Source organism: Canis aureus, chromosome 25 (assembly GCF_053574225.1).
Source record: "Canis aureus isolate CA01 chromosome 25, VMU_Caureus_v.1.0, whole genome shotgun sequence".
NCBI lineage: Eukaryota > Metazoa > Chordata > Mammalia > Carnivora > Canidae > Canis > Canis aureus.
The window spans coordinates 26032712-26104800 of NC_135635.1; the positions used below are offsets into that span (position 1 = coordinate 26032712).

The following is a 72089-nucleotide window of genomic DNA, read 5'->3' on the forward strand; positions in this document are numbered from 1 at the left end:
AGAGAAGACCTCCTAGGACCTGGGAACAGGCACAGATCACACACCCAGCTGCCCCTTCCCTACTGTCCTGTCATCACAGCCCTCCTGCCAATCGTGCCCTTTTCCTTTGCCTCTGGGAATCCTGGGTCTGTGGTCTGGGCTGGGCCACTCACCCCCTCCCCAGCACAGTGCCCTGAACACAGGACCTGCCTCCTGGAGATATGTAAGGACAGGGGTGCTGGGTTCTGTAGGTTTTCCTCAGGTGGAGGTTCTTCCTGAGATCTGGGCACTTCATTCTGCTGCAAGTTCAATGCTCTGTCTTTATGGAACTAGTATAGACTGTCTTTAGGACCGGCTGCTCCCCTTCTCTCCCCTCTCTCTACCTCCACCGCAGGTTAAGGAACCTAATTGAGGCTTTGGAATCTCATCACTATCAAGTAGAGGCAGTGGTGCCAACTTTTCCTTGAGACCCATTTTGTGAGTCCATCACATGTGCATTCAGCCCTGGTTGTCCAAGTAGGCCTCACCTTCTCCATCTCAGGAAGTCTTACCTCCATTTGAAGGCAAGGAGGAGGCCTCTTCCATTGGTGACTGTTTCAGGGTCTTGGAAGTGCTATGTAATGAATGTCTAGAACCGAAAACTCTAGCTGAGACCGTATCTTTCCTTGGTCCACACAGTGATTCAGTCAGAATGTGCTATGAATGCTGAGTGACTATCTAAGGACATCCCTCATGGCGAAGCTTAAAACAACTCCCTTTTAGTTTTATCCCTGGAGTGATTGGAAACATGGCGGAAGGACCAGGATGGATGGTGCTGGTAGAGGAACCTGTAGGAGATTCTGGTACATGTACCTGGGGTGGTGGGGTGCTTCTGTCCTTGTTATATAACTGCTTAGTGGGCTCCTTAGCTGGATCTGGGACTGGCCTCCATAGACCACAGGCTGGGCTCCACTGGGCTCCCCATACTCTCCTCCTACCAGCCAGGACCTCCTCCATACCCAGGACCCTGGAGGGCTTGGTAACCTCTAAACTCACCCCTTGCTACCAACAGAGTCTCCAACAAAATCCCATTTGAGCCCCTAGTCCACCTCCTCACCACATAGGGCCCCACTAGTCTTCCATTGCCCACCTCTAACCTTCCCCCAGGGTTCCAGCTCAGCCACCTCTTTCCTAATTCACATCTTCCCAGACCTCTTCGCCCTTTAGCCCCAACAAAATGAGGCCCAGCCTGGTTAGTGTTCAGACTCCTGAGGCCCCTCCTCCATGAGGACCTTGCCTCCTCAGGGCCTCAACTTCCTGAGGGCACCCTGTGAGCTCTGCTCCAAGTCCTGACTCTGCCTGGCCAAGTTCCTTTCCTGTCCCTGGGTTTGTCTTGCACTTTCTTCTAAGTATTTCTCCTAGAAGACAGATGAATCTCCTGGGTGAGTGATTTTCCTTGTTTAAAGACCTGGTAGGAAAACTGAGACAGAGCCAGAGAGGAAGAAGCCTGGGCTTGGGACACCATTGGGTATGGAAGCCCTGTGGGGTTTGAGCAGAGGGTATTTCATGGCGCCAGAGCCAGACTTTGGTTTAGGGGTGGGGTGTGGATCAGAGGCTTTGTGAGTTTGGGAAGGGCAGGTAGGTTTGCTGGGATCAGGGGGATTTGGAAGCCTACACATTCTCCTCCAGACTAGACAGGTTCTCAGCTCTGCTAAGGAAAATCTGAGTTAGGGGAGGCTATTCCTCGGCACTTCTCCTCCAGGGTCCTCCCACATGTTGACCCCACCCTCCTTCCGGTCCTTTCCTTTCTCACCTGGTGCACAGCTTGCTTTCCTCATCTATGTCTCTCCCACAGGGCCCAGCACACAGTGTGCTTAGACATTCTCTTTGAATGAGTAGTTTCTTCCCCCTGACTCTGCTGCCTCCATGTTTTGCCTCCTTTTCTCATCGGAGATCCTGGAAGTCTCTTTATCACATATTCTTAGGCAGGACATTGGTGTGGACTTTGCAGATGAGCAGGTCCAGTTTGGTAAGGTGGTTCCCCATCACCCGGGTGGGTTTGAGGGGCATCTTCCTCCAAGCTCAAGGAGCTAAATATTTTTATAGCTGCTGAAGGTATCTCCCTGCCTTTCTTATCTAATTTAAAAACGTTGTAGTGGGGATGGATTATAGTCCAGGTCAGGCTTAGGAGGAAAGATTACCAAAGTCCCCTGGGGTGTGACCACCTAGTGATCATTAAAACACTGACTCACCAAGAAGCACTTTGCTGTTATCACAAAATATATCAGCAACTCTTTAATTTTGAAGGCCTTTGGAACCTATACTGTTCTCTACACTTCCTACCTCTCCACCACCATGAACACTGTGGGCCATAGGCTAACACTACAAGCCCAGGGAACACTTACCCATGCACTCCTTTTATCTTGATTGTATATGGAAAATGTTGATTTATAGGTTGTCTTTCTCTTGCCCTCTAGCAGTTCTTAGGCCATGTCTCTCCATTATCACTTCAGGGGTGTTATGTGCTCAGTGAGATCAAGCCCCACATCAGGTTCCCTGCTCAGTTGAGAGTCTGTTCTGCCTCTGCCTCTGCCTTACCTCTTTGCTTGTGTTCTCTCTCTCTCTCTCTCTCTCTCTAATGGATATAATTGAAAACAAAGCAAAACAATTCTCTCTCCAGTGAAGATGGTGGTAATGTAGAGCATCCTTCTAGGGCTATTTTAAGAACCAAGCCTAGTCTGGTGAGACAGGATGGAAAGAGAAATAGCCAAGTCCTTACAGAGGAGGACAAGAAGACGCATTTAAAGATATGAAGGAAGAAAACCAGACAGACCGTCAGCCTTTCTGACCGTCAGCATATTACTGAGGGTGTGTGTTGGGAGGATGTTCATGGAAGAAGGCACCATAGGTCTGAACATCCACAACAACTAGTCCAAATGTGGAAACACTATAGTGATGGATTAGACCACTGGATGGATCTCATGATTCTGGGCTTCCTGACAAATCATAAAAGCCTGGGCTTCCCGCTCCTAGAAGTCTTCAGAAACAAGATGGGCTACCAGGAAGAACTAGAATGAGATTTTCCAAACAGGAAATAGAAAGAGAACTGGGAAAGCCAGCAAGGGTGAGTAATTAAGGGATGAGAAAGTGATAGGAGACATTGATGTCAACAGTGAAATTCGCTTTCTTCTCTACTTCTCCCTATGATTCTCCAATCCATTTTCTCAATCCTGAATCCTGCTGACACAAAACACCTAATAAAAGTCCTCAGGAGAAAGCAGAAGGAAATCCATCTACCTTTCCAGACTACAAGTATAGTGTAGGGGAGCACTGATTCACAGTCCTTTTTTCCAAGATGCCTTACTAAACACCTTTGTTTTTTCCTTATCCTCTTGTTTTGGTGTGATAGAAATATGAAGAATTTCCTCACTGGATTCTGACTGAATCTAAACCTGTAAATGAGTCAAATCGTGAATGAGGAATATTGCATTTCACTCCATCTTTTCTAAAATTATCCCAGAGGGACTAAGAAAAGCCACCTGTTCACAACCACCCCAGAATGATACTAGATAATACAGAGTCTCTACAGCCTCTACAGAAGCCCTGGTTATCTGATTGTTTACCCAATTAATGGTGCAATGCTACTAGCATACTGCTGCTGCTGGCAGGGACTCCGTGTATTTTGTAGGAGGAAGCAAAATGTTTTGGTCGCCACCTACATAGATTTTGGAATCTGTTGGGTGGATGGATTTGGTCCACATATAGTTGGTTTGGAGCCTATTAGTCTGCATCAGGATAGGTTTTCACTGTTGGAATTCAGCCTCTGCCAGAGTGGGTTGGGATTTGAGAGGTGTAGTGCTGGAGGTGGTAGGGTAGGTATGTGAGTTGGAGGAGGTGGCTGTATTTCCTCTTGGTCTAATGAGCAGACAGTTTGGGAGCTGCCATGCCTTCAATTTCAAGTCTTGGTTGCACCTAGTAATATCTACTTGGACAATTTGGCATTCTAGGCTCATGGTGAGAAGATGAAGCAGGTTGTATCTAGAAGTTTTTATTTTAGAAAGGGACACAAAGGCTTCTTCTAAGTTGCATATAACCAGAATGTAGTACGAAGTAAGATCATAGGTGGGAGGGTGCCTGGTAAGTGATACGTTTGGTGAGGTGGTTTTCACAGGACTCCTGGGAGATAAGTTAGGATATTATTTTCTTCAGCATGAGCGAATTTGGTTACTTCAGCATTCTTTCCAACCTTTGAAGGAAGTTATCTGACCTTTCCTTTTCTTTTTCTAGGAGAGAAGTTACACATTTTTTATTACTACAATGGTTTCCCTCTTTCTTTCCTGCATAGGCCAGTACTGAGAAGAATTATTAGCATCATTATCATTAACATTATATTTTAGTACCTGGATTTATATTAAAAGCTGTAGCAAATATTTAAGCGGATTTGTCCATTTGGGCAAACTGGATTTACTGGCTCAATGTGTGGTGGAATTTGTTTTGTGGTTTTGGTGGGGGGCATAGAAGGAAGGCCTAAGGGAGCTCTACCTATTGGATCATGGCCCAAGTGAAGATGTAGCTTGAAGTGATGTTTTCCTTGGCAACAGTTATGCACAATATCAAGATGGTTATAGTTATACACAATATCAATTCCCACCTCTTCTACACAGTCTTCTCAGGCTGACCCACAGTGCACAGAAGATTTTCACTAGTCTTGCCAACACTGGAAAATGTGGTCCTTAGTACCCTTCCCTTACATCTACTAGTAAGCCAAGTGGGATCTCACATACCTTTGCCTTGACTGTTCATTTCTTACTTAGGAATGTCCTTTCTGGTTCATAGTGGATCTATCTTTTACGTATTTCAGCAGGTGGGGAGGTGTTCATGAAATGCCCTAAGTTGTAAGTTCCCAGAGAGTGGAATTCTGTATATGCCACCATTGTCTTGCACTGTGTGTAACTGAGTGTGTGAGGATTTGGGGATATTGGTGGTGGTATTGATAAATTAGAGGGAAGGAAGATATTTCTTTTGCTTGAATTCTTTTGTGCAAAGAATCACTGTGGTTCCCGAATTTTCTACTTTGGAATTTGCCTTTGTATTCATTATACTTAGTGGAAATCTGATCTTTAATAGATTGAATCCAGTCTTTCTCATGTAGAAATTTACGTAGTCTTTACTTGAGAGACCATCCAATGTCTCTGTTTAGCCCCAATGCAAAATACATTGAATGCACCTGTGTAGTTATTTACAGATTATAGGAAAAAAAGGTAACAAATCCAGGAATATCTTTTCTCTGGGTGCTTACACTGTAAGGATACTTCCTTATTCTCCTGAAACAGGTGAAAATCCTATTCTACACCCCCTTCAATCCTTTGACTGTTGTACACTCCTCTCTTCTGCAGGCTAGCCCTACATGTACTTATTGAAGTTGGAGAATCATGTCATGTTGCCTAATGCTAAAGTGTTAGGTGACTTGTTTTATAAACAAAGTAACAAGTGGAAATAGCAAAACTCTGTCCTGTCTGTTCAGTTATCACGCATCAAGGAGATGACACTGGAGCAAATCATAAATGTCACAGGTAATGCACTTTGTGTCAACTGACTTGGGTTACTTCCCTTGTATTTTCACTTCGTGGTGGTGAAAGAGACTTGGACCTCAGTTCTTTGTCAGATTTCTGTCTTGGCCAAAATGGGCTTTAGAGTCTAGGGTCCTTCCTTGGCTGTAGCCAGTTAACTCTTTGTACCTCAGGCTCCATCAGGGAAAGGAAAGGCAAGCTGAGAATGTCATCACACAGAAGCTCTGCTCCTGTACTCCAACTCACTACCTACTACTCCTACCCTCTTCCCTAACTAGGAATTCTCCCAGTGCAGAGTTCCAGGCCCACTGGACATTAATGAGGGGAGATCAGGGAGCAAGTGGAGCTTCATGGAGAGACTGGATATCTATCTGGAGGTGTGCCCAAGCTATTTCTGGAGGTAGAGACATGTTGAACAGGGTTGGGAAGAATGTGTTCTAGGCAGTGTGAGGGCTGATGTTAACACCAGCAAGACATGCATGTGTGGGGAAAAATTTGTTCTGTTCAAGCAGGAGACACAGAAAAGTTTGTTAGCAGGAAAGTGGTAAAAACTGTGCAAAGAAAGACTTAAAATACCATCTTAGAAGTTTGGATCAGATAGAGAGGAGGAAACTCTCTGTGTGTGTGTGTGTGTGTGTGTGTGTGTGTGTGTGTGTGTGTCTTTTTAAGACTTGAAGAAAGTGTCATTTTCCAGAAAGACAGTAGGGAGTACTCCCACTTCAGTTTTCTGGGGCAATGTAGTAGTCAGGGAGAATGTGATTTAGGCCCTTGTCTTGTGAATCTGAGTGAGAGGTGAGAGTATCTTGTATTTAGAGTTACAAATTTTATGGACCAAGAGGGTGGACCACAGAGTATGGCAGGAGGCTGGCCCTGGATATGCAATATTGGCAAACCATAGGAACCTAGTAGGTAGAGGTTGTATGGACAAGGCGCTAAGGGTCCATGTGACTTCATGTCAGCTGAATTGAATTGAGGGTGAGGTTGGTGATCTCCAAATATCTGAAACCAATGGTTTCAGTTGGAATTCCTTAGATGTATTCAAAACTTTTATGTTATTATCCCGAATAAAGTCCTTAGAGGCTGCCTTGTCAATACCCTTGTTTCTGGTCATATTTAGGGTTGTCTTTGTTTTGAAGCTAAAATTTAAAGGCAATCCTTTATCTTCTTTATTGATCTTCCTAAGGTAATAGCATGTTCACAATGCCCATTGTTCCTTATGTCAAGTCTGTATTTTTAATAACTTAAAAAATACAGTGAGGTGATCCACAAAGAGACAAAGAATTCTGTAATGATGCTTGATGTCCATAGGTCCTAGTGATTATTTCTGAGTGATCAATAAATATTCTCAATGCTCTAGGTGCTATGGGCTTAGAGCTGGTGACAGACATGGGTCACAATGGGGAACACTACTGCTCATTTTTAGTCAAGGAGGGTGTCTTATATTGACTGATGACTCACTGACCTGCATCTCTGAAACCTATAATACATTACATGTTAATCAATTGTATTTAAATTAAAAACATAAAATAAAAATCTTAAACAAATTAACAAAATGTAATATTTCAGTCTGCAACTATTAATCATTCCATTAAGTGGAATGCCATAGAGAAGATAGTGGCAATTAATCCTTATAACAAGAGTATTCTGTTCGACATGCATTTAAAAATGGAATTCACATTTTCTTTGGAAATGCCAAAGGATTATTTCCAATTTTGCTTCATAACATACATTTTGAGTATATGACCACTCCGTTGAATCTGTCTTCAGCAGTTTTTTTTAAATTAAAAAGTATCATGGCACATTTATGCTGACAAAAATGTGTGAAAATGAATGAATGAATGAATGAATGAATGAATGATATGGAGATATTTTGGCCCCAAATTTGGTTTGGTTTTAGCAGGACATGTTTAGATAGAGCTCTCAGACTTAACATCACAGTACTTCCAGCTCTGGTCCATCACTATGTATATGAGAGGAGAGGGAGACATTGGCAGAGTGTGACCTGGTCTCAAAGAGAAGAATAATACTTAGGTCATGGGGTTGTTATGGGGGTTAAATGAAATAATGTTGCATATTACTTGCAGCTCAAATTCTTGTTCTCTTTCATGGCTCTGTCCATGTGGCCATAAATATTGCACATATAAGTGGTTCCCCTATATGCCAGACACCATTTTTCTCTACCTCCAACCTTTGCACATATTCCCCAATGCCTCTAGAGTTCAAGCCTAGGGCCCTGGTTTATTAGTTTGTGTCAGTCTCACAAAATAACAATAAAAGAGGATAGAGTTTTTATAAGCATGGTAACATGAGCCAAGGTTGTAGTGTTTTTCCAGTAATTTTTGCTTGCTGACAAATATGGTTGTAAGTCAAAGACATGGGAGTTCTATCTTCCTACTCACTCCTCTGATCTAATGTTCCTGATTTGGGGCTAGATCATTCTGGATAAAAATTGGTTCCATCCAAAAGTCACGGCAAGCTTGTTTATAAAGGACATCTAGGGAAGGAGAACCCATAACCTTTGCTACTGGGACATTGTTGTTTTCTTCCTACCCTTTTCGTTTCACAATTATCAAACCTACAGAAAGCTGCAAGAATAGTAGCATTAACATTCCTTTATCTTTCAATGACATTGAGCAGTTGTTGATATATTGGCACATTTTATTGCTCTCTCCACTATGTGTGTGTGTGTGTGTGTGTGTGTGAGTGAATATGGTCCATATTCAAAGATTAGTAATTATTCAATTTTATAGTAAAATATTTCTCCCTGATTGAGGTGCAGTCCAGGGCTCTGCATTGCATCTCATTGTCATGTTTCTTTATTTTCCTTTCATCTGCAACAGTTCCTCGTCCTGCTGTTCCTGCCATTCCTGACACTGACAGTTTTTGAACACACAGGTCAGTTGTTTTATAGAAAGTCAAGTTTTTGTGGAATGCACTGTTTGTAGACTGATCATTTTTATTTCAAATTTTTTGTTTAAATTCTAGTTAGCTAACACATAGGCTAAAATCGGTTTCAGGTATAGAGTTTAGTGATTCATCATGTACATACAACACACATTGCTCATCACAACAAGTACCCTTCTTAAAGCCCATCATCCATTTAGCTCATCTCCTACCACCTCCCTCCAGGACTCTCAGTTTGTTCTTGATCATTACGAGTCTCTTATGGTTTGCCTCACTGTTTGTTTTCATCTTATTTTATTTTTCTTTCCCTTCCCCTATGTTCATCTGTTTTGTTAAATCTCACATATAAATGCAATCATATGATATTTGTCTTTCTGTGACTGACTTATTTCACTTAGCATAATACTCTCTAGTTCCATCCACAAGGTTGTAGATGGCAAGATTTCATTCATTTTGATGTCTGAGTAATATTCCGTTGTATATAGATACCACATCTTCTTTATCTACTCATCAATCGGACATCTGGGCTCTTTCCATAATTTGGCTATTGTTGATAATACTGCTATAAACATCAGTGTGCATGTGCCTCTTCAAATCAGTATTTTTGTATCCTTTGGTAAATACCTAGTTGTACAGTTGCTGGATGAAGTGTAGTTCTGTTTTTAACTTTTTTGAGGAATCTCCCTGCTCTTCTTCAGAGTGATCTCATTAGTTTGCATTCCCACCAATAGTGTAGGAGGGTTCCTCTTTGTCTACATACTCACCAACACCTGTTGTTTTTTTTTGTGTTGTTATATTTAGCTATTCTGACAGGTATAAGGTTATATCTCATGGTGGTTTTGACTTGTATTTCCCTGATGATGAGTGATGTTGACCATCTTTTTATCTGTCTGTTAGCCATTTAGATGTCTTCTTTGGACAAATGTCTGTTCATGTCTTCTGACCATTTCTTGACTGGATTGTTATTTTTGTGGTGTTGCATTTGATATGTTCCTTATAGATGTTGAATACAAACCTGTTATCAGATATGTCATTTAGAAATGTCTTCTCCCATTCTGTAGGTTGTCTTTTAGGTTGGTTGATTGTTTTTTACCATGCAGAAACTTTTTATATTGATGAAATCCCTATAGTTAATTTTTGCTTTACTCCCCTTGCCTCTAGAGATGTGTCTGTAAGAGGCTGGTATGCCTGAGGTCAAAGAGGTTACTGTCTGTGTTCTTCTCTAGGATTTTGATGGATTCCTGTTTCACATTTAGATCTTTCATTCATTTTGACTTCATTTTTGTGTATGGAGTAAGAAAGTGATCCAGTTTCATTCTTCTGGATGTTGCTGTCCAGTATTCCCAACACCACTTGTTGAAGATGCTGACTTATTTCCATTGGATATTGTTTCTTGCTTTGTCAAAGATTATTTGACCATATAGTTGTGGGTCCTCTTCTGGGCTTTCTATTCTGTCCTACTGATCTATGTGTCTGTTCTGTGTCAGTATCATGTGTCTTGATGACTATAGCATTGTAATGTAGCTTGAAGTGCATACTTGTGATGTCTACAGCTTTTCTTTCTTTTTCAAGACTGCTTTGGCTATCTGGGGTCTTTTGTGGTTCCATAAAGATTTTAAGGTTGTTTGTTCTAGCTCTGTGAAAAATGTTGGTGATATTTTGATAAGGGTTGCATTAAGTGTGTAGATTGCTTTGGATGGTATAGACGTTTTAACAATGTTTGTTCTTTGAATCCATGAGCATGGAATGTTTCTCCATTTCTTTGTGTCATCTCAATTTATTTTGTAAGTGTTCTATAGGTTTCAGGGTACAGATGTTCAAAAATCATAAGATACATAGGAATAAGTTGAGACTGATCATTTTTTATCATTAGATTCAGGTTCACATTTGGGTAGGAATACTATATAAGAACATTGTTAAAAACAATTAGTGCCATGTAGACAGGAAACACCTCTTTTTTCTCTCTGTTGTGTACATAGGGTCAAACCCTAGGACTGGCATTTAGAAGGTACTTAATATTTATTGAATGAATGAGTGAATGATGAATGATGTAAGACTTTCACTGCTACTTAGGTCTATTATTTTTCTACTTGAGGACCGGAGAAAAAGCGGCCTTCTCCTATGTTCTAGTCCCATTTTTAGAATACATGTTTGAAAGTTAAATGTAATCCAGGACCTCTATAAAGAGTGCACAGATAAGTTAAATGAGATGGGGACTATGATGTGAGTCCACTATGATGTGGAGTCTGTTCACCTTGAGGTGGAGGGTGATCATACTATGTTGGGAGTGGAGGATGAATCAGGTGGTCCTCAGCTGGAAAGAAGCACAGCACAGAGAACCTAGGAGTACATAGCCTGTTTTCTTGCTGAGAGAAATTAGTTATTTAGGTTTCCAGAGTTTACTATCCTTCCCTCCTCTACCCCCATTTGAATCCTTTTTTTTTTTTTTTAATTTATTTTTTTTTATTGGTGTTCAATTTACTAACATACAGAATAACACCCAGTGCCCGTCACCCATTCACTCCCACCCCCCGCCCTCCTCCCCTTCTACCACCCCTAGTTCGTTTCCCAGAGTTAGCAGTCTTTACGTTCTGTCTCCCTTTCTGACTGTGAATGGATAAAGAAGATGTGGTTTATGTATACAATGGAATATTACCCATTTGAATCCTAAGAACGCCATTGACAGTGGTTGGGCAGCCATTCACTCCAGATTATTTTGTTGTTGAGAAGCTAATTCCTTGGACTTCTTATTTGGATGTAGAAGCTTTCAACCCATCAACCTGGTGAAGTGAGGTTATAAGAGGTATTCTTTGCCTTTCAAAAATGTATGTTTAGGCTTCCCTTGGGGGGTCTTTTCTCTCTCTCCAGCTCTGAGAATCTCAGACATTTCTGATAGTCCTTTCTGATGCATCTGGGGCAGGGGACTGGGTTCATCAATTTAATTCTGTAAGGCTTCTGAGTGCCTGATTCACATGGTTCCTGCTCCCTGTGTGAGAGTCTACTTACCCCTGTCCTTGCAATCTTTAATTTCACCAGGTTCCAGAAAAAATGCCCTGTATCTCCCTGTCAGCTCTATTACCCCAAATAGTGGTGGGAATAACCTAAAATAGTGACGGATATCACAATGCCTTTTGTTTGATAAAGTGATAGTGTCCTATGTAGAAACAATCCATAAAGTGAATAGCTTCAGGGAAAGAAATCTGTCATGTCATTGTCCCATGGGAGGCTATATGACATCTTTTCTTTGGCATCTAGAGAGGGAGGCAGATGGAAGCATGCAACTTGTTCAGTCCTCACTGTGTTTTCAGAAGCTCCAGGCAGCTATTGAGAGCTCTGCAAAACCTGTCTCCATGCCTTGTTTTCAAACTCTGGAGGAGGCCATTCCTTAGACCCCAATACTTAGTTCAAAGATCATGAAAATCGGTATACAACATGTGAAGCTCTGTTTTTCTAGGATTTCTATCATATCCAGTGTAACAGCCAAAGCTTCACAGTAACTCTCAGACTCTATGTGAAGCATCTGGCTTCCTGCTTTCTCTCTGACCTCATCCCTTACCTGTTCTCCCTCACTCATTCTGTCCTGGCCTTATAGGCCTCCTTGTTATTCCTCAAAATTAGCCAAGTGCCACTTCATACCCAGTAGGATGGCTGCTATTAAAAACAAAGAGGATAACAAGTGTTGGTGAGGATGTGGAGAAATTAAATGCTCAAGGGAATGTAAAATGGGGCAACCGCTTGGAAAAACAGTATAGTGATTTCTCAAAAAATTGCATATACAATTACCATGTGATCCAGCAATTGCACTTCTGGATATATATCCCAAGGAATTGGAAGCAGGGACTCAAAATATATTTGTATACCTGTATTTATCATAACAGCGTTACCTATGACAGCATATTCGTAAAACAAGCAGCATGTGCATCATGGATAATTAGATAACCAAGATGTGGGATATACACACAATAGAATATTATTCGGCCTTAAAGTGGAAGGACATTATGACACATGCTCTAACATGGAGGAACCTTGAAGATGTTATGCCATGTGAAATAAGCTGGTCACAGACGATAATATTATATGATTCCACTTATATGAGGTACCTAGAGGAGTCAAATTCCTAGGGACAGGAAGTATAATGGTAGCTGCCAAGGACTGCAGGGAGGGAAGAATGGGGAGCTGCTGTTAAATGGGTAGAGAGTTACAGCTCAGGAAGATGAACAAGTTCTGGCAAAGGATGGTGGTGATGGCCCCACAAGAGTGTGAATGTGAGGCCATCTTGGATCACCTATTTTAAAATCACAACACCCACTCTAAACACCTCCTAACCTTTTCTGGCTTTCCTTTTCTCTGCAGCAATGATTGCAAATCTGACACAATATATATTCTTATTACTTATGTGATTATTTATTTGCTTCCTATTGCAGAATGTTAGCAACTTCAGGGGAAGGGTGTTTATCTTTTACTTTACTTTATCCATGGTACAAAATAAATAGGGGCAGTTTACTTGTTGAATGAATAAATGAAGGACCATGATTGAACACAGTTTTCTACAAACAGAAAGAGAAAATGGGAAAATTACATTTTCATTTGAGTTTGTATACTATTTTTTTTTTTTTACCCTTGGATATGAGGTTCAGCCTGTTTTCATTCTGTTTGCATTTTTATACGTATTCTGAACTGTATCCACTATGGAAGTGTTGGTGAGACATGCACCATAGTTATTACTCTTTCAAACTCTTGCCCTTAACTCAAAGTCTCTATTCTTGTATTCCTAACTGCCCCCTACCAGAATTGCAGGGATGCTTGAGTTAAGACTTCAGAAACTCTGGGGAAGCCTAGCTTTCCAAAAGACTTTGTTTGAGAGCCACGGTTTTGATTGGATCTGTAAGCTTCATTGTCTCAAAATTTAAAGGTAGGGGATCCCTGGATGGCTCAGTGGTTTGGTGCCTGCCTTTGGCCCAGGTTGTGATCCTGGAGTCCCAGAATCAGGTCCCACATCGGGCTCCCTGCATGGGGCCTGCTTTTCCCTCTGCCTGTGTCTCTGCCTCTCTCTCTCTGTGTCTCTCATGAATAAATAAATAAAATCTTTAAAAAGATTTAAAGGTGGACGAGAGTTATTTATGCACTTTGGGATCAAGAAGGAGCTATACTTGGATATAGAGGATTGATATAATCTCTGGTGATGTTGCATTTTCAGTCCATGTCTCTGACACTTTGAGAACTTGAAAATCATCGTTTAACAGCATCATTAGCCTTTGTTTCAAATCTTTCTCAAACTTCCTGCAAAGTAGCTAGTATGCAACCTACCTTTGAAGCTATTCAGGAGGATCCAGAAGGCCAACTTCCTGACTGATATGAGTATTAACTTCCTACCATGGAAACCAGTGGGAGTTCGTGCTTTGGAAAAATGTTTGGAAAGGAAAGGTCCAGAGTGAGGTCAGTGCCCTTCTCAGAGGCAGAAGAGTGAACACAATGACCTTAGGGACAAAGGAGATTGGGGGTGGGGTGGGGTTGCTGGCTGGGAAAGCAAGACAGCCGGCAATTTAGGGAGTGGATTGTTGGGACTTGACAAGAGTTCTTCCAGGCAACATGGTATGGAACTTCTGGAGTTTGGAATAAGCTTAAAGACTGAAAGAGAGATACACATGGAGGAGGAAGGAGGGAAGGGGGGCCATTATGGAAATCGTAGAAGCTGGCTTCATGTTCCCTGGCCCCTCTCTGCATTTCTTAAACACCCCCCATTTATCAAGCACTTCTCTTGGGAGAGATTGTTTCCTAATGAAACTGAGATTCACAGACCCAAGGCCCTCATCAGGAAATGTCCTTGGGACACTTTGAAATAGGTGATGGTGTATGTTATAGTTTCCTGTTTATACCACTGTTTGGGATTTTTCTCTTTATCCAACAAAACAAAATGAAACAACCCTTCTTCTAGGAATCTCAAGATATAGTAGTTAATCAATCCATCTATGTATTCATTTTCTCTATCCTAAATGCCTCTTTTGGTTACTTAGTATAATTCTGAGCAGATCCTTGTCCTGGGTTGTAAGGCTTGGAGATGGGAGTGTGGAATCCAGAATGAGGATGTATATAGATCCTGGCACAATGCTCTGGAAGTATGAAGGAATCTAAGGAACACACTCATGATGCCAACTGACAGGGAAAATTGCTTTCAGGTGATCATCAGAATAGGCTGTAAGTGCTGGTAGGAAGGGGAAGAAGGCTGGAGATGGGGATAGCCAGGACGGCTTAGGAAAGGCTTCATACATGCAGGTCAGAGAAAGGTTGTAGAAAATTACTAGAGAGTCTGCAGGGTCAAGACAGGACAGAAAGGAGTGAGGAGGACCTCCCTGGCAGGGTAGGTACTTACCCAGGCCACAGGTTCATCCCAGAAAGGGTAATTCAGGATGTGATGAGCTGAGTTAGGAAGGAGCTGATGGGCCTGAGGGTAGGGGGAGAATTAGGGAGGAGCTCTGACAGCTGGGTCAGAGTTTGGACTGAGTATAAACCATTGGAATAATTGTAGATTATTGCATGAGAATGGGCATTTCTGAACCTGGCATTTGAGGACCATGTGTCTCTGTGTTGTTTGAAGCCGGACTTGTGGTAGGCTCTCTCAGAATTCCCCATAATGGATCTGCTTTCTCTTCTATATGTTTACTTGTTCATTTGTTTGTTTTGCCTGCTCCTGTTGGAGTCATAAAACATGGTTATTTAATTCCTAGAAGTTTTGTTCTTTGAGTTGCTTCTCTTGTGTCTTCATACTTTCTGTAGACCCCTCTCTCTCCTCTTCAGTAAAAGTGGGAAGAGCACAAGGACCACCTTGCACAACACAGTTGAGAGAAACAAATTATTAAAGTATTGCCCTCTTCAACCCTGCCATTCAGATGGTTCTCCTCTGGATCTCACTCAGGGTCCATGGATGGACTTCAGAATAGTGTAACACATTTTTTTTGAGGTGACCAACCTCAGGGGTCTCTGTGATTTAATAATGTGAAGAACCACTTTTGTGTCTTTGTTGGGAGGTATTTGGCTGGGGACTGTTCCCTAGAGAAAGAAACATGATACAAACATCCTTAGTGCTAAGTATAGGTGCCTCCAAGGATACTTAAAGGAGCTGAAGGAGAAAGAGGAATTGGGAAAAGGGAAATGGGTTCAGAGGGAATAGTATGAAGGGTGCCTCATGTTCCCTGCTCCCCCTCTCTTTGGCAGGTTCCTTCTTTGTATTCTCCGTATCCTGATGATTACAGAATTCTGGTTCCCCTTCATGTTACATCTTCCCGCCATTTATCAGGGTCTGTACCAGGTCCTCTCCTGGATTCCTGTGTTGAACCTGCCTTGCACAGAGTGGAGTCAGTCCCTTCTTCCATTATGGTATGTTAGGACCATCACTTCCTGTCAGGCTACTTTCAATGCATTTTATTTTCCCCTTTCATCCTTATCTCTATTCTCATTTCCCCTCCTGGAGGCAATTGCTTTAGTGTATTTAACAAATGCTCTTCCAGTCCACATTCTATATATGTTTTAGATACATTCACCCATTCAACAACTACAGTGCACAAGCGTGTGTGCATTCTTAATTCCACTAAGGTTGTGCTTCTAGATGGTCCCCCAGTGACATTCCTACCAGCAGTGTGTGATGGTTTATATCTTCTTATTGAATTCTCATGTTGATCCAGTGAGGGAAGTCAAGTCAATGGATGAGGAGCCTAAGGCTTAGAGAGATTAATCAAATTACCCAAGTTCATATAGTCACGATCCAGGATTTCTGTTATATGTTCATTGTTCTTACCTTCATAGTACCCAGTACTCCTTGTTCCAGATGGGCAAAGATATTATTATTACTGTTATTATTAATTATTATTATGTATTGAATCTTGCATTTCTCCACTCCTGGCCTAATGTAGTAAGCCTAGGACCCCCCCCCCCCATGTATTATCACCAGTATGTATGAGGGTGTCTAATTAGGGTGTCTAATGAGGGTGTCAAATGTCCTTAACATTTGAAGGTGAATCATATGGAATAAAACTGTTTTCACTGTCTTTGAGGGCTAGCTGACAAGCTTGAGTTTTAGTGGTTGGTTTTGAGTCTGCACATTTATACAGACTGATAGATTTTCAAAATTTGATTACTTTTGACCGGGTTTCAATATTAAATACTAGGTAATCATATTAAGTCCTGATTGTTTTCTAGGCACTGAGGTAAGTGCTTACAGGCATCATTTCACTTACTCCTCACCACTGTCTTATGAGTATTCACTTTTACTTCCATTTGACTGCTGTGGAAGCTAAGGCTCTAAGAGGTGATCTAATCTGACCAGAGTCACCCAGGTATGAGGTTGAGGTGAGATTTCAACCTGAACAGTCTACCTGCAGAACCTTACTCATAGCTATTCAACTATGCTGCCTCCTGTGAAGGAAGTTTTCAGAATCCATTTCTCTTGAACTTGAGGATGATTTCTTGTGTATTGGGGTGGTTTAGAACAGCTATGGGAAGTAAGGGCTAGTGGACAAGAATCTCCAGAGGGAGAAGATTGAAGTTTGAAAATGTCCTCAGGTGTCTTCATTATGCCTGCCTCTGTTCCCTGAAGTGAGAACCTCTGCTTTAGGACATCCTACCTGGATTATAGTGCCTGAGCCTATGCCTTCCAAAAAGTAGGGATTTTCAAACTGGGCATGGGTATCGGTTGTCTATAATCCAAAGCAGCCCTATATTTTTAAACAAGTGTCCTCAAAGGCAAACAATTGTTTACCACTTAGGTGTGGTTTATACCTGCCATGAATGATATGCATTCAAAGTTTCATCACAGTTGTTTTCCCCTTCTCACTATCCATTTTGCTCACCTTCCACAAGGAAGGTAATACCATGTTTATCTTTACCTGATCTATATTTATCAGGGTTGCTTGACTACAAAATAGGTATATTAATATCCAGTATATAGGAATTCTGGATAATGGCTTCTTGCAGGTTCTCTTCTCAGTGTGGTCATTTGTTCAAGAAATATTTATTGAACACCTAACCCACAGTTTGATGGAGGAGACTGGCAGCTGACCTGGAATTTGGATATATTAGGATCAATGGCACTGAGGCGAAGCCTGGTGCTGTGAGAGCACATAAGAAGGGCAGCATAGGGTCAGTGGAGGCTTCCTGGGGAAGTAACTGCTGACCTGGGAACTGAAAGAGAAGTGAGAGTTAGCTAAGTGAAGGGGCCAAGAGGGCATTAGAGGGCAGGGAACAGGGCAAGTGTTGAATTTCTCAGCTGGAACTGGAACTGGGCAGGGAATGAGGCTGGAGGAGTAAGGACAGGTCAGATGATGAAGAAAGGAAAGACTAGGAAGAAAGGGCGGTAGGAACCATGGAGGGGATGTGAAGCCTGGTTGTGGGTAGGGACACTTTAAATAGTGTAGAAAGAATCCATAAGTTAAGAACTGAGCCTCCTTATCTGTCTCACGTGCTTGTTGTTTAGTGATAAGAGCTTTAAGATTGATACACCAATATTTGTATTTTAAACTCTGATGATATATAAAAAGTGGGTCTGTAATTTCATCATGGCCCTCTAGTCCATGAATTAATGTGTCATAACCTATGCTCAAGCACAGCACACACTTTTCACAGCATGTGAAAAATCCCATGATACATACAAACTCTGTTATGTCTTAATTAGTATGTGAAGCTACATGACTTATGAGATCAAATGGGATTATATCACGTGGTGTGTAAAAAAGGAGGATTTTGGGGTGCTGGGGTGGCTCAGTCAGTTGAGAGCCCGAGTCTTGATACTGGTTCTGGTATTGATCTCAAAGTTGTGAATTTGGGCCGTGTGTTGGGCTCCATGCTGGGCATTGAGCCCTCTGAAAAATACATTTTTTTTTTAAAGCAGATTGTTGGATGGTATGTGGTACTTTTTCTCGGGGGGAAAGCAGGATTGATTTTTTTATGATGTCTTTTGGTGTCAGTTCCTGTGATACTTGGCCTGCACCATGTTACACGTGACTTTTGAGTTTCATTTGGTTGGTTGAACACCAATGTTCAGTATACACTTATTGTTTCCCTAGGCATTATGGAAGGATAACAGATACCAGAAGAAATATGAAGCAGCAACTGTGAAGCTTGAGCAACCCAACCTTTGCAGCCCTAACCCAACCTGGCTTAATTCAGCCTCACTGAACCAGATCTAACACTCTTGGCTCCCAGATGTTGCTACAACTCTCTGATCTTTAGGATCTTCTTCAATTCCAGCTAGAATGCTGCGTCAAGCACTTCGCAAGTTTGGTCAAAAGCTGGTACACAGACGTCCACTGGAACAAGATGTATATGAGTTTAAATATGGTGGAAGCCTGAGCACTCTGGATTTAGTGGCCCTGGGTGTGGGCCGCACAGTGGGGGTTGGTGTGTATCTCCTGCTTTCTGAGGTGGCTAGTAGTCAAGCAGGACCAGCCACTATGATATGCTTCTTGGTGGCTGGCCTAACTTCGTTATTGTCTGGGCTGTGCTATGCAGAGTTTAGCGCCCGGGTTCCGCATTCTGGTTCCGCATATCTCTATTGTTTTGTCACTGTAGGTGAACTCTGGGCATTCATCATCGGTTGGAACCTCATCCTCTCCTTTTTTATTGATGCAATCGTTGTGATCCAGGCCTGGACCTTAATTTTTGACTACCTGATCGTAAATCAGATCTCTGAGAGCATCTCAGAGCACATTCCCCAAGTCTTAGCAGATAATCTAGTCTACTTTACTATGGTCCTTTGGTTTTTTCTCTTAGAAATTCAAGATCTGGGTTTTCGTGGGTTCTTCAAGGTTTTCAAACTATTCACATTGGTGAAACTTTTGGTTCTCAGTTTTGTCATCATCTCTGGCTTCGTTAAGGGGGACCTGCACAACTGGAGGCTCACAGAAGAGGACTATATAAAGGCTGGACTCAATGACACCTCTAGCTTGGGCCTTCTGGGCTCTGGAGGATTCATGCCTTTTGGCTTCCAGGGGATTCTTCATGGAGCAGCTACCTGTTTCTATGCTTTTATAGGTTTCGCCGTTATTGTTACCAGAGTCAAAGAGTTGCACAAGCCTGAGCATTCCATCCCCATGGGCATTGTTATTTCACTGCTCACCTGCATCTTGGTGTATTTAGGTGTCTCTGCGGCAATTACACTTATGGTGCCTTACTACCAGCTCCGACCTGGGAGCCTCTTGCCTGAGGCATTTCTCCATATTGGCTGGGGCCTGGCCTACTATGTTGTAGCTGTTGCAATTTTCTGTACTATTTTTGTCAGCATGTATTGGAGCTTTACGTACCCCATACGTATTGTGATATCCATGATGGCAGACGATGGCCTCCTGTTCCCTGTGCTTGCCAGGGTCATCACTGGCACATACGCTCAGTTAGTGTTCAGGTTATTCATTTATGTTATTGCAGTAATCATATTATTATTCTTTGGATTTGCTGATCTCTTGGACCTCAGGTCAATTGCGACCCTGCTATCTTATTCCCTGGTAGCTTTTTGTGTTCTCATCATCAGGTATCAGCCTGAGAGGAGGAATATAGAAAACGAAGCAGAGGAGGAAGAGGAGAATGAGGGAAATGAAGTAGAGGTGCAAGAGGAGAACCCACCTGCAGCAGAGAAGCTAACTCTACAGGGACTACTTTTTCCAGGCAGCTTCACCCCCACTCCACTCTCTGGCCGGGTTGTCTATGTTTGCTCCTCACTGCTTGTTCTGCTGCTGATTGTTCTTTGCCTGGTGCTGGCCCAGTGGCCAGGTCTGCTTTCTGGAGACCCAGGGTGGATCACAGTAGTTGTGTTGCTCCTGGTGGTCATCACTGGGATCACTGGGATCATCTGGAGACAGCCACAGAGCTCCCATCTGCCTCATTTTAAGGTACCTGGTCTGCCTCTCCTCCCACTCCTGAGCATCTTTCTGAATGTTTGCCTTATGATGCAGATGACCGCTGTCACTTGGGTCCGATTTGGTGCCTGGATGTTGACTGGGTTTATTATCTACTTCGCCTATGGGATCCAGCACAGCCTTAAGGACCAAACCATAGACCTTGAACTCAGCAGTGCCAGTACATTTTCGGTTTGATGTCATCACACCTGAATTCAGTCTGGTTCCCTACACAGTAATGGGGAATACTCTTGAGCACATGGGAATCCAGGGCTCCTATGAGATATTGGTGTGAAAATACTAATAGATCTCCATATTTATGGTAGAGTGAAGGATGAGACTTTGCTCTTTCTCCTCTTTTTTTCCTTTCTACTTTTTAATTGTGTCTGTACTGCTTACTGACATTTACATAATTAGTATTAAAAGAAGCTTGAAGGCATTTTCCTCTTCTTTGGTTAAATATCCACTAGTGAAGGATGTAGCTGTCTCAGTCAGTATAGCATGATTCCTGTTCTTAGTCTGGTGAGTATGATCTCCACAGTGGCGGTAGTAATTAAGAAAATATCCAGTAGCAGAATTACCAGATCGCATGGTAGTTGTTTTTAAATTTTTTTTGAGGAAATTCCATACTTTATTCCATAATGCCAGCACCATTAACATTCCCACTAACAGTGCATGAGGGTTCATTTTTCTCCATATCTTCGCCAACACTTGCTTTTCTTCTATTTTTGATTTTAGATAAAGTGATATCTGATTGCAGTTTTAATTTGTATTTCCTTGATGATTAGTGAGACAAAGCATCTTTTCATGTGTCCATTGACCATCTGTATGTATGTCTGTTTAGAAAAATATTTAGGTCCTCTGCCCTTTTTTACTTGGATTATTTTTTTTTTTTTGGTAATGCACTCTATAAGTTCTTTATGTATTTTGAGTGTCAACCCCTTATTGATATATCACTTGTGAGTATCTTCTCCCAATCAGTAGGTTTCCTCTTTTTGTTGTTGATGGTTTCTTTTTCTGTTGGGAAGAATTTTAGTTACATGATTTTGAAAAGATATATGCACGCTATGTTTATTGCAGCATTATTTACAATAGGCAGGATATAGAAGCAACCCTTGTATCCCCTGATAGCTGAATCTATAAAGAAGACGTGATATATATATATCACGTGAGAAAAACAAATGCCATATGTATGTTTTCACTGTTAAATAGAATTTAAGAAATTAAAAAAAATTAAAAAGAAAAAAGAGAGAATAAAAAACCCACCCCAGACTCCTAAATAGAGGGCCAAACTGATAGTTGCCAAAGGGAAGATGGGTAGGGGAATGAGTGATTTAAATAAAGGGGACTAAGAGAACACTTATCTTGATGAGCACTGAGAAATATATGGAATTGTTGAATTCTTCTATTGTACACGTGAGAGTAATATAAGAACACTGTATACTCATTATATTCAGTAAAAATAAAGAAACTAGAAAAAGACCAAAAAAAGATGACATATGGCCTCTGCACTTAAGAAGCTGATATTCTAATACAAGGTGTAAAGCAAAGCTGTAACACAAAGTAGAAAGTGTTGTCATAAGTAATATACAAATGAAGTATTTTGGGAATTCAGAGTAGAGATGATCATTTGTGGCTGGCACAGTGGTGAGGGTTAATTGGTGAAATTAGAGAAGACTTTGTAAAGGAACGTACTTTTAGTTGGCTGTCTTCAGGGATAGGATTTACCACATATGGGCAGCAGGGAGAAGATGTAGGCAGTGGGAATACCAGGAGGAAAAGCAGAGGAAAACAAAACTGTTCAGAACACTGAGCAGGCTGTGTAGCCTGAGCCCTGGCTGTGTGAGGCGGCAACAGAGCCATGCACAGGTGGATTGCAGTCAGAGCTTTCCTCTGAGCACAAAGCACTTTGGCCTTGAACCCATTACCCATGCTGAGAACCCCTTTGTTGGTACTTAGGGACATCTGCATTCTTGGACTTTGAAGTTTTTCTACTGCAACAGTAGAAACCTGCTTTGGTCCACCTACTCAGAAAGCACACAGCTGAGAGCCATGTGTCCTGGGTCATGGTCTTGTTTCTACCACTAACTACTAATGTGAACTTGAAAAGTGCTCAGTCCCTCTGCTTGTTTATCTGTAACAGGAGAGATCAGGACTGATAGTTCCTCAAGTCTGTCTACTTAAAGAATTCTAGGATTTCCTCTGGTCCTTCTGTTATTCTCTTAACTAGGTCTCTTTACTGAACATAATCTGTACCCTCTTCCTGCCTACTTTTCACCACAACCCATTGTTGGAGCTGTAGAGGTCCAATAAATAACATGCCATTCCCCCCACCCCCACCCCATGTTTGGAATCTATTGATAATCATGATACAGAGACAGATGATTGAATCATCAGCTGTAGATGTGCAGCCTATTGCCTTGCTAATCCCGTATCACTAGATTAGACAGACTTACTCCTCATCACAAATACTGCTGAGTATCCCTCACTTGCCATCACGAGTCTGCTTTAATTAGTTTTTTTTCCTGTATGAGCAGGTTGGATTTCATGTGTCCAGTGGTCAGGTTTGTTCTGGACAAAATAAGAGAGCTAACAAAAAAGTTGAAAGAAGCTAAACTGAGTATGCTCCATGTTATGTCTTCATTAATCAAGGTCACAGAGAGCCAGGTGGAGAGAGGCCAGTTGCAGTACTCTGCTTAGTGGTGCTCAGACTTCATGGGGTGCCATGAAACCTGGAGGACTTGTGAAAAGAGATTGCTAGACCACTGTCCCCAGCGTTTGAAATTCAGGAGGTGGGGTGGAACTCAGAACTTATATTTCTAACAAGTTCCCATGTGATGCTGCTGCGGCTGGTCTAGAGACCACACTTTGAAAACCAAAGATCCAGCTGAAGCCCCTTCACGTGTATAGATGAAGGGAAGGAAACAAAGGTGTCCTTTGAACACTCACCTTCATTCAATGTAACATTTAGATTAAAATGCCATTATTAATTATTTCACAGAGGGAAATCTAAATGAATAATTTCACAATTACATGTATATCAAATGTGTACTTTAAGTATCTTACAGTTATGTCCATTGTACCTGAAGAAATCCGAAATAAAAAATAGCATAACAGTTATCTGTGTATCTTTCTTTTCTTTTTTTTTTTTTCCTGATTATAGTCATAGGTAAGGAGTATAACCTGTTCACTTCCTAGGGCATCCAGCTGGTGGCCAAGCATACGATGAGCATTTAATAAATTCACGTTAAATTGAATTGAGGCTTACACATTTCCTTGGTACCAAATATTCTCCTTTCCTTCAGACTAACACTGTGCTACTTCTCTAAGGCTATTTTCTGGGGGACTTCCTTGACAAACAGCATTTCTCTCCATCCAGAACCGTATCCTTACTCAGCAGCTAGATCTGTCCCCAGGCACTTGTAGTTTTGCCTTTGTGTGGCTATGCCTGAGTTCTGGTGACTGTCCCGTCTGTTTCATTACAGTGGAATCATGCTCAGGGCCAGGGATGCTTCTTTGAGAGACTGGTGCAAAAACCTTGTTAGAGCATCTATGATTCTTTAGGGAAAGAGAATTGATACCCCACATATGGAGAAAAATGGACAAAATAGATATTAATAATTGGATAGGAATGGAGGCATCATTACTCTGGAAGGGAAGGTATGAGTAGAAACTGAGAGAGAGGTATTGGTCAAGAGACACTTCCTGGAGGTGGGTGCTTATGGAGTAATTTGGGAAATAGAAGAGGGGCAGGCGAGTTGGAAAGGAAAAGGGACAGTAATTCTAGGCTACATAGATCCTAAGAGTTGAAAGATGAGACTCTTGTGAAGGGTGTGTTTTCTCACATTTGAAGGGAATTTATGCTTCAGGTTTTATTGTGCATTGTGCCATGGAGTGTGGTTTCTGACCCAGGAAGGATGAGATATGATTCTCACAGCCATCTGGAGGATAAACAGTGGTTATGGATAACGAGACTCTTACTGGAAGAGAGTTGTAGCACCTGCTACAGTCATCTAGATCCTGCTCTTCGTAGTGTGGTTCATGGACCAGAAGCATGGGGGTCACCTGGGAGCTTGTTAGAGCTCCTGTTATCGCAGGCACCAACCCAGACCTCCTGAATCAGAATCTGCATTATTAACAGGCTCCCAAGTGATTTCTATGCTTTTTCAGCTTTGGGAAGCACTGGCCTGAGATGATGCATGACAGGTGTCTGGGCTCAGATGAGCACTATGGTAAGTCTGACAATTTTGGAATTGGGAGTGATAGAGAAGGGTGCTAGGCTGTGGAAGTTGAATTCTGGGAAGAGGGATAAGTGTGGGGTCTGTGTCCTCTGTCCCCAGGATTCCCACTCCAGTCACTATGCCAGGGTGTGGACCCTGCCCACTGTGGGGAAAAAAGCCTGTGGTGCCTCACTGGGGTCTATCTGGTCCTCAGGGGCTCCCCGGGTCAAGCATTGGGTGGTGGGGATGGCCACCAATTCCTTTTCCCATCCTTCATATGATGGACAGAAAGGGACTGAGGAGGTCATATTAGTCATGGCCCCGTCTCAGGGCTGTACTGTCACTTCATCAAATGAGTTATAACTTGAGAGGCTCTGGAGGTTGGAGTATGAAATAGGAATTCTTAACTGTCTGTTATGGAAATTAGGATACGTACATCCTCCAAATGCTTTCAGGAGAGACCAGATTTCTACATAAGGGGTTATACACTGGTAGGAACCAAATTAATGCTTCATAAGGGATCATTTGATGATTTTTAATGAGCAAACAACAAAGATTATAAGCCCTATAATCCAGAGACCTGGCGAGATAGGCAATGGAACAATGTTACCAGGTGGGCATTTAAGTATTTTCTTAGGCTTTTGAGGATTTGTGTACCTCATCCCCAATCAGAATGGGTGATAAATAGAGGTGAGTGTTAAATAAAATAGATTGAGATTGAGCAGAAAGAAGAATTTTCTGAGATTAGAGGGTGACCAGGGGAGACGGGAAGGCACAGGATCTCTAGCCCTGTGCATGACTGTCAAATGAGGGTGTGGAATGCCTCAGATGGGCTCCTGCTCAGAAACAGGGTAATGTACAAAATGAACTCTCAAAATCTTTGTTATCCAAGCATTATCCAGTCAACTTCTTAAATGAGAGGTTGTGGTGGATGTGTGGTGTGTGTAATGTGGTGACACATGGGGATGATGAGTGACAGAAGAAAAACACCAATCGTATTAGAGCACTGAAATCTGCTATCAACTCTCCTAATCCTATGGGACATTAGGGCTCAAATAGAGTTTTAAGTTTACAAGTTCTTCCTCTCCATGCATTTATTTTGTGTCAAGGAGATATTAAAATCTCCTAAGGGGAAGGAATATCCCTTTATGTATTACTTCTATCTCCACAGTCCCAAAATGATGATGATGATGATGATTAAATACCTACATTTGCTAAGTATTCCAAACACTTTCCATCATCACCTATTTAATATAAAGTTGAATGAGGTGAGTATTGTTATGCTCATTTTGCAAAATTGAATGGAAGGCTCAGAGATGTTATTTGTGCAAAGTGAGTAGTGAAGCTCGGATTTGTACCAAGGTTGAGCAAAATCTTGTGCCTAAAACCCCTGAGCTATACTTTGCAGGGAGTAGTGGCTCAGTGAGGGATAGATGATCATTGAAACTTGATGGCACAGAGGTAATTAAAAGATGCTGGATAACTCCAAATAGTGAATAACAAGGAAACAATTCTTGTGTGTTTCATGGCGTGTTAATCAGAGGCACACTTAGTGACACATGCACCTCATACTCAGACACTCTCCTTTACCCTCACTGGGCCCCACCCTGCGGGCAGGAGCTTGAAATGGGGGAGAGGCTGGGTGCATATATTCATAAAGCACCTCACTGAGAGTCATGTGTGTGTGCCTAATATATAGACATATGTGTTTAAATTTGAGTGGAAATATCCACCAAAGGTGGGGCACATTTGTGTCGGTATGTCTATAAACACGAGCATATGTTTTAGACTTTTTGGGTATGGGATGTGTGTATGTGCACAAATCCTGAAGTAGTTCAATCAGCACTAAGGTACCAGCCCCTTTCCAGCCCTGTCCATGGTTAGTGTGCTTCCATCAAATCCTGATATTTATTTGGCATTCTCTCTCAAGAAAACTTTAATGAGTTTCCTTTCAGGAAGTTCATGGCCAAGATGCTGGGTTGCTGTGGAGCCCCCATACATCTGCTACAATCAAAAGGGGTTTGCAGAGAAAGAGAAACAGCAGCTGCAAGGCAATGCTCTCCTCTTTTTTACTTTGTAGCCTTAAAAGTACACCACCCATGTAACCAAGGGCCTCTCCTGGAAACCCCTCACAGAAGGTACTAAGAGAAGCCATTTTATTTGCATCTTTGCTTCCAAGTGGGATTCTCTATTTGAGCCATCCCAGGAAGAGGAGAATTTAAAATTATACCGATTAAAGATTCTGCAGTGGAGATTGTGAGAAACTGGTCATTTGTAAAACTGAATTCATAAAGAAGTAATGGGCTCTGAAAGAAGCAAGGTTGTAAGAGGATTCAATGTTTCTGTTTCCTTCTTTACAAAGCTTGGAGCAAAGCTCCTGAAAGCAGGAGACAAGTGGTCCCCTAAGTGGTTTGAAGGCAGACACAGCGCAGGACCCCCCTCCTCCACCTTCCAAAGCCAGTGCCGGGGCCTGCTTTATGAAGGATTGTTTTAAAGATTTTATTTATTTGTTCATCACACACACACACACACACACACACACACACACACAGAGAGAGAGAGAGAGAGAGAGAGAGATGCCATGGAGATGGCAGAAGTTTCTCCCTTTCCCCAGGCATGCAAATTATCTAACTTAGTTTGTGCCTTTCTGTGTTTTGTGCTCTTCTCAGTAACAAGGTTAGGAAATCCTTTCATTGTTAATAAAGAACTACTGGGGGGAGAAAGGAGATGCGAGGCATATAGATGGAGGCACAGAGGGTGCCCTGTCCCATGTGAACTGAACAATAAGATCGGGTGTAAGAGAAGTGAAGATAGATGGACCTTGAGCTGGGACCCAGGTCCTGGTTCCTGTCTTCTCTATTCAAAGCCTGGAGTTTCTACAGTTTTACCTTGAATTTCACTGGTCCTTGCATCTCACTCTCTCATGATGAATAGAAGTTCAATATTATCCAATGATGCCCAAAGTCAAGAAATCCTTCCATTAGCTAAGTCTTTCCTTGGAATTCCATCCTCCCAATCTCTGACTACTGAAATTCTTCACAACCAGTGGTTCAGTTTAAATATTACCTCCTGCCCACGTGTTCCAGGATTACCTACCCTGAAGCAATTTATTTCCTCTGCCCTCCTCTAGTCCTTTGTGTCAGTCTCACCATAGCTGGCTCTCTGCACACTGTGTTCAGTTGTACTTACCCTACGTCTTCCTCTTGTTCCTTACACATCTGTCAGCTTCTGCGGTGGGGAGACTCTGCCTCAGACATATTTATATCCTCTCTACAGGGCTTGACACAGAGCTAAAGACTTGCTTAGAAGCTTTTGCATAGTGTAAAATAGAGGAAAAGAGGCCATGCAGAGAGATGTAGAAGTAGGGGCATTAGGAATATTGATTATAGATATTATTGTTAACACAGGTTCTCACGTGATACTTTCAGGAATGGGTCATATATTAGGAAATGTTTCTCTCACCAGTAAATTTATTCCCATTCATTCTTTCTCTGATTCAAATACAGAGCTTTTCCTAGTGGGAATTAGACAATAAGCAAGAAAACCAATGTTTAAAATTCCAGAGTGTGATGAACCCCTGAAGGAAATAAATGGGTTCTTAACCCAGACGAACACAAGGAATGTTCTTTAGATAGAGGTTAGGAGCACCTTACTGGTCACTGTCATGTATCGCACTAATGTGATTATGAATTAATTCAATTTCTAACCTGCAAATGTATCAATAACATTGATAATGAGAATAAAAGCCTTCGGACCAGGTTGTGTGTGTCGACCCAGTCTTAGGATTGGTTCCTACTTTGGTCCAAATTCCTGAACTCAACACTGCCTTGGGAAGAGGGGAATCAGGGCCCTTGCCTCAGGGCCCTTGCCTGACCCCTCCTCTCCAGCTGAGGATTCAGCAAGCAAAACAGGGGTTAAGAGCTTTGATCTTGCTCCAGACTTGGAACAGATCAAGGCAGAGGCCTCTAAAGTAATGCCCCAGGATATGAGGAGCTGGGGAAGAGATGGAGACAGAAGTTCACAGAGAGGCTAGTTGCTGTCAGAGGCTCCCTCTCACCTTCCACCTCAGTCTTAGTGGGTTGTGGGCTCCTTGGGGCAGCTGGTCAGGGCTTTTGGACTTTTGGGAGAGCTAAGACATCTCCTAAGTGACTTTAGAGTCTCCCACCTCTCATCCCCATCATCCATGGATCCCCGCTCCAAGTCTGAAGACAACCCAGGCTGTGGGGAGCAGGCTGTCCGCCAGGATCCCAGCAGCCTCAGCCACCTCTGTCATTACCAGGGTTTTCCTTTAACTACTTGCCTGCCCCTTCCTCCTGGCACCAGTTGGTAGCATTCCTTCCTGTCTCTTGCACAGCAGTGGTCTTATTAAGAAAGGCTTGGGAGGGGGATCCCTGGGTGGCGCAGCGGTTTAGCGCCGCGTTCAGCCCAGGGCGCAACCCTGGAGACCTGGGATCGAGTCCCACGTCGGGCTCCCTGCATGGAGCCTGCCTCTCCCTCTGCCTGTGTCTCTGCCTCTCTCTCTCTCATGAATAAATAAATAAATAATCTTAAAAAAAAAAAGAAAGCCTTGGGAGTATTCAGAATCTGAGACTGGGACCTGGAACTTTACACCCACTCACCCTTTCCTGCCCTTGCCTCCTGTTGGGATAACACGTTTCCATTAGACATACTATAGGTGAACTAAGAAACATCAGTTAATCATGCTGTGGGCTAAGGGAGCTGGCTAAAGCTTGGAGACTACCACGTTGACAGCAGGGGCTGAGGGAGGTCACCTAAGTTTCTGCCAGGATGGGGGCATTCAGGCTGGGGTGCAAGGTGAGTGCTCAGAGATCTGGAGCCCTGGCTGAAGAGGGTTGTGTGTGTGGTTGGTGGGGTGGGGGAACAGTGGCTCGACTCCTGCGGGGGTTGTCCTGGTGTCCTGAGCTGGGCTGGGTGGAAGTGGATGGAGGGGAAGTCACCCCCTCAGCTTAGGGAGGACTCCAGGCTCAGGTCAGTCTTAGAGCATATTCTCTCCAGGTGGCCCAGAGCAGAAGGGAAGAGAATGGGGAGCAGACAGTTCAGACCAGTCCAGCCTCACTCCTGTCCTCTCCCCCTCCCTCACCTCCCCTTCCCAGCTTCTCATTGGGGCATTTCACACTTACTACACACCTGCTGTGTGCACAGAGCTCCAAAGTGTTCTCAACCTTTGGTGTTCTCAACCAAGGTTGGCCTTTCTCAACCCAGACACCACTGCCTTCCCCGTGCAGCTCACAGAGATAGTCAGACTCCTCAGCATCTGGGTTGATGTCCACGCCCAGAAGCCTCCCTGAAGCCTGGGATCCAGAGTGTACATATTTGGGACAAACCACGGAGAAGCTGAAGAAGTGGGGAGAAGGGGAAAGTTGGGAGAGAGCCTCACAGTTTTCGGGGACAATATGATTACTTGCAGCAGCAAGAAGGATTAAAGCAAGAGGAGAGGAAGAACTTCCCTTGAGCAGACAGCGCTGCTTGTTTTCTGAAGCACAAATCCTGGACCTGATACAGGGAGGAACAGGGTGAAAAGAGACCCTTAGAGGGATATTGTCTCCCCAGGAGTGTTGGGGTTCAACAAGGTGTGGCGGGGGAAGGAGAGACCACACAGAGCAAACCGGCAGAAAACAAGGTGACACTCTGTGGGGATCTTGGCTTCCAGGTGGAGGCGCCAGGCCTGTCCTGCACACACAGGGTCGCTGCTAAACCAGGAGCCCTCAGCTGGGCTCTCAGACCTTAGTGATCTGCGTGGAGGAAAGACTGAGGCTGAGCAGGGTCCTTCTCTTCCACAAACCTGCCCTGAGCGCTGAGGGGGCATCTCCCTCCAGATGGATTGGAGGCCGAGGTGGTGGGACGACCTGAGGGGGAGCAGTCACCTTTGGCTCTGTCCTCTCCTGAGACGGAGTGGCTTTGGGGTGACCGGGTCATTAGGCCTTTCCGAGGTCCCTGGGCTGTCAAGGGTGCCTTAGGACAGGGGGCAGGATGGAAGTGAGGGCTGACCCGTCCCCTCCCTCTGAGGCCACTGACAAGGGGGCGGGGCTGTGCTTAGTGGGCAGGGCTTACCCAGGTGGACTCACTGCCTTGTAGGTATACCCTGGTTTTGGAGTTCTTCTGCGCAGCGCCCCCCATCACTTGCTGATGAGGAGATGTCTTTTCAGCTCTCTAACACCTGACCAGGTCTGTCCTCAGGAAGGGAGGAGGGGACGACAGTCAGAGGACAGGAGGAGAGAAGGGGGCTAATGTCCTTCCTACCACTGGGCTCTGAGCTCTGCCCTACTCCCTAGATTCCTAAGGGTGGAGGAGGTGTGAAAGCAGATGTAGAAATGACAAGAAATGGGGCAATGTGGTAGGATGCAGCAGGATGGAGAGATGGAGGTAATGGGAAGGTGGAGCCCACTGGGAGGTGGGGATGTCTGAGGAGGTGAGCCAGGAAGGGAGGGAGGCAATCTGGGTGGGGTGGGAGGTTGTCCAGGTGGGAGGGGACTGGATGGGAGGTGGGCAGGGGAGGGGTCAGAGGGATTGGGGGCCTGCATTTGGGAAGTTGGAGGCACCAGGATGGGGTAGTGCCAGGGAAACTCAGAGATGTTCAAGCAGGCCAGCTGTCTAGAAGGAGCCCTGGAGGAGAATCCCACTGGGAGGAGGGCAGACAGCAGCTCACAAGGAGTCAGAGCCTGGGAGGCTGCAGGGAGTAAAGGCTGTGGCAGGGAAAGCAAAGTTGTTTGTGGGTCCATGGAGCATCCCAGGAAAGTGAGGGTAGGACCTCAGAGTCACTTCCCATTCAGTCTGAGCCATGACTCTGTAGGGGAGCTGTGGAGGCCTCCTGAGCAGCAGGGGTAGGGGTAGGATCCCCACCCCCTTTCCTTATCCTGGGTCCCTTCTACCCACTCTCTCCTTGTCCATACTCTCTCCTGGATATTCAAGATCTTTAGAGCCTAGAGGACTGGGCTCTGGATCATTAGACCAAAGGAATAGGGTTGTGTGTATATATGGACAAGTGTGACAAGTGTATGAGTGTGTGTAGGTCTGGAGGTGCAGGTGGTTTGTTTGAGGGGATGTGTCTTTGTGTTGTGTACATGTGAGAACGTTTGTAACATTTACGTGTGTATATGTGTGTATTTTAGTCTGATATAAAAAATGACTTGTACTGGAAAAAAGGAGGGGGGAAGGAGGGGTACCCTTCTAGTTCTATATACTGTAAATCCCTTGACTTCCCCTAGAGCTTTCCAGCGCTACTTGGGCGAGAACTTGCTCTTCCCCTGTCCCTCCAGCTGGTCTTCTGGCAGGGTTTTTTGTGCTGATTCAGGTGTGTGCACGGGGGGGGGGGGGGGGGGGGGGGGGAGCTGCCCCACCCCCTGCTGGGTGCCAGGCTCAGGGGGAGCTGTTTACCCCATGAGGCCCCCATTCCCTGGTGGCCTTGCCTCTGCGAGGCACAGGGTGACACAAGGAGGAACAGCCACACTGGCGGCGGCCAGGTCTCCCGCTCTGGAGTCAGCTCCCCGCAGTAACTACCTCAGTCTCCCAGTCTGCACTGGCCTAGGTGCTCCCAGGCCAGCGGGGGTGCTGACCTGCACAGCTTGGGGGCACCTGGCAGCAGGAGAGTCTTCACCGTCCTGTGCCCTCCCTGCCTCTGCCTCCGCCTGTCCTGGGAAGAGCGCAGGAGCATGGGCTGTGTCCCCCGGCGCCCCGGGATCTGGGACCTGCGCTGCTGGAATCACGCCCCGGGGCGCAGCTCCCGAAGTCAGCAGGGAGCCCTCGCCTGACCCACCAGCTTCTCCCAGAGGCCCAGCAGGCTGCACGCACCCGCCCTTCACCGCGCTCTCCCCTGGGGAGCACCTCCTCTGTTAGCGCCCGGGAAACTGGAGGCTCCACTGCCCCTCCTGTCATTCTGCCCAATTCCCTGCCGAGCGCCTTTGGGTCCAGAAAGAATCCGGTGTGGAATTTTTAAAGTTCCTGCTTCTCAGGGGCTGGGCTTTCCTGTCCTGGAGGCTCTCGCCTCTGGGATGTAGCCGGGCTCCTCGTGGGGCCCCTCCCCCACTTGCTTTTTTTTTTCCTCTTCTGCCTTTCTACCTTGTTAGCCGTGAAAACCCTTCTCCCTGTAGTGTTTCAGCTGTTCTCTCTTTAAGTCTGAGGTTGAATTCATAGGATTTCAGGATGGTTTGCAAGTTTCCTAGATAAATTGGTGGGGCCAGGTGAGTTGAGGACCCTACTCCTCTGCCATCTTCCTGAGTCTCGCATTTTTCTTTTTTCTTTGTTTTCTTTTTTCTTTTCTTTTCTTTTCTTTTCTTTTCTTTTCTTTTCTTTTCTTTTCTTTTCTTTTCTTTTCTTTTTTCTTTTTCCTTTTCTTTTCTTTTCTTTTTTCTTTTCTTCTTTTCTTTTCTTCTTCTTTCCTTTCCTTTCTTTCCTTTCCTTTTCTTTTCTTTCTTTCTTTTTTTTTTGAGAGAGAGGCAGGAAGCACAGAGGGAGAGGAAGAGAGAATTCTCAAGTAGACTCCCTGCTTTTTTTTTTCCACTTTCCTGAACTTTATCAATGAAAAAAAAACAATGTTGGTAAATCTTGAGAACATAGTCAATTTTCTAGGATTCGTCCCTTGAAAATGTGACATTTGATTTCCAAACACATGCCAGAGCGTACATGGTTCCCAATTGTACTAATCAGGTGAGAAGCTGAAATCCTAAAATGTTCATCTTCCAACTTTACCCAGTCTGTGGTCTGTCTTTGGATCAGCAATAATTGCCTGAACAGCTACTATGGCTTCATTAATTTTTGTCTGTAGCTCTCTGAGCTCTTCTATATGCAGCAATCGCAGAATTTGAGCAGCTTCATTAAGAACTGCATCTCCTGTGTCAAAACCAAGAACTCGCCTAAGGAACTTGCCATCCCAATTTTCCATTTTCAAATGTTCCGTCTTTAATTCAAAGTACATTTGCTTAGGACTTCTTTGTGAACTGACCCCACATCACCCAGCCTGGGAAAATACTAGATCTGGACCACTATGGGGGGCATGAGATACTTGATAAAGACAGAAGAAGAACAGGGGCCCCTAGGTGGCTCAGTTGGTTAAGCATCTGCCTTTATTTTATTTTATTTTATTTTTTTTTAAGCATCTGCCTTTAGCTCGGGGGATGATTCTAGGGTCCTGGAATGGAGCCAGCCCCTCATTGGGCTCTCTGGTTGGGGAGGGAGCGGGAGTGGGGAGGTTAGGCAGTCTGCTCCCTCTCCCTTTGCTACTCCCCTAGCTTGTGCTCTCTGGCTCTCAAATACAGAATCAAAAATGTTAAAAAACAAAAAAACAGCCTCAGAACTTGGAAATGTAAAAATTAACAAGATGTGGCTGTTGTACTCCAGGTCTCTGGGAGCTAAAGAAAAGTTAAAACGAATTACAGCACATTGTGTCCACATGCTGAAAAGGAGGTAGAATCAAAATGGAGTTGAACAGAAAAGCACCAGCCTGGAAGTTCAGTTTTGAGGCAACAACAACAACAACAAAAAATTAAAAAAAATTAAAAAAGCCCATTGTGGTGCTTGACCCAGGACTCTGCTCATGACCTGAGCCTAAATCAAGAGTCAGTTGCTTAACTGACTGAGCCAGCCAGGCACTTCAAGCTTTGTATTTTTTTTAAGAATTTATTTAATTATTCAGAGAGACACACAGAGAGAGGCAGAGACATAGACAGAGGGAGAAGTAGGTTTCCTGCAGGGAGCCTGATATAGGACTTCTTCCTAGGACCCCAGAATCATTACCTGAGCCAAAGGCAGACCCTCAAGTGCTTCACCTGAGCCAAAGGCAGACCCTCAAGTACTTCACCACCCACGTGTCCCAAGCCTTTTATTTTTTGATACCTGGTCTAGCTCATCCACCAACATGGATGAGTGTGGCTAATTAGAATCCTTAGGGTTTGAAGGCAAATTCTAAAGAATAAAACTGATTTCATTGTCTCATGAAGGCTAGCTAACAGGCTTGAGTTTTAGTAGGTAATTTTAAGACTAGACATTTATAAGGACTAATTTTTTCATATTTCAATATGAAATATTAGGTAGATGATATTTAGTCCATATTGTTTGCTAGGCACTTAGCTACATACTTTGTAGGCACATTTCACTTACTTGTCACAACTACCCTAGGAGGAATTTAACTCCCACTTGACTCTTGTGGAAACTAAAGCCCCAAGAGGTGAACTAATTTGTCCAGAGTCACTGGGTATGAGGCTAAGTTGTGATTTTAACTGGAACCATCTACCTGCAGATCCTTACTCCTTTTTTTAATTTTTTAAATTTTTAAAAAAAATTTGGCAGGTGCCAAACCGCTGAGCCACCCAGGGATCCTCAACAGCCTGATATTTTTTAAAACAAGTGTCCTCATGATGTGATGAACACTAAGTGTTATACTATATGTTGGCAAATTGAATTTAAACAATAAAAAACAAAAAAGGTAATTAAACAAGTGTCCTCAAAGAGAAGCAATTCTTTATCACCTGGTATGGCTCATACCTGCCATGAATGATGTGTGGTAAATGTATTTTCACAGTTAGTTTTCTCTCCACACGTTTCATTTTGATTGCCTTATGCAAGGAAGGTGATATCATTAATGTCTTTATCTGATCCAGGTTTCTAAAGGTTTCCTGTCAATGTCAAGTAGATAAGAATTCTGGATGGGCTTTTTCAGATTTCTCTTCTCAGTATAGTCATTTGGTTAACAAATACTTAGTGAGCACCTGCCTCACAGTCTGATGGAGGAGACAAGCAGCTGACGTAGCATTCAGAAACATTAGAATAAATGACACATGGGAGTAGCAAGGTGCTTTGAGAGCACATAGGAAAGGCAGCATAAGGGTCAGGGAAGGCATCCCGGGAAGCACTTTTGAGCTGGGAACCCAAAGAGAAGTAGGGTATAGGAAAGTGAAGGGGCCAAGAGCGCAGTAGAGACAAGGGAACAGGGTGAGTGCTGAATTTTGCAGCCAGAGCAGAAACTGGGCAGAGGATGGGGCTGGCAGAATGAGCACAGTTCAGAATATGAAAGAAGGAGGGACTATGAAAGAGGGCAGTGGGAACCATGGAAGCATCTGAAGCCTGGGGATGAGCAGGGTATACCTCAGTTACATTTATAGTGTAGAAAGTTTCCATGAGTTAAGAAATGACCCTCCCGGGATCCCTGGGTGGCTCAGCGGTTTGGCACCTGCCTTTGGCCCAGGGCACGATCCTGGGGTCTCGGGATTGAGTCCCGCGTCGGGCTCCCGGCATGGAGCCTGCTTCTCCCTCTGCCTGTGTCTCTGCTTCTCTGTGTGTGTGTGTCTATCATGAATAAATAGATTTTTAAAAATCTTAAAAAAAAATGACCCTCCCTTGGTGGGAATGTAAACTGGTATAGCCACTCTGGAAAACAGTCTGGAGGTTCCTAAAAAGGTCAAAAACAGCTATCCTACAACCCAGCATTTGCACTATAAGGTATTTGTCCAAGGGATATAAATTTAGTGATTCAAAGAGGGTGCATGTACCCCAATGTTTATAGAAGCAATGTCCACAATAGCTAAAATATATAAAAAAACTGAGATGTCCTTTGACAGATGAATGGATAAAGAAGATGTGGTATATATATATACATATTTACTCAGCCATCAAATAGAATGAAATTTTACTACTTGAAATGATGTGGATAAAACTAGAGTGTATTATGCTAAGTCAAATAAGTTAGTCAGAGAAAGACACCCTATGATTTCTCTCATTGTGGAATTTAAGAAACAAAGCAGATGACCTAAGGGAATGTAAAACAGAGAGATAAGCAAACCATAAGAGACTCTTAACTGTAGGAATCAAACTCAGGGTTGCTGATTAGGTGGGGAGTGGGGGGATGAGGTAACTGAGTGATGGGCATTAAGGAGGGCACTTGTTATAATGAGCACTGGGTGTCCTATACAGCTGATGAGTCACTAAATTCTACCCCTGAAGCTAATAATACACTATATTTTAACTACACTGAGTTAAAAAAAAAAAAAGAATCGACCCTCCCTATCTACCTCACTGCTTGTTGTTAAATACCCACCATTTGCTTCAACGTGGATGGAATTGGAGGGTATTATGCTGAGTGAAGTAAGTCAATCAGAGAAGGACAAACATTATATGGTCTTATTCATTTGGGGAATATAAAAATTAGTGAAAGGGAATAAAGGGAAAGGAGAGAAAATGGGTGAAATATCAGTGAGCATGACAAAACATGAGAGACACCTAACTCTGGGAAATGAACAAGGGGTAGTGAAAAGGGAGGTGGGGGCAACCCGGGGTGGCTAAGCGGTTTAGCACAGCCTTCAGCCCAGGGCCTGATCCTGGAGAGCTGGGATCGAGTCCCATGTTGGGCTCCCTTAATGGAGCCTGCATCTCCCTCTGCCTGTGTCTCTGCCTCATATTCTCTCTCTCTCTCTTTCTGAATCTCATTAATAAATAAATAAAATCTTTAAAAAAAGAAGGAAAGGGAGGTGGGCGGGGGGGGTGGGCAGGGGGTTGGGGCACTGAGGGGGGCACTTGGTGGAATGAGCACTGAGTGTTATGCTAAATGTTGGCAAATTGAACTCCAATAAAAAAATTAAAATAAAATATAACATTGAAACAGGTGAATGGCAAATCCGAGATAGATTTCTAGGTAGATGGCTAAGCTATCCATAATCCAAGGGTTCCTTTTGATCATCTATAGAGAAGACTTTTCAATTAGACTTGATCTTTCTGTCTTTCAATACCTCTGGCAACATTCCTAAAGTTCTCTCATAACCAAGGCTTGAGTAGGGAGGAGGGTGGGGGCCACGTGACTTTATTCTCTTCTCCACTACTCATTTCCAGGCCATTGCTGTGAATTCTATATCCAAAGCCTTGCTTCCCTTGAGGAGGGGACCATTTGAATAGCAGCAGAGGAGGGGGAAAGAAGAACCACATGTGGTGTTCCTTCATTAAAAAATTTTGCATATCAGACAATGGTTTGTGGGAGTTAAAAATAACTCCTTATGAAAAATTCATAGGGAGTTACAAGTGAGGGTTTAAATACAAGCTCAAAGAGCAGACCGTGGTCTCCAGGCTCATGGAATCTGACATTACAGATATTGCAGGTGTGTACAGAGCACAGAGTTGCCAGTGAGGAAACTGTTGCAGAAGTGAGCTCACCTTCTCTCCTGGAGCCCAGAGAGGGAGGAGACAGAAGGAATTGTTTAGGTCATGAGCTATTGAGCTAGGTGACATTTTTTTCTCCCTGCCCATCACATTCTCATAACTGTGGACACAAAAACTGTAGTGAATTTTGCCTGGGTACTTTGGGTGAGGTGTATTGAATGTCAGAATTCCCAAAACCACCTTCCTGGCTCCTCTCCCTTCTCAATCCTGGATGTGGGGTGGCTGCTGCCCCCATTTCTCTAGCATTTCTTTCCCAGGCAGCCTGGTCCTCTCCTTCTTGCAGGTGGTTATGAAGACCCTGCCCCTTCCTCCTCACTCCTCTCTGTTCACAGCACCTCTGCGGGACTAGGTAGGGAAAGGGAGAGGTGGACTATACACTCTTGGCCATCAGTAGAGCTGAATGGATGAGGCAGAATGAAGGCTAGGGGGCCAAAGTGCCATCTGATCTTGGCTAGGTGATGTAGGGGCTAAGGATTTTAAGGCTGGAGGACCAATATTTGTATATTAACAACAGATGATTTTTAAAAGTGGGTCTGCAATTACAGTGAGGCCCACTAATCCATGAATTAATGTGTCATATCTCATGCTCAAGCACAGCGCACACACCCCGCATGTGAATTATTGCACAATACATTCATGCCCCGCTGTGTCTTACAGCTTAATTAGTACATGAAGCTAGAGGTGTCAGACATACCCAAATTGGAATAAGTTATGTAGTATGTAAAAGAGCAGAATATTAGGGGGTGCCTGAGTGGCTTAGTTAGTTAAAAGGCTGCCTTGGGCTCAGGTCATGGTCTCAGGGGCCTGGGATTGAGCCTTGCTTGGAGCTTCTTGCTCAGCAGGGAGTCAGTCTACTTCTGCCTCTCCCTCTACCCCTGCCCCCCTTTTGTGTATGTGTGTGTGTGCGCGCGTGCATGCACACGTGCATATGAGTGCCCTCTCTCTCTCTTCAAATAAATAAATAAAATCTTTTTTTAAAAAAGCAGAATGTTGGAGATATTTGGTACTTTTTTCTGTAGGGAAAGCAGGGTTGATTTGTCTATGGTGTCCTTTAGAGTCAGTTTCTGTGACATTTGGGCTGCGACAGGTTACATGGGACTTCTGAGCTATGGTTGGTTGGTTTAACACCATTGTTCAGTAAATATTTACCATTTACTTAGGCATTATGGAATGACAGCACGTACCAGATGAAATATGAAGCAGCATCTTTGAAGCCTGAGCAAAGGAACTCAGCAGCCCCAACCCATTTCAGCTTAACTCAGCCTCACGGAATCAGATCACAGACTCTCTCCACTCTGGGCTTGCTACAGCGCTGATCATTGAATCCTCTTCAATTCCAGCTGGAATGCTGTGTCAGGCACTTCACAGATTTGGTCAAAAGCTGGTACGCAGACGTACATTGAAGCAAGATGTGACCCGGATCAGATATTTGAACACACTGGATTTAGTGACCCTGGGTGTGGACCGCACAGTGGGTATAGGTGTATATGTCCTGGCTGGGGAGGTGATCAGTAATCAAGCAGGACCTTCGATTGTGATCTGCTTTTTGGTGGCTGGCCTAGCCTCGTTGTTGGCTGGGCTGTGCTATGCAGAGTTGAGTATCCGGATTCCTCATGCTGACTCTGCATATGTCTACACCTATGTCACTGTAGGTGAACTTGGTGCTTTTGTCACTGGCTGGAACCTCCTCCTCTTCCTTGTTGCTGATGGAGTTGTGTTGGGTTGGGTGTGGATGTTAATTTTTGACAATCTGCGTGGGGACCAGATATCTGAGACCCTGACTGAGAACATTTCATCATATGTTTCTCGTGTCATTGCAAAATATCTAGGCTTCTTTGTTACGGGTTTTGTGTTCTTCCTCATTGAATTCCGGAATCTGTGGGTTTTTTAGTGTTCCCAGATTTCCAAATGGTTCACATTGGTTAAAGTTTTCTTTCTCAGTTTTATCATCATCTCTGGCATCATTAAGGGATCTGCGCAACTGGAAGCTCATAGAAGAGGACTACATGAAGGCTGGGCTCAATGACACCTCTAGTTTGAGCCCTCTGGGCTCTGGAGGATTCATGCCTTTTGGCTTCCAGGGGATTTTCCGTGGCGCAGCTACCTGCTTTTGTTGGTTTTGACAACATCGTGACCAGAGGTAAAGTAACCCAGAATCCCCAGCATTCTATCCCTATGGGCATTGTGATTTCACTGTTCATCAGCTCTTTGTTGTATTTTGGTATCTCTGCAGCACTTACACTTATGGTGCCTTACTACCAGCTTCGACCTGGTGGCCCCTTGCCTGAGTTATTTCTCCATATTGGCTGGGCTCCTGCCTTCTATGTTGTAACTTTTGGATTTTTGTGTATTCTTTCTGCATGCCTCTTAAACTTTACAATCCCCATATATAGTCATATAAAGATGATGGCAGACGATGGCCTCCTATTCTATGCCCTTGCCAGGACCTGTTTTGGCATATTCACCCAGGTTGTGGTCATCGTGATTATTTGTGTTATTGCAGCAGTCGTGACATTCTTCTTTGGACTCACTTATCTTGTGGACCTCAGTGCAATTGGGTCCCTGACACCTCACTCTCTTGATGCTATTTGTGTACTCATCCTCAAGTATCAGCCTGAGAGGAAGAATGAGTGAAATGAAGCACAGGTACTGGAGGAGAATGGTCCTATGGCAGAGAAGCTGACTCTATCTGGACTATTTTTTCCAAAAATAATGAAAGGGAGTAACAGTGAAAGGAGAGGAAATGAGTGAGAAATATCAGTGAGGGTGACAGAACATGAGAGACTCCTAACTCTGTGAAACGAGAGGTGGTGGAAAGGGAGGTGGGTGGGAAGTTGGGGTGACTAGGTGATGGCACTGAGGGGGGCCCTTGACAGGATGAGCACTGGTTATGCTACATGTTGGCAAATCAAACTCCAATAAAAAATATACAAAAAAAAGAAAGAGAGAGCTGGGAATGCTAGGAAGGGATTAGAGAATGATGTGATACATTGATGTCAAAAGGGAAAGTCAGTTTCTTCTCTACTTCCCGCTAGGACTCAATACCCTTTTTTTCCTCAACCCAGGATTCTTTCAATACACAACACCTAATGAAAATCCTCAAAGCAAACAGTAGAAGGAAATCCATCTCCTGTCCTCCTCATTTTCCAAATTACAACTGTAACATAGGAGAGCACTGATTCAGATCACTTTTTCTAAGAAGTCTTACTAAACATTTTGTTTTTCCCATATCCTTCCTTTCTTTGTAAGCACAGAATCTAAAAGTCCATCCAGTAGTCCCATCCATCACTACAATCTGTCTCCACCTAGACTTACAGTTGTGAGTGCTCAGAGCTCATGGCTCCTTCTTCCATGCACCTCCTCCCAACACATACCCTCAGTAATACACTGCACCCGGTGTATCTTAGGAAAGGCCAACCTTCTCTCTCATTATCTTCCTTCATATCTTTAAGTGCACACTGTCCTTCTGTGTAAGGACTCAGTTGTCTCTTTCTCTCTGTCCTTGTTCACCAGACTGTGCTTGGCCCTCTCACAGCCCTACATGCCTGCTTCACCTGCTCCCTTGCAAAGTTAACTTGTTTTGCTTTGTTTTGTTGTAGGAAAGACACCAAATCATCTGAGTCATATGAAAGTTGTATCCTGCCTCAGAGTCCTCAGTTATCACCCAAATGTAGACCAATACAACTTCTCCACGAAGACCCACCTGCCTCACCCCAACTCAGGCAACAATATCTATAACAGAGAACCTCTACCACCACTCTTTTAGGGACACTCTTTATCCCACTTCCCTAGTTTTTTCTAATCCCTTCTGCTTTGTGATTTCTGCAATTATAAAAGAAAAAGAGAAAAGGATAAACCAAAAGAATATAATCTAAAAATCACGATATCATACTTAAAGGATCTATCCAACAAGAGGACATAAAAATCATGAATATTTATGCCCTGAGTGTGGGAGCTGCCAAGTATATCAATCAATTAATAACCAAAGCTAAGACATACTTAGATAATAATATACTTATACTTGGTGACTTGAATGTAGCGCTTTCTACAATTTACAGATATTCTAAGCACAACATCGCCAACAAAACAAGAGCTTTAAATGATCCTCTGGACCAGATGGATTTCACAGATATTTACAGAACTTTACATCCAAATGCAACTGAATACACATTCTTCTCACGTGCACATGGAATTTTCTCCAAAATAGACCACATACGGGGTCACAAATCAGGTCTTAACCGATACCAAAAGATTGGGATCATCCCCTGCATATTCTCAGACCATAATGCTTTGAAATTAGAACTAAATCACAAGAAGAAGTTTGGAAGGACTTCAAACACGTGGAGGTTAAGGACCATCCTGCTACAAGATCAATCAAAGGGTCAACCAGGAAATTAAGGAAGAATTAAAAAGATTCATGGAAACTATTGAGAATGAAGATACAACCATTCAAAATCTTTGGGATACAGCAAAAACAGTCCTGAGGGGGAAATATATCGCAATACAAGCATCCATTCAAAAACTGGAAAGAACTCAAATACAAAAGCTAACCTTACACATAAAGGAGCTAGAGAAAAAACAGCAAATAGATCCTACACCCAGGAGAAGAAGGGAGTTAATAAAGATTTGAGCAGAACTCAACGAAATCGAGACCAGAAGAACTGTGGAACAGATCAACAAAACCAGGAGTTGGTTCTTTGAAAGAATTAATAAGATAGATAAACCATTAGCCAGCCTTATTAAAGAGAAGAGAGAGAAGACTCAAATTAATAAAATCATGAATGAGAAAGGAGAGATCACTGCCAACACCAAGGAAATACAAATGATTTTAAAAACATATTATGAACAGCTATACGCCAATAAATTAGGCAATCTAGGAGAAATGGACGCATTTCTGGAAAACCACAAACTACCAAAACTGGAACAGGAAGAAATAGAAAACCTGAACAGACCAATAACCAGGGAGGAAATTGAGGAAATCATCAAAAACCTCCCAAGACACAAAAGTACGGGGCCAGATGGCTTCCCAGGGGAATTCTATCAAACGTTTTAAGAAGAAACCATACCTATTCTACTAAAGCTGTTCGGAAAGATAGAAAGAGATGGAGTACTTCCAAATTCGTTCTATGAGGCCAGCATCACCTTAATTCCAAAACCAGACAAAAACCATACCAAAAAGGAGAATTATAGACCAATATCCCTGATGAACATAGATGCAAAAATTCTCAACAAGATACTAGCTAAAAATCATATTTATCAATTGGAATATACTTGGTGAAGGAAATTGGTCTTTCCACGTGATTTTGCTTGAATTAGAGTTAGAATGTATCTGCCTGCTGGAAGAGCATAACATATATCAATTGATAATGGAGACAAGTAGCTCAAGAATTGCTACAGGGCAGCATAAAGACAACCTAGAAAACAACATTTGTTGCATATAATCAAGAAAACAGGTGTTCTGCATGGATGAGTGTTGTCTGGACTTTTGGTGTTGGGGTGCTATATAGAGTGTATGTGGCAGAGTCTGGAAGGGGGGAGACAGTTTAAGACTGCAGGGCCCTTTAAAACTAAAGAGTTGCAAATATGTTTTGTGATAAAAGCAAACTGCCTCTTGGAGACCCAGTGTTTTCAAGACCATGAGACAGCCACCCCCCAGGGAACTTTGGTAATATTTCTTCCTACACACTGACCTGACCTATAACCTATCCCCACCATAATTTTTTAAAATTAGTTAAGAAAAGTAGGGAGATACCTTCAGCAGCTGTAAAAATAGATGTCTAGCTCCTGGAGCTTGGAGGAAGAAGCCCCTCAAACCCTCCCTGGTAATGGGGGACCATCTTATCAAACCAGGCTGCTATTCTGCAAAGTCCTCCACACTGATGTCCTCCCTAAGAAGATGTAATACAGAGACTTTCAAAATCTCCAGTGTGAAAGTGAGGGAAAACATGAAGGAGGCAGCAGAGTCAGGTAGAGGATATTCATTCAAGGAACATGTATAAGCACACTGTGTGCTGGGCCCTTTGGCAGAGACAAAGATGAAGAAAGCAAGCTGTGCACCATGTCAGAGAGCACCATGTAGGAAGGAGGGCAGGGGAAACAGGTGGGGAGATGCTGGAGAAGCATCAAAATTTCCTCATCAGAGCTGAGAACCCATCTGGTCTGGAGAACAGAGCGTAGGCCTCCAAATGCCTCTGACCCCAGTAAACCTACCTGCTCTTCCCAAACTTATCAGGCCTCTGGTCTGCATCCTGCAATCCAAAGTCTACCTCTAGGGCTCTGGAGTACCTTCTGCTAAACACCAAGGTCTTCCACAGCCAGCAGTGCCGCAAGCCCAAGCTTCGTCTCTGGCTCTGCCTCAGTTTTCTTGCCAACTCTATAAACAAGAGCTTGTCCAAGAAGAGTCAGCACTTGGAATGGAGCTCACAGGGTGCCCTCAGGGAATTGAGGCCCTTAGGAGGTGGAGCCCTCAGGGAGGTGAGGCCCTCAGAAGGTTGGGGCACTCCACAGAAGTGCCCAGGGGAAGGGCCAGGAAGGGTAAAGGAAGTAGATTAAGCAGAATCCTGGAGGAAAGCAGCCGGTGGGCAATGGAAGACCAGATGACCTCTGCCTGGGTGAAGAGGTGGACTGAGAGCTTAAATGGGACTTTGCTGGAGACTTTGCTGGCAGCAAGGTATGAATTTAGAAGGAAACAAGCTTCTCAGGGTCCTGGGTATGGAGGAGGTCCTGGTTGGCAAGAGGGGAGTGTGGAGAGCCTGGTGGAGTTCACCCTGTGGTGTATGGAGGCCAGTCCCAGATCCAGCTGAAAAGCCCACTCAGCAGTCCTGTAAACAGGGACAGAAACATCCTCTCATACCCAGGCTGCCTCTCCCAGCATCTCCCACAGTTTTATCTACCATCTCCATCCATCCTGGCCCCTCACCCTGATTTCCCATCATCCCAGAAATTAATCTAAAAGGGAACAGGCTGCAACTTCACCACAAGGGATGTTCTGAGACAGTCCGCTCAGTGTTCATACCATATTCTGACTCAATATGCATTTAGTATTGTGCTAGAAGTAAGAAAAAGATATAGTCCCTGCCTACAGATCTTCCTGCTGTAGACATTTAAAACATAGGTCTTCCAGGACCCTGAAACAGTGACCAAAAGAAAGTGCCGCTCCTTCCCAGAACACTGGTCTTCAAACAGAAGCAAGACTTGTCAGAGATGGAGAAGGTAGGACATACCTAGGCACCCAGGGCTGAATGCACAGGTGATAAATCCAAGTAGCCATGGGTCTCAAGGAAAAGGGGGCACTACTGCCTCAATTTGATAGTGCTGAGATTTCTCTAAACCATCAATTAGGTTCCTTAAAGCCTGGGCTGGAGGTGGAGGGAAGGGAGAGAAGGAGGGCAGCAGGTCCCTAAGGAGACAGGATCTGTACTAAATATATGAACACAGAGCATTGAAGTGGGAGCAGAAAGAGTGCTCCAGATCCCAGGAAGAACTCCCCCTAAGGAAACCTACAGATCCCTATATCTCCAGGAGGCAGGTCCTGTGTTCCAGGCACTGTGCTGGGGAGAGGGTGAGTGACCCATCCTAGACCACAGAGCCAGGATTCCTAGAGGCAAAGGAGCCTGGCAGGATTGGCAGGAGGGCTGAGATGACAGGACAGTAGGGGAGGGGCAGCTGGGTGTGTGATCAGCTTCTGTTCCCAGGGTCCTAGGCGGTCTTCCTGCTTCAAGCTGGGATTGTCCCAAATGTGCCTCTGCTTGAGGGAAAGAAGGGCAGGTGCAGGGGAGGGTCTGTGTATCCTGCATCTGGTCCCCAGAACAATCCCCTCCCCTTCTTGTGTTACTCACTGCCTGCTTGGGAGAGGGTGGGAGGCTGGGGGACAGGCCAGGGCCCTAGACAATTACCAGGTAAGGAAATGAACTGGTCCAGGTCCCCTTCTTCCCTGGAGGACAGCAGGTTTACACAGGGAGCCTAGGGGCCATAGGGCTATGCTTTAGGCTTGGCCCAGCTTGGCAGGCCAGGGTTGAGGCATGGAGCCTTGGCCCTGGGGGCTCCCTACGCATGGCTCCCTCTGAGCCCTGCCAGGGTCCCATTGTGGCTGAGGCCATATTCCTCATGTTCCCTTGCATGCTGCTGGCCCCACCTAACCGTGCTTGGCCTGGATTTCAGTGGGATCTGCTGCCTCATGATCTCCTTCCACTCACCACGGGGTCTCACCCAGAGCCACCTGCAGGTAATGACTGAGCTCCATCCCCCTTCTTTGTCTCCCAGGTCTGCTCCCAGAGTCCATTCCAGGATCTGCCAGTGCCCCCAGCGACACCCCAGCCCCCAGGTGCAGCCCCTCCAGGTGGACTTGTTCTCAGTTCCTGCTGGCACCCAAGAGTCTGCCATCACCACTGCTGCCCTTGCTACTGTGCCCTCAGCCCAGCCTCCTCCACCAAGGACAAAGTGGCTTTGAAGCCTCCACGTGTGTTTCTGCTGGCTGCATCCTGCAGGACCCTGTCTAGGCCAGGACCCTGTCTCTGCCGCCACCATGTCTGCAGTCAGGCCACAATCATTGTGTTAGAACCTCAATGGTCAACATGGCCCTGGGTCTCATCTGCCTGGGAGAAGAAGACAACGAGCAGGGCAACCTATAGGTGGGCCTGGTGTGCCAAGAAGTCCAGAACAGTTATAGCCTCTGGAGGCAGAGGCCATCCACAGAGGAGCCAGGCTGGCCGAGGCCCCTGGGGGCTATGGAGTTGCCCACTGCAGTGCCCCTGAGCCTCCTGAGTGTCCCCAGCAGCTGGGGCAAGGGGGAGATGTGGGTGGGGGTGCTGGAGCTGCCAAGAGGCCATGGTGGCAGATGGGAGGTGACCGCAACTGCCTCAGAAAAGCACATCTAGGAGAAGCACACCTAGGACACGAATGGCAAGACCTTCCACAATGTCCCCCTGGAACTGACAGGCTTGGCACTCAGACAAGGATCCGGCCAGTGCCCAGCGTGCCAGCGGCGCTGCAAGCCAAGGAGAGGAAGGCACAGTGCACAAGTCCTAAGCTGCTCCCAGTGTGGGAGAGCTTTTCCTGCCACTTCATCTCACCATGCTCCACAGTGCGCTCCACAGACGGCCCTTCAAATGTGACAGGTGTGGCAGCTTTTGCTACGCAAGTCGACCGTGGATGCACATAGTAGGATAGCAGAGAAGGTGCAACATGTGTGTGGCAAGATGAGAAACTCAGCTTATATTTTTGATGACGTGAAGTTGCAGCGCCAGGTCCCTCAGCATGTCTGTGAGCTCTGCAGGAAAGGTACCGTGAGGTCTGCTCTGGGGCAGCAGGGGCACTGGCACACCGTCACACGGCTGTGGGATCCCGGCCAGGGTAGAGTGCTTCTCCCAGGTGCCCCCTGATCTCCCAGCTACTCCCCTCCCAGCCCTGCTGAGCTCCATGCTGGTGGCAGGGAGAGTGGAAATTGGAGGACACTCCCTGCTACCCTCTCCTCTTCCCCTCACTTCCCACCATCACCTTACTGCTTCCCACCACCAGGAAGCCTCCAGAAGTAAAGGAGGAGGAGATGTTTCTCAGGGGAGTTTGCTAGGTTTTCACTCTTTGTTTCTCTGCTCCTCGCTCCTCCCTCTCAGACTTGACCCCCCACACACATCTGTTCCCCCAGTTGTGCTGAGGCCCCCTGGACACTGGGCAGGGGTGGAGAGGACATAAGCGGCCCCTGCCCTCACCCCGATCCTCTCTGGACCCACTGCCCTGCTCTTCCAGGGATCTGGGAGCCTTCTCCTGGATGGTCCTTGCTCCCCCTCCTTCCACCTTTCCCCCTCCTATTGTCTACTGTCCCTCTCTGGGGAAGTGGTCCTAGTTTTCTAGGGGGAGGGAGGAGAGGACTGAGGGGAACCCAAGATGGGGAAAGGTGAGATTGGAGAAGGCGCAGAAGGAGGGAAGGCAACCATAGCACCTTCAGCAGGTGGGATGTTTGGGCTCAAGTCCGAGAATCTGTCAGAATAAAACAAGTCAAGGAGAGCAAACTAAGGAGCCACTAGGGCCAGAGACAGGACAGAGATGGAATCCTAGGGTGGCAGAATGAAAGGGGGGATCCAGGGAACACAGGAGCTTCCTGGAGTGGGGAGAAGCAGCCACAGTGCCCCCATCCCTCTTCCACCCCAGATTCACCCTGGCTTTTTCTTCACATGCAATACCCCACGAGAGATGGTGGCCCTGGCCATGTCATCTTCTCCTAAGTGTCCTGCATGTTACATCCTCCTTTTAAGTGGTCCACACTACAGTGAATTTTTAAAAACCTGGAAAGGAAAATAACTGGCCTAGGTTGGGGGAATGCAGAGGATGCAGAGATGGGATCATATGTCTCCCCGGAGTAGGAGGATAGATGGGGGGACCTGGAAGATGCAGCCCACCCAGGCTATGACACAGGAATTGTCTGAACCTTGAGGGAGGGAAGAGAAGAGGGGAGGAGGCAGGGGAGTGAGTGAGGGACAGGGGGAAAGGCTGAGAGACACAGAGATGAGAGAAGCAGGGAAAGCCCTGGAAGGGAAGGCAGAGAGAGACAAGGGATGGGGGGCAGCACAGGAGACAGACAGCAGGACATGCAGGGGGAGACACTGACAGGCTCCCAGGGTGAGACTCACACAGATGTGAGGGGAAGAGAGACCCCCAGACCCTGAGGGAGGGACACAGGCAGGGGTCAGCCAGAGGGAGGAGCTGAGGGCAGACCCAGTCCTGGGAAACCTCAGACCACAGAACATCTGGAGTTAGGCCCTGAGACAGACATATCTGCTGACAGAGGTGAAGGTGAAGGAGGCCAAGATGGAAGGAAGAAGCCAGGGCTGCAGGGAGGAGGTGGGGAGCAGACAGGGAGAGAGAAGGAGGCAGGTGTGCAGCAGGAGGGGGAGCCAGGCCAGGGAGGGGGCTGCAGAGTGGCTCCAGGAGCCTGTGCCCTCCCTCCTGGCTCCTGCTGAGCCCAGGCCCCTCTCAGGAGCTGCTGCTGCTGGATGGGCCCAGAGAGCTGACAGGGCCAGGCTGCTGCCAGGGCTGCCCCAGGCTCCCTCCTGTGCCCACCTGGGGGTCCCAGGGGCCCTATGTGGATATGGACACTGCCTCCCCTGCCCTCCCCCCCGCCCCCCCGCCGGTGATGCCACCATCAAAGGAGGCCTGAGCTCAGCCCTAATGTCTCAGAGTTCATGCAGCACACCCAGTGCTGGGGCATGGGGGCCAAAGAGAAAGAGAAATTGAGGCAGGCAGGGATGCTAACGAGTTCTGGAGAAGGTGCTGGGATAGCCTGGTTAGGGATTCCATGGAGGAAGGGGGAAGATCTGAAGGTTTGGGAAGGTGTCTGCATTGAGAGCTAAAGAGGCACCACACACGGTGGGAACAAAATAACGTACTAGTGACTGTCCATCATTTTGGGGTCAGCAGTGTAGACACCTTCTGAGCTGTCACCATTCATGCCGTCAAGCAGCTCCTCACTAAAGGGCCCCACAAATACACATATGAAACCCACAAAAGGAGAAACTGAAACACAGACTAGCGACCTTGAGTCCAGTCTACCTGCTTGAATCTAGGTTATAAGGGACCAGGGATGAAGCACCCAGACAAGTATGTGAGGACCTAAGACAGCATGGCAAGCTGGCCCCCACCTCTTACCCAGGCTTTCTCAGGGCTCTGCAGAGACCAGCTCCCCCAGGTCCTCTCAGGGCCAGGGGAGACCCTGAGAACATTGACCCAAGCAACCTAAAGGAGAATTGTTCTCCCCGCCCCCGGCTCTGTCAGCCACATGTGAAGGTCCCAGAGGCCAGCTGTGTGGTTACAGCTGGAGCCCAGGGAGTCTCTGTAGCAGCAGGAGGGAAGGTACAGACGGAACCTTCCAGAGAAGTCCTGCAGAAAGACCTGGGAGCAAAGGCTATGAGCTTAATCTCAGTCCCATGAACACTTTGAAGTGTAACAAAGTCCAGAGCATTCTGGGCTTTCGGGAAATTCAAGCCAGGAGGTGGATAATCACATCTTCTCCAAGTTCTGCCCATGACTCTCCTCATCCCCCAGGGACATATCTTTTATGAAATCATTGAACCAGATCCTGGACTGTAGAAACTGCCTCCGCTAGAAAAATGGACTTAATTTTTTTGCAATAAAAATTAGAAGACATTTTGGAAAGGACGTTATTAGGACTATGTTTGGTAAATGTTAGAACCGGAGAAACACACAGGCAGACACACTCATCCCATCCAAAGCAGAAAGGAAAGACCTCACTTGACTGCTCTTTCTTTGGGTGTGGGATGGACCTCCAAATGATATGGCCCACGTCAGGGAACAAAACACAGTCGTTCTAAACATTAGAAAAGTAATTTCCCTCTAACTCGTAGGTCGAGAAGGGAGATGACAATTTCCCTCCCCCAGTCATGGCAAACATTCTGAGGAAGCATGACACAGCCTGGAGGGTCTTCCCTCATCTGCCCACATGCAGATGCCCAGGTTGCAGGCCTGACCCCAGGGCCTCCCTGTCCTGGTGGATCTCCACCTCTCTGCACCTCTCTGTGCAGAGAGGTTCCTTGGCCTCAACCTGTGAACCCAACCCAGGAGCAAGAAAAGCATCCTGAGGGAGGAGAGCACAGGGCCCTGTTCTCTGGCATCTGAGAAGAGAGATACATAAGAAACCCCAGTTAAAGAGAAAAAAGAAAAAAAAGCATATGAATTCATAGAATATGGCCAGATCCTCCAGTACTGAGGCACTCTGGAAAGGAGGATGGAAGCAGAGATGTAGAATACTAAGCAAGATCAGAGGGAAGAAGATGCCAGAATCAGAGGCTGGGGGTGCACAGGGCTTGGGAGACAGGAGGCTGGTGGCTCAGCAGGTCTATAGAGAAGAACTGAGATGTCATCAAAGATGAGGATGAGGGTGGTGTAAAGTGCCTAAGGCTCTCAGGTGTGTGAGTCTTTAAAACTGTGAGCAGTTTCTTTGCGTGACTCTCATTATCTCCTCTATAACCAGCTACAGAAGCAGGTGTTACTGCTGCTATTTTATAGATAATGAAACTAAGGCACAGAGAGGGTAAGTAACTCCTCTCAAGTCACAGCAGGAGAGGACAGAGCAGAGACTCCCATGAATTCATGTGGAGCCCCCTCCTGCAGATTCTGCCCTGGGAAGCAGCCAGGCCTGGGGCCCAGGTGTGGAGGGGACAAGGGACTCCTCAGAGGGGAACAGACCTGCCTCTGGGGCCCTTTCAGCATGTGCTGCCCAGGAGAGTTTTGACAGGTTGAGGCCGCAGCTGGGAAGTGGGGCAGGAATAGCTTAGCTCTGCACGTGAGAGGCTGAACCTCAACATTCATGGAAAGTCTTTGAGTTTCAAACAAAGAATTCTGTACATGGAAGGGGCGGTGAAGGGGAGAGCCCGGAGAAAGGTCTCAAAGCCTTCAGGCTTCCCATGACCCTCCCCACCCCATCCCTGTCTCCCTCTCCCTCTTTTGGTCTCCTGACCTCCAGGAGCTGCTTCCCCCGCCCCCGTGCAGTTCCAGCTACTGTGTCCCCCCAGGCATGGCTCCCGAGCCAGTGCGGTCCAGGTTCATCATCCTGACAGCCCAGGAGGACACAGCAAGCCCAGGGAGTCAGCCTTGCTCCCAGCGTCCTGCCCGCCCAGCCCAGGGTCACTGTGGAGCTACAGCCAAGGCACATGTTATCTAGTGACCCTGCATCCAGCAAACCACCATCCTCCTCCATCCCTCTGCCTCCCTCACACACACTCCCCAGCACACACACACACACACACACACACACTCCCTCCTCAAGTGTCTCCCAGGCTCACTCCTCCTCCCCCAAGATCATGCACTTCTGGGGAGCTCTGACTTCTCTGACCCTCTCTTCTCCATGTTCCTGCCCCTTGCTACTAACTGAGCATCATCCTCCTTGTCTCCTTGGACACTTTCTAGACTTCGCTATCTTCCTCCATCTTCCCTCCTTTGCTCATTGCCAGGCTCCCATCATCTGAGTCATGGGTCCTGGTCCACTTGACCTGACCCACTCTGGTCACACACACACTTGCTGAGCCCTGTGCCTCTCTGCCCTGGCTGTCAGCCTCCTCTTCCTAGCTGGCAGGGAGCTCCCCCAGGGCAGGGCCCCTGATCCTCCCTCTGGGTCTCCCCTGGGTGCCCAGCACACAGAGAGGGAGGAGTATGGGACTCACTGTTTCTGCTCCTCAGGAGAAAGGAGGGGGATGAGACAGAGAGGCAAGCAGGGGCAGCATTCTGAGCCTCCCCTGCCCTGTGAGGTTCAGGGTCAAGGCAGCAGCAGCTGGAGGGAACCCATCTCCAGGGGGTAGTACTTTCCTTTAGAAATCCCAGGGCACCTCTGTGTGCCTGTGTGCGTGTGTGTGCATGTGTTTGCACCTGCCATGCAGGGAGGGGAGGGAGGATGTGGGCCTGAGGCTCCAGGAGTCCAGGTCCTGTGTGGAGGGGAGAGGACTGGGGGAGCTGGACCCCAGACCAGGGCAGCTCCCAGCACACACAGGCCCATGAGCACAGGGACAGGGGGCCAGTGTGGCCACCACAGGATGGATACAGGGTGGACTGGGGGCATGACTCCTTCCTCCCTGCATGTGACATGCTCATTCCCATGGTTTCCTGTGTCCTGTGGTTCAATCCAAACCCCATCCTCCCTTCTGGTCCACACTCAAGGGCATTTCCTGTGATCAGACCTTAGAGATTTTGTTAGGCTGAACCCCATGGATTTCCTGAGAGGCCATCAGTTTGGGCTTACATGGTCTTATTCTCACTCTTCTCTCTTCTAAACATGTTTTGCCTCCAGGCTAAGGGCCCGGGGAGCAGAGTGAGGAAGGGCGGATACTAAGAGCTCACGTTTACTGAGCGCACACTGTGTGCTGGCCTGTGGCATGCCCACCACAGCGCTGATGCTCACTACAGACCCTACAGCCCCTGGAAGGATTTCCTGCAGGCCCAACAGGTATTCCCCGCCTGTTCCAGGTGAGTGAGTCCAGATGGCCACATGGGCTGGAACAGGGCCGGGATTAAACTCAGCCCCAGACCTCCTGCTTCCCCACCTCCACCCACCACCAGGGAAGTCTTGGCAGAGCCAGGCCATGCCTGCAGCTTCAGAATGGGGAGGAGGGGGAGAGGACAGGCCACTCTGGAACTCTGGGGGAGCTGGAGAGCCCTCATGGAAGAGGCAGGAGAAATGCCCAGGGAGCATACCTGCACCCCAGCAAAGAAGGGACAGTGGAAGACAGAACCAGGGCAGAAACAGCGATATCAGAGAGGAGCCTACGAGGTGGGTGGCAGCAGCAGAGGTCAGAGCCTGGGAGGGTGTAGACAGAACAGAAGGGTGGTATCAGGGAGGAACCAGGTTGCAGCATCTAGGGTGCCAGGGCGGGACAGGCATGGGGAGGAATGATAAAGTCCAGGGGAAGGATGGAAGCAGGGGGCAGGGAGAGAGACTGCGGAGGAGACATGGGACTGAGGTACATGGAGGGACCCAGGGGCAGGGGCAGTGCTCAGATGGGGAGGTAGAGTCAGCCCCAGAGAGAGGGTAGGGTGGCAGGACAGGGAAAGGAGTTGGGGGGCACACACACACACACAACTTATGAAGGCATAAAGAGCAAGTGTCTGATGATCGGCTCCCATGTCCCAGTTAGCACCCACAGCCCCATCTGCCCAAACCCTGACCCGCATTTGGAGGTGATGGAAGGCAGGGCCACAGAGCTTAGAGGAGGGGTGGGGAGAGGGGGTCATGACCAGTGTGTGTCCTTCTGTGTGGGGCAGGCCTGTGGGTGCCTGAGAGTGTGTGTGTGTGTGTGTATGAGTGAGTGCACCTGCTCTGGTGAACAGCCTGTGCCTGCAGGACTGGGTGTGGGTCTGGGGCCCTGAGGCCTATGTCCGGGTTCCTCCCCTGCAGGGAGCGTCTGCACAGGTTTACCCGGTGCTGGTCTCTGTGGGCAGAGCACTTTGCCACTGTGCTGTTTGCCCCCTTGTCAGGCCCTCAGCGGGGGCAGATCTACCCAGTGGAGGGAGAGCAGGAGGTGATGCGGGGGCAGCCAGGGCTCTGCAGACTGTTCTCCCCCTGCGGACACATGTGCGCACACACAGACCCTTGCACACCTGCACACATGCTTTCTTCCATCACAAATAAAACACAAAATGCAACTGAGACCCATTCGCAGGTGACCACAAGGAGTCCCACAAAGGAACAGACCTTGCTCTGACAGACCAACATGCCATCAACACACACAGGGAAAGACAGGGAATCTGGGACACAAAGCTTCTTAACACGATGTCACCTGAATAAGTCTCCCCCCAACATAAACACACGTACACCAATGCACAGAAGACACGCTAACTGGGGCACACACCTCTGCAGACACCTGTGCACGTGCGCATCACGGCCCGGCACATCCCAAGGCTCCCTCCGTGGGCCTCACTCCCAACCCTAGCAACCTCGGAGACCCTGCCTGACTGTGAACATCTGCCCCCCCCACCCTGTCCCCTTCATGCTGGGTCCCCAATCCAGCTGTTTACCCCAGGCCAGCCCAGCTGTCTCCTGCCTGGTGAGGGTTTGCTCTTCCTGCTTCAGAAGCAAGAGAGGTGACTGGGGCTCCAGCAGCCACCAGGAATGTCCCCTCTGTCACATGCTGGGAGCTTCTCCCTCACAATGACCTCTCAGGACCATGTGGGAGGAGGCACATCCTCCACTGTGTCTCCCACATCCACCTGGTTTTTCACTGGAAATCCTGCCCCCGGCTGGGTTCTCCCTTCTCCCCCAGCCTCGGAGAGCACTAGGCGATCTTCAACACTGAGATCCGCCCCGGAGGACACATGGGCCCCTGGTGAGGACGCTCAGGGCGGCCAGGCAGGCTGTGAGGGCCATCCCCACAGAGGAGGCCGCAGGAGCCAGGCTCCTGCAGGGACAGGTGACACCGCCACTGGGAAGCAGGTGGCAGGCAGGGGACAGGCTCACTGTACGGAAAACAGGGCAGAGGGACAGGGTCAGCCTAGAAGCAGCCCTGCCGGCCTCCCCACCTCAGCACAGGGTTGTGTCCACCCAGCCCAGGTCTCTGGGGACACAGGAGCCCTGCTGGCCTCCCCCCCTGCCCCTGACCTGCTTCCCCACAGCCCTGACTCCCCCAGCCCCCCTGCGTCTCTTGAACCCCTGCCTCCCACAGGTGTCCTGCTCCAGCCCTGTCCCCCTCAGTCCTCTGTCCCTTCCCCACTCTCAAGTCCTCTCCCTCTGATCTCGGGGTGTGGGGGAGGCAGCGCTGCCACTTCTTTTCCAGCTCAGACTGTCTCTGACTTGCATCTGGTGTCTCTCCCTGCCCCCCTCTGCTCAGAGCAGGGGCTGCAGAGGGAGGGGGACAGGGGTCCCTTCAGCACCAGAGGACTCTGGCATTGTGACTAGAGCTCCTGCCTGCTGGGGTCCTGTCACACTCACACACACACACACACACACACACACACACACACACACACACGAGCCCCTCCTCCCACCACAGCCCCAGGACCTGGGAGGCCAGCAGAGCCCTTGGCTCAGAGCCTGCACCCCACCCTCTGCTGCCTCTCCCTGCCCCTTCTCCCTGCCTCTCCCCTGCCCCCACCTCCTCCTAGCCCTCCTCTGTCTCCCTCTCCCTCCCTCCCTGTGGGCCCTTCTCTGGAGTCTCATCACCCTGTCCCCCCGTCCAGGGATCTGCCTTTGGCTCTGGGTCCATGGCATTCCCACCCCCTGAGCCTAGGTCCCTCTCCTATCTCTGAGTCCATGTCTGTCTCTGTTATCTCTGGCCTCGGGGTATTTCTGTGTCTGTCATGATCTTCTGCTCTGGTCCATGGAGGCTCCTCTCTTTCCTTTCTCCTGTGTCTGGGTCTATCCCCTTGTGTCTCTGTCCCACAGTCCACTGTGTCTCTGGTGATTCTGTGTCTGGGTCTATAGGACCCACCAGGTCCTGGGACCAGCTCCGTCATATTGGTCTCATCTGTTGGTCTGGGCATGAATATCCTGGTCCTTTCTGTCCCTGTCCCTATAGCCATATCCTCCTTCTCGGCCTGCCCCCCCCACAACTGCCCCCTACATGCAGGGGTGGGCTGGCACATAGAGCACAGAGGAACTGTGCCTGGACGCCATTTGTGTGGCAGGTAGATGGCTGGTGGATTAGGATGCAGGTTGGAATCCTACTGCAACATCCTGCTCCTATCAGAACATTCTCCACGACTCCGAATGCAGTTCTCCTCCCACCTTAAGGTTTGATCTGACCTTTCCCAGTCCATCGACTGAGATCCACAGGAAATACTGGGAGGGCATTTCAGCTCCCCTTGACCAGGTATCTATATATCTGGAGCATATTAGAGACGTGAGGAGAGGCAAGACACCACTGGAAGTGCTTTGGCAGAGGAGTACCAGGGTGTGCAGAACAGAAAACCTGGGAGCTCTGGCTCTGCACCCTGGGCAGGAACAACCCAGCAGCTCCTTGCACCACAGATAGTCACACCTGGAGAAACCAAGGACATGTGTGAGGTCTCCAAATAAGGAAATGGGAACAGAAATATGTGTGTCCCTCTTTTATCCCAGCATGGCACTTGTAACCCCTCTGTGTACATAGGAAGCTCTTCATAAAGTCAGTGGCTCCTATTGCACCAGGTCTCCCACAATAAGCCCCGAATCAGTGGAACTCAATCCCTTTCATATCCCTTCCCACCCCACCCCCACTCCCTCACCCCCAGCACCTCAGTATGTGTGCCCAGCACAGTGTCCCTGCCAAGACTGCCGCGCCCCAGGGATCAGGGGACCCCAGCTCACATCCCAGGCATCCCAATCCCTCCTCCTCGCTCATTTGTCTGGATTCCCTTCCCTCCTCTCCCCCCTGCACACCATGTGCAACTTGGCCTCCTTGGTGTCTCCCAAAGACAGGCAGTCCCTAATGAGCCCTGAGCACTAGAGGGGAGGGCCCAGGGCAGCCTGGTGGGGGAGGGGGTTCCAGAGTTAGAGATAAGGAGTCCTGTCAGCATCTGTCCATCTGCCATCTCCTCCAGCATCCCTGCCTCCTGCCTCCTGGCTCCTGCCCATCCGTCTCCCTGCTGAGGCTGATGGGCTGAGCTCAGGGGCAAATGCACAGAAGCCCAGACTCATCATGCCTGGTCGGCTCCAGACCCATGTTCTCCAGGAATGTCACTACCTCTGCCATCATTCCTTGCAACCCTTCAATGACCTTCTTAAGGTGAAATTCTAGATGGATCCCAAGGACGAGCAGAAATTGGTCTCATTCCTCAATATCTTGATCTCAGCCCTTTGTCCTCACAGCACATTCCCAATAGGAAGAAATGAAAACTTAGGCAATGACAAAGGGGTTGAAATCTCAGGAAGACTTTCTCAGCCTTAAGGAGCTCCTGACTGCCCCTGGGAAGCAGGGGCCAGGGCGGGATCCGGGAGATGCAGGGGAACAGTCAAGTTTGCTTCTCCTCATAAATGCAATTTCCACCAGGGGGGAGGGACCCAGCCCTGGGGACTTGAGGGGCACCTTCTCCGCAGCGGCCTGCGACGCGCTCCGCGGCCAGCAGAGGGCGGCAGAGAAGGGCGCTCCCCGCACAGCCCGCCCTGGGCCCTGGGCGCTGAGAGAGGGGGGGCCGCCCAGCCTGGGGAGTCGGGGCTCCAGCGAGAACCCAGGCAGTTCCGAGTTCAGGGAAGCCCTCCTGCCGCCCTCCCCACCGGCGTCCCTGACCCCCGCGGCAGCCCCTTCCCTTCCTGGCCCCAGCCCTGGGGCTGCTGGCACACAAGGGCCACCTGGCTTTTCCTTTATGCTTGGACAGCAGGTGGCAGCGCAGCTCCCAGAGGTGATGCCTCCAGGGGCCCCGCTGGTCACTAGAGCCAGCCCTGGAGCCCACGCGGGCTCCATTCCCAACCCAGGGGTCTTCCCTGGGCGCCCACAGCTGCTCCTAAAAGCAAAGCACACCCTGTAGGCCCGGTGGGAAGGCAGCTCGCAGCCCTGGGCTTCGATAACCTGATGTCACAGCCACCCCTGCCCCGGGTGATACCTGCTCACACACAGAACTGGGCACAAGGACTGTGAACCCCGCAGCACAGACCCGCGGGCCGCACACGCCTGCTGTGCACACCCGGCCTCGGCACCCACACCCTCTGCTCCTCAGACTCCCCCAGCCCTGCCCTCTGCTCCTCCCTCCTGAGCTGCCAGAGGAGCTTCTCTCCATCCCTCATTTGCTCTGTGCCCTGTGTGTCCAGGGGCTCCTGGAAGCTGCACACAGGGAAGCACTTTCCCTGCTCTAATCCGGTCCCTCCCACCACAGCCGTCCCTCCCACCACAGCCCTGGACACATGGAGCTGAGGGGACACCCAGGGTGCTGAGCCCCCTCTTCCCAGGGATCCTCTCTCTCAAGCCCTCCCTGCCCCTCCTTCTCCCCTCCATCTCTGACCCACCTGCCCCTGCTCCAGATCCTTCCTGCTGTCACAGGTCCCCTTCTAACCTCAGTAGCTGGGTCACCTTGGAAATGAGCACTGAAGAGAGAGAAGGTGGCGGGGGGGACAGGGAAGAAATCCTAAAGCAGAGCAGGAGCAGCTCTGTCCTGATCCCTTGACCCTCCACTGGAAGGTTCTGGTGTGAGTGTGACCCCGGGTCCTGGCTCATCCTCCCCCCCCACCCCCCCGCCCACCTCTCCTTGGAGCTGAAGAGCTGCCCTAGGGGATGGCAGCTGCACTGACTGCACTGCCTCAGTGGAATGGAGACACTTGGGGCAGGGAGCACAGGTGCAAACTCCTGAGCTGATGGGCTGAATGGGCGCAGATAGGAGGGCCCCCCACCCCTTCCCCACAGCACCCTCCACATGATCTCCCTGCCTTTCCCCAGTCCAGGACCCCTTCCTTCTAGAAGAAGACCAGAGAAAACACCAGCCTTTCAAACCTTTCAAACACCTTATTCCTACTTTCATCCCACAGGGGAACCTGAACAGACCAAACCCTCCTCCCACCCCCCATGTGCCTCCTTGTCCACTCTGGACTGGGGGTGGGGGTGGAGGAAGACATACCATCCTGAGGGCTGCTGAGGAACTGGAATGTGGGTGCCAGGAACGGAAAGGGCTTCAAAGGGCCTCAGGATGATGGACTCCGGCCCCGCCCCATCTGCCCTCCCCTAGAGACCCATCCACAGCAGAGAACAAGGGCCATGACTGGGACTCAGCTGTATTTCCCCAGCACCTGTGAGGCCTGAAGCCCAAGCAGAGACCGTTCTCCAGTGTGTGAGCCACTCTGTGCCATCGCCTTCATCTCCCCGGGCCCATGGGGCAAGGAAAAGGAGGGGGGGTGGTGGAGAAAGTGAGGCACAACAGCCCTCCCCCAGGGCCTTCTTCACACAGATTGTTGTCCTCTAGCCACCTTCCCACCTGCAGTTCTTCTAGCTGGTTGGTGGATCCCCCCATTCCCAGCACACAGGAAGGACTGCAGGGAGACCAGAGAAGGGACTTCCCACAGTAGCATCTTGGCCATCGCCACACACAGGCTGCAGTAGGGACGGGGAGGACCCTGGGCTTCTCTGCATAGGGCCCCTGAGCTGAGCATGGGGCCAAGTCATCTGGGGGAGGTGGGGCAACCTACTGGGAAACTGGGGAGCTTTGCAAAAGCTGTGCACCTGTCAGAAGCAGTGGCGCCCAAATGCACTTCAGGATTGCCTGGGAAGTTCCTCTCAGGTCAGATGTCAGCTCCTCCTCTGTGGTTTCACACTGTTTCCCTTTTAGGGCTCTTTTGGGGAGGGAGAATTTGACTAGGAGATCTGTCACTTGACAGAGTTTCAATGTCCCCCTGTAGATGTGTCCTTGCTGATTGGCTCTCCCCCCAAGTCTCTACTCCCCTGTCAACCAGGTATTGAAAGGATCCCTGAGGAAGCCTCCAGGGTCCCTGAGGCCTGCACCCCTCCTCCAACAGGCCCAGAGGACACCCTCCCCCTCCCATCTCAGCACAGGGACCCCCATCCTGCAGCTCTTGGGAAGGCCACAAGGGAGCAACCCACACAGAGACAGTCCTCAAGCTAGGGTGATGCCTCCCCAGAGCCAGGCCCCTCCCCTCCACCTGCATCACCACCACTCACCCTCCTCTCCAGGCAGCAGGCCAACCCCAAGGTTCTCAGGAGAGGCAGAGTGTGCTGAAGGAGCCCAGGCAGTGGGGACAGGTGGGCTGCATGAGGAGGGAGGGGAGGAAGGAAGGGAGCCTGGAAGAGGAGCCTGGGAGAGCACAGGTGTGTAGAGCCCCAACCAGGAAGCAGATGGGCAGGGGCAGCTGAGGCCCAGGTTGAGAAATGTCAGTGGACCTGCCTGCTGCTCCCCACCCCAGGCCAGCATCCCAGGACCTCTGGTGTCTCCACAGGCGTGTGCACTGGGTCAGAGGTGGACAAGAGAGGAGCATGGGGGGCCAGGGGAGGCCTACACCTCAATAAAACACAACGATAGAGAGAGGGGAGGGTCCACACTGCCCCCTCCCCCTTCGGGATGAGCCCAGGCTGGACACCATCTTCTCTGCTATTCCCGGAACACAGAACATGGGGAGGGGCCCAGGCAATTATCCAGGGCAGTCCTGGTCCTCCTGGTGCCTGGAGGGGGTCGAGGGGAAACCCAGCCCTGCCTATGGGGGCACAGCTCTATGTATAGGGGGTGAGGACAGAGGGGGAGCAGGGACCAGGCACACAGCCAGGAAGGAGAAGACAGAGGAACAGGACCGGCCTGCAGGTAACCTGGCAGTGGTTCAGATAGAAACAGTTTGGGGTCCAGAACCAGAGGAATTAATCCCGCAAGACTTCCCAGAGAAGGAGAGATTGGGGCGAGTTTGCAAGGAGCTGAGAGGCTGGTCTTCAAGAGAGGAGGAGAGAGGATGGCTCAGAGTGGGGACAGGCTATAAGGCTAGGAGGGGGCAGGGGTGCTGAATCCTGGGCTGGCCTTCCAGGGGGAGCTAAGAGACCAGATGCAGGGAGCCTGTGGAGGGAGGGCGGGAAGGACCAGGGACAGGTGTCAGTGGGCAGGAAGCCCTGAAGCCCAGCTGGGAGTGCTGGGCAGGAGTCACTGGAGGTGGAGGAAGGGGGGAGAGTACCCCAGTCTAGCTGGAGTACTCCTCCCCTCTCCCCATCCCATAAAGCCAATAGAACAGGACAGAGTCTAGGGGCCTCCAGTTGGGACACATGAGAAACTCCTGGACCAGGGTCAGGGCCTGTTTGCCTGAGGCGGCCATCACGGAGCAGGGGACACTGAGTGTTCCCACCCCGGGGGCCTCGGCTCTTGTCTGCAGGTGGGAGTGCTGCTCCTGGTGGTCTCTGAGCTCCCTGCTCTGGATCTGCCCTGAAATAATTTTGAAATAAATTTCAAAAAAAAAAAAATAAAGAGAACAGCTGTAATTCTAAAAAAAGAATAATAAAGAAGTAAACACAGAGTAAAACAGAGATTTCCAACTCCCATTACCATTGTTGCATCTGTCAAAGGTCATTCCTTTCTATGAAATTATTTTTCCATATGACCCTTTTCTCAACTAGATTCCTCAATTAATACAATTTTTATTTTTTTTTATTTTAAGCACAGATGATATTTTTGTGTTTTTTTAAATTTAATTTTTATTGGAGTTCAATTTGCCAACATATAGCATAACACCCAGTGCGCATCCCATCAAGTGCCCCCCTTAGTTCTCCTCTTTCTGGATTGAGGGGGTCACTTGATGGGATGCGCACTGGGTGTTATTCTGTATGTTGGCAAATTGAACACTAATAAAAAATAATTTTTTTATTATTAAAAAAACAAAGAAAGAGTCATACTTGGAAACAAAGAAGTAAATACAATGGCTTTTCTTAGAACCTCCCATTAACGGGTTCTATCAGAGGGGTTACATGGGGGGTATACATACAAGGGCAGCTGTGTATTAGGCTAGAAAGCAATGGACTGGGACACCTGGGTGGCTCGGTGGTTTGGCACCTGCCTTCAGCCCAGGGCGTGATCCTGGAGACCCGGGATCGAGTCCCACATCGGGCTCCCTGCATGGAGCCTGTTTCTCCCTCTGCCTCTCATGACTCCAGGATCATGCATTGGGCCAAAGGCAAGTGCTAAACCGCTGACCCACTCAGGGATCCCCTGGATAGATAAAATCTTAAAAAAAAAAAAAAAGAAAGTAATGGACATGAGGGCATTGTCTTATGGCTGCTATTTCTCTTTCTCTGCTAATACGTTCGGATTGTAGCAGATTCATGAGGGCTCCACAGCAGCCCAGCATCTTAGCCATAAACTTTCCAGAAAGAAAAATCATTGAGATTTCCTTGAATTGGGATAAAAAATAAAAATCAGGGTTGCTACAAATACACCATCCAGGGTCAGTGAAAGAAGGAAGCTAGTGCCTTATAACTGGTTGAACTCTCACAGGTTTTATGTACATACAACACACAACACACACACACACACACACAATCCATACTTAAGAAGTCTAACAAGTATGCTCATATTTATAGACCTATGGAAATAAACATACCCACACTGCAGGTTATGTTTCCATCCAAATTCAAACATGTATGTCCATATAGTATGTACACACACATGACTTTCAATTAGGTGCTTTATGAATATATGCATCCAGCTTCACCCCCTTTCCAAGATCCTGACTGCAGGGTGGAGCACAGTGAGGGTGAAGGAAAGAATGTCTGAGTGTGTGCTACATGTGTCACTAAGCGTCTCTCACTACATGCCATGAAATACATAGAAATTGGTTATTAATTATTCACTATTTAGATTTATTCACTGCCTTTCATTTAGTGTATGTCATCAAGTATCAATGAGCCACTATTCTGTGCAGAATATAGATTCACTCAAACTTGGTACAAATACTAGCTTCATTGCATTTGCACAAATGAACTTCTCTGAGCCTTAGTTTCAACTTTTGTAAAATGGGAATGACAATACTCACCTTATTAAACTTTTGCATTAAAAGGGTGATTATGTAAATTGTTAAGTATAAGACTTACTACTCAACAAATGGTAGGTAATATTTCCATCATCATCTTGTGAGCATTAGAGATATAAAGAAGTAATATATAAAAGAGATGTTCTCTTATGTTGAGCTCTGGATATTATATGTAAGTGATGAATCACTAAATTCTAACCCTGAAACCACTTTTACCATATATGTTGACTAAATAGAAATTGTGGTTTCTGTATACAATGGAATATTACTCAGCCACTAGAAATGACAAATACCCACCATTTGCTTTGACGTGGATGGAACTGGAGGGTATTATGCTGAGTGAAATAAGTCCATCGGAGAAGGACAAATATTATATGGTCTCATTCATTTGGGGAATATAAAAAATAGTGAAAGGGAATAAAGGGGAAAGGAGAAAAATGAGTGGGAAATATCAGAAAGGGAGACAGAACATGAGAGACTCCTAACTCTGGGAAACGAACTAGGGGTGGTGGAAGGGGAGTTGGGAGGGGGGTGGGGGTGACTGGGTGATGGGCACTGAGGGGGGCACTTGATGGGATGAGCACTGGGTGTTATTCTATATGTTGGCAAATTGAACACCAATAAAAAATAAATTTATATAAAAATAAAATTAAAAAAATAAATAAATTTGAAATTTATTTATTTCTTTTTTTTTTAATTTGAAATTTAAATATATATATATGCTCTTTTCCCTAGGGCACTTTTTTATTAATTAAACACTGTATTATCATTTTCTTTTTATTTTAAATCTTTGAAATAAAAAAAAATCTTTGAAATCCAGGAAGGTGTAACACTTAAAGAGCATCTCAATTCAGATGATCCACACTTCTAGTACTTGATAGCCACACGTTTCTGGTGGCCACCATATTGTACAGGGAAAATGTTGTATATCACCACTAAGAGTTTGACTCTCTGCTTCAAGGAATATGGGAGCTAATATTTGTTAGTGATTGGTCTTAAGGAGAATAAACATCCCATTGTGTGGGAATCGCCTCATGTGAAGTTTTGTAGGGTCTTCAGGGAAAAGGAAGAAGGGGATGCTCCCATTGGCAACCTGGGATTTCAGTTTTCCTAAATTCCATGAACTACCCCATATCTTTAATCAGTTATTATTATTTTTTACTTAAGTCAGCCAAAAAGTTTTCTGTTACTTGTTACTAAGGAACCTCGAGGAAGGAATTAATGATTCAGTCCTCATTGTTATGGTCTCTTGACCTAGTATGAAGCATCTACTGAAACATTCAGCTTTCCTGTCTGCTAATACATTTTATCATATCCTGCAACTTGATTATGTGCTTATTTCCTCTATCTTTATCAATATTGGGATGGGAGGGATCTAGCTCTTGAGAACACGTGGTGTTGTTGGATGCCTTTACTCTAACTTCTAGGATTTCTGATGGCCTTTAAGATAGTCAAAATAGCTTTTTAAATTAAATAGCTCTTTAGTATAACGAGCAGAACTAAGATAAAAATGTTGCAGAATAGGAATCTTTATGACTTTTTGGCCATTTCTTATTCTAATTTTAAAGGGATGCACTTTTATCCACTTTGGAGGACTGTTAATAAGAATAATGAATAAGAATAAGAATAATCCTGATGTCTTCAGGATGTCAGTAAATCTCACAACTAAGAAAATAAAATCCATTGGGAGATCAGTAATAAAAGATTAAATTAACTGAGCATAGAAGAATACAATTCAGAGAGAATAAAGACAGGCATATGAGGTCGACTTCCATTTATCTTATAGCTTCACTAATTTAACAGAAGTCTTAAGTGTCAGATGAAGTAAAACTGGTCACCAGAAGAAGGGAAATTGACTATGGCTTAAAAAAAAAAAGTTCAGCAACACTAGCCAAAAGCACATTTTTTTTTGTACTCCAGGACTATGAATACTTGTTTAAAATATTTTACTTATTTATTTGAGAGAGAGAGACAGACAGACAGAAGAGGAAGAAGAAGAAGAAAAAGGAAGAAGAAGAAGAAGAAGAAGAAGAAGAAGAAGAAGAAGAAGAAGAAGAAGAAGAAGAAAAAGAAGAAGAAGAAGAAGAAGAGGAAGAAGAAGAAGAAGAAGAAGAAGAAGAAGAAGAAGAAGAAGAAGAAGAAGAAGAAGAAGAAGAAGAAGAAGAAGAAGAAGAAGAAGAAAATGACAGAGGGAGATAGAAAACGAAGCTTGCTCCAGGCTGAGCTCAGAGGCAGATGCAAGTCCTGATCCCACAACTAGGAAATCATGACCCAAGCCAAAACCAAAAGTCAGACACTCAACTGACTATGCCACACAGGTACCCCCAGGACTATGAATGCTTTATTCGTTTCTAAATCTGGCTCACATTTCCACCTCATGATTCAAAAAATACTGTTTACTATAACCTAGGTATAACAATGAAGAATGTTAAGGGGCAGGCATGCTTTGAAGTGTGTATATTTAAGAACTTACTCTGAATGTTCCTGACCTATTTATAAATAAATTCCTTATTATTCTGCATAGAGTGATACATGGACAGAGTTTTGATCTGAGAGTCATAAGCCCTGAATTCTTGTGCAATTCATTTTGCATCCCTGAATCTCAGTTTCCTCTTCTCCAAAGCAAGAATAATTATCCTTGCCTTGCTGTGTCATCGGAGTGTTGGAGGATAATATACATAAGTCAATAAATAATATAGGACTCTGTACATTTCACATTATCTTATAAATTAACATATCATGCATGTATATTATTTATGCTAGCCCTATTCAAAGACAAGTTTAAGTGGATGACATCATCAAGTAGACCATAAAACATATGTTGAGATATGTTGAGTAATTAACGATGTTTAAGTATAAGAATAATAACTAGCTCATAGTGGGTGCCCAGTTAACATTTGTTGTATAAGTAAAAGAACTAATAGACAAGAATAAGGAATGCATGGGGAATATGTGAGAAATTACTAGGCATTTTGATCAAGCATAGTCTAAAATTAGTGCACAATGAGTGGCAAGTATTTTGGTGGCAGTTATATTGTTGTATAAATAAATGTCAACTCTATTTATGATACAGTAGGTAGTATTTATACCTGCATATTATTTTCTCAAGCAGCATCATAAAACATACTTATTGGGTTTTTCATAAGGTTCTGATAAAATTTTACTACAACATTTTACATTAATATATATGACACACATTTGGTGTCCGTTGAAGAGACATGATAGGTGGGAGTTAAATTTCATAGACACCTGCCTCAGACTTAAATGTAGGTCACAAAGGACAACCTTTTCTATTAGGGACCCTGGGGCACTTTTAAATCTCATTAATGAGACAAGATGAAGACACGGAGAGAGAAAGAATAGGAAACCTAAAACTCTTATTTGAGCCCTACCACGCAATTTGTTCTCCTAAATCCAAGCCCCGTTTCAAACATTTAGCAGGTGTCAACGTTCTAATAAGATTGGTTTTTCTTTCTGTCATTCATTATCCTCATGCTTCCCCACCTTACATACACCACACATCCACCCCGGCCTCTCATTTAAGAAGTTGATTGGAGAATTCTTGGCATAACAAAGATTTTGAGAGTTCATTTTGTACATTTCCCTGTTTCTGGGCAGGAACCTATCTGAGGCAATCCAAACCCAAGTGAGACAGTCATGCCCACAGCCAGAGAGCCTGCACCCTCCCATCCCCTCTGTCATCCTGTAAAAACAGAAAATTCTTCTTTATGTTCAATCTCCATCTCTTTTCCATCAATATTGACCTCTATTTATCACCTATTCTTATCGGGAATGGGATACACAAACTCTTGAAAGCTTCAGAAAATTTTCAAATGCCCACCTGGTAATATTGTTCCATTTGCCAATCACTCCAGGTCTCTGGAATATAGGACTCATATATTATGTCAATAACCCATTAAAAATAATTTAAAAATCCCCTAAAAAGCTTTAGTTTGGTTCCTACCCAGGTATAACCACTTATTCAGTCATCTGGTCTCTCCTTAAAACTTTTGAAAGATGAGAGGTGCCTCGGTGGCTCAGTTAATTAAGCATCTGCCTTTAGCTTAAGTCATGATCTCAGGGTCCTAGGGTGGAGCCTTCCATTGGGTTCCCTGCGCAGTAGGGAGCCTGCTTCTGCCTTTCCCTCTGCCTGCCACTCCCACAGCTTGTGTGCTCTCTCTTTCTCTGCCAAATAAATAAATAAGATATATTTTTAAAGCTTTTGGAAGATGGAAGTATCCTAATTTCCAGGACAGACAGTTAAGTACTCCTATTTCATCCCCTAACCTCCATAGCCTCCTCAATTAGTATCATCAAGTTATCACTCATTTGATTAAGGGACAGTACAACCCTGAGGCAAGGCATGACTACCATGACCTCCGAGTCCCTTTCAGGCCATCATATGAAGAAGGGGAAACAGAATTGGCAGTTCCAACCCAACCAATGCTTGTCCCACAGGAGCCCCTGAGCCCAGGCAGACTCTAGGGTAGGTAAGGAAGGCATTTTACCAAAATGGGCAGTGTGCCAAATCCCAGCATAATGACTGACACAGGAGGCCTGGAGACAGGAGGGCAGCCAAGACCTATGCATACTTCTCCTCTTCCCCAAATTCAATTTCCCCAGCCTAGGTCCCTCCTTTTGTGCTCCTAATTCCAAATTTTTCAGATTTTCCATAGAGCTCATCTGTTGCCAAGCAACTGTCATCCATTACCTAAGACCAGTTTTCTTTTTTCATCCAGAATCAACCTGACCACATGACACATGCATTCTAACCTGCCGATACACAAGAAAATCTAATAAAAGTGATCTCTCTCCTGTGTTGGAAGGCAGGCATGCTCAGCACTACATATGATGAGGAGTCAGTCAATCTGTCGGAGTGATGCATGATTAACAAAACGATTAGGCCACAGATCTAAAACTGAGGGATTAATAATCTATTTCTATGTCTTAATCCATCACTTGGTTCCAAACATAGTAGGGGGAAATGGGGTGTTACTTACTGGACCTCTACAGTTCCAACAATGGATTGTAAGGAAAGTGGGCAAGATGCAGGTTCAGATCACATGCAGTAGACAGATCTAGTTGAGAGAATAACAGGACAGAAGAACCAGAGGAAATCCTAGAACTTTGTTAATAAACAGATCAGATAAGTCAGAAATGGTCAGTTCTGATCCAGTTACACATAAATATAAGCAGAGCATGGAAGACACTGAGAGGCTTATCCAAGCCTACATTGTTGGTTAGTGGTAGAAACCAGACCAGGACCCAGGACACGTGGCTCTCAGCAGTGCACTTTCTGAGCTCTGCTGAGCAGACAACAATAGAGAAAGTTGAAAGTCCAAGAATGCAGATGTCACCAAGTGGAAGAAGCAGCCCCCAGGGTTTTCAGCATGGGTAGTGGGTTCAAGGTCAAAGTGCTTTGTGCTCAGAGGAAAACACTGGCTGCAATCCACCTCTGCATGCTCTGTTGCCCCCTCACACAGCCACAGCTCAAACTACACAGCTGGCTCTGTGTGCTCTGAACTCTGCTTCATTTTCTTGTGCTTTTCCTAGTGTTCCCTCTGCCTGCACTCTCTCCCTGCTTTCCCTGTGTGGAATATCCTATCTGTCTTTGGAGAGAACCAATTCAAATGCCATTCCTCTGCAAAATCTTCTCTGGTTTCACCAATCAATTCTCACCACTGTGCCAGCCACAAAAGATTTCCTCAACTCTGAATTTGCAAGACACATTATCTGCTTATTACTTATGACAATACTCTGTGTTACAGCTATGCTTTACCCCTTGTATTAGAATTTAAGCTCCTTAGAAATAAGTTAGAGAAAGATAATTATCATATGGTTTCACTCATATGAGGAATATAAGAAACAGCACAGAGGATCATAGAGGAAAGGAGGGAAAAACAGAATAAGAAGAAATCAAAGAGGGAGATAAACCATGAGAGACTCTTAACTATGGGAAAGAAACTGAGGGTAGGTCGGTAGGGGGATGGGGTAACTGGGAGATAGGCATTAAGGAGAGCACATGATGTGATGAGCACTGGGTGTTATATACAACTGATGGATTTCTTAACTCAACATCTGAAAATAATGATGTTCTATAAGATGGCTAATGGAATTTAAATTAAAAAAAAGAAAAAGCAAAAAGAATGAAACTAAGAATTTAAGCTCCTTAAAGTCAGTGATCATATTTCATATTTGGGGGGATTTCTTTGTTTCTTTTATTTTTATTGAAGTATAATTAACATACAATATTGTTATTTTATTCTTATGTATACAATATAATGATTCAGTGATACATATTCAGGGCTCATCAATATAAGTGTTTTCTTAATTCCTTTAATCTATTTCACCCGTCCCCCCAACCATCTCTCTGCTGGACACCACCAGTTCCCTATCTTTAATTCTGTTTTTTTTTTTCATTTATCTCTTCTTTTTCTATGTTTTTTTGTTTTATTTCTTAAGTAAATATATGAGTGAAATCATATAGTATCTGTTTTTCTCTGACTTACTCCACTTTACATAATAGCGTCTAGGTATATCCATGTAGTTATAAATGGAAAGATTTCATTACTGAATTATACTCCATTATATAAACTATGTAAATATGTATTTATATATATTAATACATACATACACTACATCTTCTTTATGCATTTATCTATCAATGGTCATTTGGGTTGCTTTCATATGCTGGCTTTTGTAAATAAGGATGCCATAAACATAGAAGTGCATATATCTTTTTGATTTCATGTCAATAAAACATTTTACAGCAAAGGAAATCATCAACAAAACAAAAAGGCAAAGTACCTAATTTGATATTATAAGACCTATCTCCAATAAGGGATTAATTTCCAAAACACATAAGTATTTTCCATAACTCAATACCAAAAACAACCAAATGATCCATTAAAAAATGGGCAGAGGACCTGAATAAACATTTCTCCAATGAGAACATGTGAGATGGGTAATAGACACAGGAAAACATGCTCAGCATCACTAATCATCAAGGAAATGTAAGTTAAAACTACATAAGATATCACTTTACATCTGTCATAACAACGAAAAAAAAGTCAAGAAATAAAAAGTGATGGTGAGGATGTGGAGAAAAGGAACCCTCATGCACTGCGAGTGACAATATATTGGTGCAGACACTATGTAAATGAGTATGAAAGTTCCACAAAAATTAAAAATAGGAGGCAGGGCAGGATGGCGGAAGACTAGGGTCCCCAAGTCACCTGTCCCCACCAAATTACCTAGATAACCTTCAAATCATCCTGAAAACTACGAATTCGGCCTGAGATTTAAAGAGAGAACAGCTGGAACGCTACAGTGAGAAGAGTTCGCGCTTCTATCAAGGTAGGAAGACGGGGAAAAAGAAATAAAGAAACAAAAGGCCTCCAAGGGGGAGGGGCCCCGCGAGGAGCCGGGCTGAGGCCGGGGCGAGTGTCCCCAGGACAGGAGAGCCCCGTCCCGGAGGAGCAGGAGCTGCACCGACCTTCCCGGGCGGAAAGGGGCTCGTGGGGAGTTGGAGCAGGACCCAGGAGGGCGGGGATGCCCTCGGGCTCCCGGGGACACTAACAGACACCTGCGCCCCGGGAGAGTGCGCCGAGCTCCCTAAGGGCTGCAGCGCGCACGGCGGGACCCGGAGCAGCTCGGGGGGCTCGGGGGCGGCTCCGCGGAGGGGGCTGCGGGGCAGGAGCAGCTCGGAGGGGGCTGCCGGGCGGGAGCACGAATCCAACAGCACAGGCCCCGGAGCAGTGGGCCCCGGAAACAGCCCAGGATCCGACCTCTCCCCGGGACAGGCAGAGGCCGGGAGGGCCCAGGACAGCGAGGACGCTACTGCCGCCGGGCGCCCCGAGCTGAGCAGATCAGCGGCCCCGCCCCGGAGCCTCCAGGCCCTGCAGACGGAGAGCTCAGGAGTTCCTGCGGGGGCTGACTCCAGGGCTCCAGAGGTGGCCGCCGCCACTGTGGTTGTTACTCCTGGGGCCTCACGGGGTAAACAGCCCCCACTGAGCCCTGCACCAGGCAGGGGGCAGAGCAGCTCCCCCAAGTGCTAACACCTGATATCAGTGCAGCAGGCCCCTCCCCCAGAAGACCAACTAGACCAACAGGGGAAAAACAAATTATTGACCAAGCAACACTGGAAAGTTCCAGGTGAACTCGAGGGATTTACAGTATACAGAATTAGAGGCTACTCCCCCTTGTTTTTTGTTTTTTGATTTCTGTTTGCTTCCCCCCCCCCCGTTTTTTCTTTTTTCTTTTCTTTTTTTTCCTCATTTTTTCTTTCTTTTTTCTTTTTTTTTTCTTTTTCTTTCTTTTTTCTCTTCTCTCTTTTTCTCCATTTCCCAATACAACTTATTTATGGACACTCTGCACTGAGCAAAATGACTAGAGGGAAAAACTCATATCAAAATAAAGAATCAGAAACAGTCCTCTCTCCCACACAGTTACAAAATCTGGATTACAATTCAATGTCAGAAAGCCAATTCAGAAGCACTATTATACAGCTATTGGGGGCTCTAGAAAAAAGCATAAAGGACTCAAGAGACTTCATGACTGCAGAATTTAGATCTAATCAGGCAGAAATTAAAAATCAATTGAATGAGATGCAATCCAAACTAGAAGTCCTAATGATGAGGGTTAATGAAGTGGAAGAACGAGTGAGTCACATAGAAGACAAGTTGATAGCAAAGAGGGAAACTGAGGAAAAAAGAGACAAAAAATTAAAAGACCGTGAAGATAGATTAAGGGAAATAAACGACAGCCTGAGGAAGAAAAACCTACGTTTAATTGGGGTTCCCGAGGGCGCCGAAAGGGCCAGAGGTCCAGAATATGTATTTGAACAAATCCTAGCTGAACACTTTCCTAATATGGGAATGGAAACAGGCATTCAGATCCAGGAAATAGATCCTCCCCAAAATCAATAAAAACCGCTCAACGCCTCGACATTTAACAGTGAAGCTTGCAAATTCCAAAGATAAAGAGAAGATCTTTAAAGCAGCAAGAGACGAGAAATCTCTAACTTATATGGGGAGAAATATTAGATTAACAGCAGACCTCTACACAGGGACCTGGCAGGCCAGAAAGGGCTGGCAGGATATATTCAGGGTCCTAAATGAGAAGAACATGAAACCAAGAATACTTTATCCAGCAAGGCTCTCATTCAGAATTGAAGGAGAGATAAAGAGCTTCCAAAACAGGCAGGAACTGAAAGAATATGTGACCACCAAACCAGCTCTGCAAGAAATTTTAAGGGGGACTCTTAAAATTCCTCTTTAAGAAGAAGTCCAATAGAACAATCCACAAAAACAGGGAGTGAATAAGTATCATGATAACACTAAACTCATATCCTTCAATAGTAACTCTGAACGTGAATGGGCTTAATGACCCCATTAAAAGGTGCAGGATGTCAGACTGGATAAAAGCGCAGGACCCATCTATTTGCTGTCTACAAGAGACTCATTTTAGACAGAAGGACACCTACAACGTG

The 72089-nt window shown here is 46.3% G+C and overlaps 1 pseudogene across 2 annotated transcripts; it reads left to right on the plus strand.

Annotated features, from left to right (window-relative positions):
• The first annotated feature begins 1260 nt into the window (after positions 1-1260).
• Positions 1261-23431, plus strand: LOC144297108 (cationic amino acid transporter 3 pseudogene; annotated as a pseudogene). 2 transcript variants are annotated; one of them, XR_013364171.1, is made up of 3 exons: positions 1267-1400; positions 15645-15806; positions 18488-23431. The product of XR_013364171.1 is annotated as a cationic amino acid transporter 3 pseudogene, transcript variant X2 (transcript). The 2 variants fall into 2 exon arrangements; XR_013364170.1 differs by lacking the exon at positions 15645-15806 and having other exon boundaries at positions 1261-1400.
• Positions 23432-72089: the final 48658 nt, after the last annotated feature.